Source organism: Hakea prostrata, chromosome 4 (assembly GCF_041222555.1).
Source record: "Hakea prostrata isolate BN-2017 chromosome 4, UWA_Hpros_2, whole genome shotgun sequence".
NCBI lineage: Eukaryota > Viridiplantae > Streptophyta > Magnoliopsida > Proteales > Proteaceae > Hakea > Hakea prostrata.
The window spans coordinates 52,165,350-52,218,158 of NC_142603.1; the positions used below are offsets into that span (position 1 = coordinate 52,165,350).

General features: G+C 36.0%; 3 protein-coding genes and 3 pseudogenes across 4 annotated transcripts; 5 read left to right on the forward strand and 1 right to left on the reverse strand.

Annotated features, from left to right (window-relative positions):
• The first annotated feature begins 242 nt into the window (after positions 1-242).
• On the forward strand, positions 243-9,949 carry LOC149019513 (homeobox protein knotted-1-like 1; annotated as a pseudogene). Its single transcript, XR_016173086.1, has 7 exons — positions 243-351; positions 434-539; positions 800-1,166; positions 1,253-1,363; positions 1,474-1,642; positions 8,041-8,291; positions 9,159-9,949. The product of XR_016173086.1 is annotated as a homeobox protein knotted-1-like 1 (transcript).
• A 6,811-nt stretch (positions 9,950-16,760) lies between these two features.
• On the forward strand, positions 16,761-18,503 carry LOC149019514 (pentatricopeptide repeat-containing protein At4g18840 pseudogene; annotated as a pseudogene).
• Positions 18,504-20,700: 2,197 nt separating this feature from the next.
• LOC149019515 (nicotianamine synthase-like) lies at positions 20,701-22,244 on the reverse strand. The gene has a single exon (XM_089151045.1). It carries the CDS (start codon positions 22,194-22,196, stop codon positions 21,240-21,242), a length of 957 nt encoding a protein of 318 aa, XP_089007171.1. The 5' UTR covers positions 22,197-22,244; the 3' UTR covers positions 20,701-21,239.
• A 17,334-nt stretch (positions 22,245-39,578) lies between these two features.
• Positions 39,579-42,475, forward strand: LOC149019516 (disease resistance protein RPS5-like; annotated as a pseudogene).
• Positions 42,476-46,162: 3,687 nt separating this feature from the next.
• On the forward strand, positions 46,163-49,625 carry LOC149019517 (disease resistance protein RPS2-like). Its single transcript, XM_089153515.1, has 2 exons — positions 46,163-47,644; positions 47,747-49,625. Exons 1-2 carry the CDS (start codon positions 46,501-46,503, stop codon positions 49,414-49,416), a joined length of 2,814 nt encoding a protein of 937 aa, XP_089009641.1. The 5' UTR covers positions 46,163-46,500; the 3' UTR covers positions 49,417-49,625.
• A 1,117-nt stretch (positions 49,626-50,742) lies between these two features.
• On the forward strand, positions 50,743-51,174 carry LOC149019518 (uncharacterized). The gene has a single exon (XM_089154101.1). It carries the CDS (start codon positions 50,743-50,745, stop codon positions 51,172-51,174), a length of 432 nt encoding a protein of 143 aa, XP_089010227.1.
• The last annotated feature ends 1,635 nt before the right edge of the window (positions 51,175-52,809 follow it).

Here is a 52,809-nt window from a genome sequence, read left to right on the forward strand (position 1 = left end):
ATTATAGGGTATAATAAGTTTATACCCGTATAACCGCATAAGATAGAAATTAGATGTCGGAGGCATTAATAATTATTTGGAAAAAAAAAAGAGAGATAAATTCAACCAGAAAAAAAGAGAGATTAAAGTATCCACGTGGCAGAGTGCCAGTGAAGAAGGGACGGGAAATGGCGGTGCATTGTGAAAGATCGCCCTATAAATAGGTATGGGCAGATAGGCATCTCACTGACCCGTTCCAACTCTCAGTGCCATAACTCTTTCAACTCACGCTTCGTCCTCGTTGAGTCCTCTCTTACCACTACGGCACTACCACCCACTCATCTACCCTACTGTTTCAGAGCGTGCGAAAACGTGCCGTCCTTCTCTGCAACTCAACCACACACACTCTCTCTCTCTCTTTTTCTGATTCTAACTGCAGTGCTTCGCTGTGCAGGTCTTGTCCTTTTTTGCTTTAAACGCTCAGTGGAGCTGTGGAGGAAGTGAAGCGAAACCTGTAGCAGTATAGCTAGCTAGCTTCGACAGTCCAACCTAAAAAAAAGGTTCAGTTTCTGACAATTTGTTTTTTTTTCTTCTTTCTCTTCTATGAAGTCTTCGTAAACTTACTTTTCCTGGAAAACTATAAACCTCCTAATTAAGGATAGTTTTAATAAGTTTTATCCTTTTTATGTTTTGGAACTTCATGCGAAGCACTAGCAAAAATGAAATATCTGTCTCATTCAGAAACTGATACCTTGTCAGATTACTGTTGCGCTAAGTTAACAGATAAGTGATTTTTGTTTTTTTGAGATGAGGCTGTCAGTGATTTGAAATTAAACAATCAAGATCGATTTGAGTCTTCTTGGAGAAGTTGCTTTTGGAGCTCGTAACATTACCAGAAATGGCGGAGTGATTTGGCAAACCTCTTTGCTTGTTAAAGCCAGAGCGCTATTACGTTTATGGAAGATTTTTACCGGCTTGATCCTGCGATTTCTTGTTACGGTGAAATCGCGGTCGTTCCAGCTTCATCTGCAGTGATGGAAATTGATCGTCGGGTCGACAACATGTTTCAATTCGAAGCCGACGAACAGGAGATGTCTAGATCGGAGATATCTAGTTTGATCAAAGATCAGATCGCAAATCATCCTCGCTATCCCAACTTAGTGACTGCTTATATAGAATGTCGGAAGGTCGGTCCTCATATTCGAACGGTCATTTATTAGCCTTTCTTATTTTCGCCAAATTTATATATATATTTTTTTCTACTCTTTTGCAGGTAGGAGCGTCGCCGAAGATGGCGTCTCTTCTTGAAAAAATCGCTCGAGAAAACAATCCTAGTTGTTGTTCTAGTGCGATAGGCGCGGATCCAGAACTCGACAAGTTCATGGTAGTGCCGAGGGATTACATACATTTTCTATTTCTTATGGTTTTAGGTTAATTGATCGTCGAGTTCAGAATATTTAAGTATATTTCGTTTTGTTTTCCTGACTGTCGCAGGATTCATATTGCGAAGTTCTTCACAGATACAAGGAAGAACTATCGAAGCAATTCGATGAGGCGTCAAGTTTCTTGAGCAACATTAAGGTACAGCTCAGCGATCTCTGTAAGGTAGCGTCATCCTCAACGACAACGACTAGCTCGTCGCTCTTTGGGAATAGTCAGTCAGGTAAGGATTCTCGACATCTCTCTCTCTGGGTATTGTTTTGCGAAGCAACGTTAGTTTTGACGGGTTCGTCCACTGTAAGGGTTGTGCAGTTATTTAAATGCATTACTTTTATTGTTACACGTAGTATATATTTTATCAATCACACTGTTATACCAATATGGATATTTCCACTGTGCGCTTCATTTCGGGGTCCAGCTAGTATGATTAAGAAATCTCTAGTAACAATGACTATTTTTAGGTTTTTTTTGGTAGTAGACTATTTTAGGGTTTGCTTGACTGAATTTGTCGGGAGAAGGGATCAAAAAATATATTTTTGGGGATAAACAGTATCAATACATGATCCACGCAAGGATGTTGACAGAAGTTGATTTAAGTGTAAAAAGGTCATTCCAGGCGAGGTGGTTTGCCAAGTGGATCTAGATGGGCTAGAGTCACCATATTTGACGACTGTGGAAAAAGTGAAAAGCTAAACCATACTATGTGTTGGTGAAAGTGACGCAACATTACAATCGTCTTACTTGATTCCTTGGAGAACGAAAAAATCGACAGGCATCTTGGTGAAGTTACTTCCAAGTGCAGATTATGACAGGCAGTGTTGAGAACACCGGGTTTTAGGCAAAATGAAAAGTAATAAATATCCTTGGAGCTTAAGTTTAAATCAGGAAATCAGATAACAGTGAACAAACAAAAGGGCCAAGTTGGAACAAGAATTATCAACGAAAATTTTAATTTCCAACATCCTGACTAATAAGTGTTTATGCTTTTGATCGTCAATTTCTATAAATATTTCAAGTATGATCTGGAGTCTAACTGTTTCAATGCTTTCTGATATGTGGATAGTTTTGAATTGAAGTGAAGTGTAGCAAGTGCATTTTTTTGGGTGCATTAGGGGTGGGGGGGGGGTTTGATTGTGGAATCGATATTTTCTTGATATTTTCTTGAGCCACGTTTGCTTCTAGGTCCAAAATCATAGCACTTCAAATTGTGTTGCAATGTTGGAACACGTTAATTGATTGAAGATTGGAAAAGAAACTATATTCTCAATATAGTTAGTGCAGACTACTAGAAATAGATAGATTTTGGGTAACTAATGGGGGCAGTGCAAACGTTGATGGAGATGGGGAGGAAGACAACTCTTCAACGTCATTTGCAGCTGAGCTTTCAGGCTGTTGTGTGGTAGGTTCTTCTAGACCTGCAAGGGTAGAACTGTTCTAGGTTTTCTATATGCCAAAACTAATAATTTCAGTTGTATAATCTTCTTTATTGATATGCCTTGTATGTACTATAGATTCTGGTATGAATCCTCGAAAAGAAATTTTATAACAACTAGGAAACTGAAGCACAAACTAAATCAAAGACCAACTAAACTTGAAACCTAATCAAACTAGGAAATTAAAAAACAAATCAAACTAGAAAATTAGAAAACAAACTAAAATTCATACCACCGCTACTAAATTGGAAACCAAATAAAAAATAAAAAATTCCGTACATCCATTACATATTTTTCCTGCCTCCCTCTTCAATGAAATTGATTTGATTTATTGAACACTACAATTATAAACACTTGGTGGCAATTAGGGTAAATTTCTTGAGCAACATTCTGCTGGTTAGAGTATTTATCAGATCTTATTAATTGAAAAGCTTAAGGTGGCCTATGAAGGTTGTTTAGGTTTGATGTTCCATAGTCTTATTTGTAGGAATTTCAATGCTTAGGTTGGAAAGATTTGAGATTTCAATTCTAACCTTGGTTTGAAGATTCCACCGTAATGATAGAAGTCAAGTTAGCTTCTGCTGGCCATTTCGGTAGTCAAATGGTCATACTTTGGCCCATGATTTGATGGAAACTTTAGTTAAGCATTGCAGCTTTTTGACATACTAGAACCTTTTGATTGTGATAAATACTCATCCAGAACAGTAGGTTTGGTTCATACCTGGGTTGGTAATGTATGCTTTATGCTGCCATATACTTTCTCAAAGCTTATCTTTTAGATAACTTAGTATTAGAATAGAGAAGTTGATGAAAATGACTGAAACATAAATCAGATGAAGGAAAAACCATTCATTGACATTGCTAGAGTGTTCAGGTGTACTATCATGTCAAAAGACCCTTATAGAACTGTTCCTTCAACTGTAAGTGAGGAACACGTATAGTTCTGAGTAGCACAATACTTTTCTCGGTATAGGTTAATATTTTTAGGTTTGGATTTTGGAGATTTTGCTTAAGAGTTAGCAAATTATCATTGTGAATACGTTGGAGCGTTATTCCAGTAGGAAATTTTGGTGATTTGGTCAAAATTTGAAATTCTGGGTTTTTCTTGCTTATAGTTTTCTCCATCTAGTGCCTGCAACTGCTTGAAATTTTGACCCAAGTCATCATGCTTGTAAATGCAGGGTTTTGTATTGAAGTGCTGCCGAAACTGATAAACTGAAATTTGGCATGACCTGTGAAGTTTCTGTTGAAACTCTGAATGTCTGGTGAATTGGCCTGCATTTTGTTTCCCTTTGTTGAAACAGAAGTATCTCTCAAAATTTTGTTTTAGTTTCAACCAAAATTTTGAACTATGGGTTTTGTACGGACATCGATGGCTTTGGAGGGATGAATGTGGGGCTGTTACGAAACATCATATAGATGAACTCAATGTAGGAGAAATGAGTATGCTAAGATGGATGAGTGGTAAAACTAGAAAGGATAAAACAAAGAATATTCATATTAGAGCTGGTTTTTGGGTAGTTCCGATAAGATAACCTGCAGGAAAGTATGCTAAGATGGATGAGTGGTAAAACTAGAAAGGATAAAACAAAGAATATTCATATTAGAGCTGGTTTTTGGGTAGCTCCGATAAGATAACCTGCAGGAAACTTGATTGAGGTGGCATGGCCACATCCAACGAAAGCTTTAAATAAACGCTTGTGCACGTCAAATCTTGGATTTGTTCAAAATTTGTGGTGAAGGGGGAGGGGGGTTGACATTTTATCCTTTTGAAGTTGAATTTTTACTATTTTTTTTTGGATTCTGAAAGAGGGGGGGGGTGTTATTAGCTTATTTATGAATACTATCTCAAGCATAGTTGGAAAACTATGTTTTTATCTCAACTTGTCTTCTAAAGAACCTGGTGACTCATCCTGGTCAACTTGGTGAGGTGGAGTGGTTTTTTCTCTTTCTATAATAAATACAATAAATATGTGTCTGATGAGTTGGATGGTGAAGAATTTAATGCGAGAGGGTTAGAAAGTGAAAGGCTTGCAAATTCATTAAACCTGGGAATCCTAGAGTTGTTATATGACTTTGGTTGTGAGTTGGAGAGTGAAATGTTGCAAAGCCATTTTCCTTTGGAGTCCTGTGTCATTAAAATTTTTATTAATTATTTGTTGTTATTTATTGTTAGAGAAAAAAAAAGGTATTCCTTATCATTATACTATGTTCAGTCAACAGTCTATCTAATCCAGATTTGACAAAACTTGCCCGGTTATCAGTGACTTGGGTTTAAAACCGGTCTCACATGACTCTTGACCAGGCTTTCTAGAATTTGGCTAGACTCTAGTGAAACTGGTTTTCCTACTAGCCTTTTAAGTAAATAAAATATTTACTTAAATAATATTGGGCATGAGTAAGTGTTTTTTTTAAACTTATGATTCTAAATAACGTGGTGAACTTTATCATAACCATAAGTACCAAATAGTTCATGCATTGTGTTCAGGATGTCAATAATATAGGCTGCATATACAAAACAGGAGCTAAAAAGCATTTGTGGACCTCAAAACCAGTACCTTGGGGATGGCTGGTCAAACCATGGTTGAAACCAAGTTCTTGAAACATGGGAGGAGAAGATTTGGGTTAATGTGGTTTCTGTTGAGCGGTGCAGTGCTGTAACTTCCTTATTTGGTGAAATTTTTTCTTGCCTATCTTTTCCTATGCATTTGGGCAGAACTGGAAATGATATTAGGATATTGTGTTTCTGTTCTTATTCTTTGTTGTGTGCTATTGTCATTGTGTTTTGCAAATCCTGAAGTTTTCAGAGTTCTCTTGTCCTGGACTTGTATTTCTGTTTATGTTGTGTTCTGTATGATCTTTCATGGTGACAGTATCTCTCCAAGGCAATGATATTTTCTTGTACTCATTGTGTATTTTTGCTTTGGCATTGGATTCAATCTCTGACTGATATTCGTCTCCAATTCTGCTAAGGTCAAAGATTAAACTGAATTTGTTGGATAAACATACTATTATGCATATGCTTGGTTAGGATGGATGACGTGACACCTAGGTGTTCGCTAGGGATTTGTATCTTTAAGTTTTGTTTGGATAAACATACTATTATGCATATGCTTGGTTAGGATGGATGACGTGACACCTAGGTGTTCGCTAGGGATTTGTATCTTTAAGTTTTGTGTTTGGGGGAGTCACTTTTGGAAGTTTGGCTTATGGGTACTTGTGTAAAATGGGTAATAGAATTATGTTTGGATGAAAGAGAATGAAATTATTATTGTGAATATTTTCATGAGAACCAGTACCGGATTGAAATGCATTTATCTTAGTTGTTAAGTATGAAGTTGGTTTCCATCAGATAGATAGATATCCACTGATGGCTAATAAAAGCTTTATAACCACCACTACGCATTGTAAACGGTCTCGAGTATCTGAACATTAGAAAGTTAAGAGAGGGATTGCAGTCACCCCCCTCAGGTTCCTGGAGGTGTCTGTCTGAAACTTTCTTTTGGCTTCTGCAAACTCTCTTGTGGTTATGATTCCTTAAGCTCTTCATGGCTTACCCCTACTACTCAGGCACTGGATTTTGCAGGATGGGTTTATCGGTTAACTGTTGGAGAAACTGGTTTTTTGTTCAAGGGTTCACCGTTTCCACCTCTGTTATGTGGCTTTGAAGTTTGCTGGGGATAATCAGGAAGAATAGCTGGTGATGAATTAATGAGTCGTAACAAAATTTAAAAAAATAAAAGAATATTTCGGATACCAAATGTAGAGGGGATGGTTTGTCAGTTTGATGAAGTCGTGTTAAAATAATATGCCAAACCTGAAAATGGAATTTTGCGTGCACACCATTGCAGGGGCTAGAATCTTTTTCTCGGTTCTGATTGTTTGGTGGCTCATGGTTTTCAATGTTCCCGTCTGTCAATATGCAAATGCTTTGGTAATATTTGTGAAATGAATCACAGTGAGGAACCTTGAAGAATGGTGGGGAAGGGTATCCAGAATGATGTGGTTCCCTCTTTTTTTCAGTAGTTACATTTTGTGTGAAGGAATCATAATCAAGTCTGGAACTTTATGAGTACCTTTAAGCAGCATTTGGCTTCACTATGTATAGCTGTTTATCATCCTCAGGTTTTCGCATAGTTAAATCAACAAGATAAGGAGAATCATTTGAAGTTGGCTTGGTGTTAGTGATCTTACTGTAGTAGAAAGAAATTTGAATTCAGGGTTGCTGATAGACATTCAGTAAACGTGTTCTGTGGTCACCATGAAAGGGAGAAAATTAAGTGAACAAAAAGAAAAAAGGCATATGGATGGATTGGTTTTGGGATAGGGCATATGGTTCATTTCCTAGCATGACCATTACCTAATATAGCCCTTCCTAGATAGTTTTTGTAGTTTTACTTCCTGTTGTAGACTCACAGATGATGGGTTAGGTTAGTAGAGAAATTCAGCCTGTATCTAGAAAAGAACTTGTATATCTTGTTTGACCCATATAGGGAATATGCACTTCTTTTCCTTGGAAGAAGTAAGGACTCCCTACTTATAATTTTTGTATTTTTTTTTTGGGCCGGCATATGTTGGGGGGGGGGGGGGGGGAATACATATTTGCATTGTAGGGTTTCCAGTTTGTCTCATATCTCTGACATTTTGTATTGATTGATGTTCAGTTGAATGTACCTCAATCGGCTTTATGGTACTTGGTATTCTGTTGTCAATTGTACAGAAACAGTATCCAGACAATGGTAGCAGATTGAAATTTTATGTCAAAATAATACACATCTCAAACTAGGAATTAATTGGCAATTTGCTTGTGTGTTTATGTCCAAAGGAACACTGGAATTAATATGAATTGGCTTCTACTCAAGTATGTAACATTGCGAACTGAGAATGAAAGTATCAGACTTAAAAATCATAGGGTAGCGTACAAAATATAATCACTAGTATTTTGTTGCCATCATTTTCTTGAGTTTGTCAGAACAATTTCCCTCCCATTATCGGCTGAATGAACAACTCCTTCAGTCTTTTTGTTTTAATAGGATATGGGGAGATGGGGTAAGGGGAGACATCTCATTGAGGGGCTATGCAAAAAATCTAGAGTTTTTTGTACCTAAGATGTTATTTTTCTTAAGCTCTGTTTTCTGGAATCAATTTTGTCTCCTCCGTGGGATGAATGTATGCCATTTTTCTCCAGATGAAGCACCTGGGACATCAGAAGAGGAGCTAAGTTGTGGAGAGGTGGAGGTAGTAGATGCCCTGGAATCTTGTGGACCCCATCCTGGAGACGAAGATCTGAAAGAAATGCTTTTGAGAAAGTACAGCGGCTATCTTAGCAGTCTGAGGAAAGAATTTATGAGAAATAGGAAGAAAGGGAAGCTACCTACAGATGCAAGGATGGTGTTGTTAGACTGGTGGAATTGCCACTATAAATGGCCATACCCCTCGGTAAGAGCATTCAACTCTTCCATATAGGCTTTACTAGCTCTACATTGTAGTGAGTTGAGTAAATAAGGTTCATATGCTCATCTGAATGGATATTATAGGGTTCCTTTGTTTGTTGCTTGTGGGGGTGTCAACAAGTCCAACAAGTCCCTGTTGGCCAGGACTGGTCTAGACTCTCTCTGAGCTCGACCTTACTTTTCAATCCAAAGGGCTTTGGGTTTGGCCCTAGACCAATCCAGGTTTGTGTTAATTTAGTTAAATTAGAGTTGAATTTGAATGAATGACAATTTAACCAAGTGTCCCACTAACCACTTCAAGGGGTTAGCTAAGTTGGTAAAAATCGACACTTCATAATTAAGAGGTCAAGTGCTCCTTGGGGACTAACTCATTTTTGTTCTCTTTTTCCTAGAACACATGGGGCTGGGCCAGGGTAAATCAGGGCTAACCTGACCTTGCCCAACCTTATCAGGGTAAATCAGGGCCTGGTTGGGTCTAGTGAAACCTTGGCAGGGTGGGGTTTGGTTTGGGGGTTCTTAAGCCCGGTAGGGTTGGGTTCAGGTCTCTAGGGTAGGGTTGACCCAACCCGGACCATTGACACCCCTAGTTGTGTGGGATGCTATTAACACGGTCTCTGAAGATGCAATATGTGACTGTTTGTGCTGTGTATTACCACCAAACTTGGTTGACTAACAATGTTTAAGCCCCTAATCAGTGGTATGAAGCAATACTAATGGTCATTAGTTGTTATGTATATAGCTCTTACTGCGTCTAGGCGGCACTGGTTCTGATTTTTAGATTATTGCTTGCGTATATATATTTTCTTAAAAAGGTGGTTCTTGATTAACTGAACATTGGCTGCATGGTGTACAGGAAGAGGAAAAGATTCAACTATCTGAAGCGAGTGGATTAGACTACAAGCAGATTAACAATTGGTTCATCAACCAAAGGAAGCGGCATTGGAAGCCATCAGAGGACATACGTTTTGCACTGGTGGACCACATTGCAGGCGACAGTTCAGAACCCCAAATACACCAGAGGAACTGGCAGTGATGATCTCTGAATGGTATCAAGTCTTGATTTCCACCTTCCTTTCCCCATGCCTTCGTGGGCTTCTGAAGAAACTTATGTCTAGGTTGCTGGTAGCCTGGTACTGTTGCTTCTCTTGTATGTTTATTTGTACATAGCTTTTAAAAGTTCTGCAAATATCGTTTTGGAATACAGCTGATTTGGCCATAGAACATTTCCAGTTCTATATTTCAAAACCATGTCACTTGGTCCAACGCCTACCTCCACTCAGCCCCTCATGGCTTCATCCCATCCATGCAACAATCTCATGTGATGTTTTTGAATGTCGCGAGCTGAAGTGAGGGGACCCACATCCTTTTTATTTACTTTCCATGGTTGTGATTTCAGTAAATATACCTGTTGATTTTATGGTAGATAGTCGAATTCCATCCAGAATTAAGAGGAAGTTGATGGGGACAGTATTGATTGTAATAATGTGAATTTAGTTATGTATTTTTTTTTTGGGGTTTGTATTCTGATGGAATCAAATTGTGTTCCGGATCTTGGATGGGTTACTGGTAAGGAAATACTCTTATCAGTATATGGTGTTTGATAGACGCTTTCAAGCCATGGGTTGTGACTGTATGAAGTATGACATTAATAAAATTTTTAGTTTATACTTGCGAACAGAAATACGACTTTTTGGAAATTTATTTAATTTAATAATTGATTGTAGTGCTGGTTAATAAATTATTACAATAATTATTTTGACGTTTTTTTAAAGCATTTATCTCCTATCCGTTAAGGTACAATGGATAAAAGAGCCCCGACTAATTGGAAATAAAAATAAATAGGAATATAGTTTCAATAAAGAATTTGAATTGGGGTGAAAAAAGGTAAACTTTTCTAATAGCCTGTGTTACATGAGTTTGGAAATGAAATTTAGAGATTTCAAATCTATTGAGTCACACAATTCATAAAATTAACTTAATTCATAAAATTAACTGTTTGGTTCATTTGAATTTGTGGAATGAAATTTGTGGATTTATCCTGAGGAACTGTTTGGACTACGTAATTTTTGTGAATGCACAAATATTTGGTGTTTTTATAATATTTCACCTCATATCCATAAATTTATAAATTCACATTTTAGTGTAAAAAGATGAATTTTTAAATTTTATGATTTCAGGAATTTTCACATCTAAACAGGTATAAATTTTTCATTCATGAATTCCGAGATTTCAAATCTCTGGATTCATGTAACCAAACAAGCCCTAATATAATTTCAAGTATAAATTTTCCATTCATGAATTTTTTCAAATATCTGGATTCATGTAACCAAACAAGCCCTAATATAATTTCAAAATCTGAATAGTTTAGTTTAATAAGGTGGGAAAATGGGTAAAGTGTTATAAATAATATTTATTATGGATGTCCATTACCCCAAAGAGATTGTACTTCCAATTGAAGATCTCAATTACCTCAGGATGCAATATTGGTGAAGATCACAACCATCTCATTACACAATATTGGCAGTAATATTTCCATTCTATGCACCTTCTATCTTGGGGGAATCTATCTTTCCATATCAGAATATCTTATTGTGTGTCGGTATATTTGTATTTCCATATGGTAGATGTCCTTCTACTATAAATATGTAATGACTAATGATGAATTAGTTCGATTGAACTCATCTTGTCTTTCTTCTTTGTATCTAATATATTTTCTCTTTATTTTATAACAGTTATCGACGATTTGCTAAGAACGAATCCGCTCAAGTATTGCGTTTTGAAAGAAAGCGACTATGTATCATTATGTTTTCTATTCCAAAGTGAAAAGAATGATCGACCTCCTCGACGTTTTTGTAAACAATGGAGTTTATTTTGTCATCTTGAAATGTAAGTGCATCATGATAAAAGGTATGTGTTTTATTGAATTAGAATAATCAAATAATAAGATATTATGTTGTTTAAGATTGTGGTTTTATTTATTGTATATAGTGGTTGTAGTTTGGACCACAAATATTGTTAAATGACTGGTTGAAGATTTGAAGCTGTAATGATAGTTCTACGATGCACATGAGTTGAGATTTGAACTGTAATAAGTCGTTTGAGATGCACTTGAAGTTGAAGATTTAAGCTGTAATAAATCGTTCTGATGCACATGAAGTTGAAGATTTGAAACTGTAAATAAATACGTTGTAGTTTTTGAAATTAATTCTCTTTTGAAATTTTAAGGAGAAAATATTATTCATGAAAATATCCCAGAAATTTTCAAGTTTCAGATTTGTTGTTACAATAGTAATATTGTAAAAGGAGTTTTAAGAATACTCTGAATGATATCATGCCTATTTGTGGCTGAGTAATAATGGACTATTAATGAAAAGTCATGAAGCTCGTCTTATTGGTTTGTTCCATTCCCTGAAGTGAATGCAACTATTCATGATATGCCTGAAGAAGGCAAAATTAAAATTATGATCATGATGTAGAAGAGGATGAGGAAAGCGGAATATTACCGTCATTATTATGGAAGTAAATAAGAGAATAATAAGGATTCTCAATATAACAATTCAAGAAGTGAAGATAATATTTTTTACCGATGTGGTATGGAAGCTATTAGACATGTATCTGTCATACTCCATAATATTTAATTAAGCTTTGTCAAGCCTTAATTAAAGAAATAAAAATAATGTGGAGATAAATTAGATTTTCCAAAATCATGATACTTGAGCAATTTTTGCCTATAAAATGAATGATTTTGATAGCCTCACATATACTACATATCTAGATGCTGCAAACTTCTTTGAAGATAATAGTTGAAGATTTGATTATGTAATTCTTTTCTCTACAAATCTCATCTCATATGTTAGTTTATCTTAAATTTAATATTTTTCTTCTATAAATTTTTTTTATTGACTTTCTATATATCTTTTAATATATTTTGTTTCATTTTGATGAAGAATGTGAATATTCTCTTATATGCTGTGACGCATATTATACTGAGAGAAAAATATACATATTTCTCTTATTTGATGATACGGAAGCCAATGTTCATATAAAATCAGTAGTACAACATTGATTGGAAGCTCCGGAAGAGTTAATCTATTATTATCTGGGAGATAAAATTGGTTATAAATAATTCATTATTTTGTAATAAGTCTCAAAGAAACTTATTAAGTTTCAAAGCTATTTGCCAAAATTATTATCAGATTGAGACTACAAATAATGGTATAAGTAAATATCTATACAAAGTTATTAGATATTTCTCCCAATTTGTACTACACGAATATCGCATGGTTGAAACACATGCTTGGGTAAATCAAATGAACATTGATTCTAATAATTTTATTATTTGGCATGATCGGTTGGACCAAACCGGATCAAGTATGATGCGAAAAAATTATTGAAAATTCAATTGTCATCCATTGAAGAACCAGAAGATTCTTCAATTAAGTGAATTTTCTTGTATTGTTTGTTCTCAAGAAATATTTATTATTAAATATTCACCAGCTAAAGTTGAGATTGAACATTCTACGTTTTTGAAACGTATAGAGGGTGAAATGTATGGGCCCATTCACCCATCATGTGGATCATTCGATAATATATGATTTTAATAGATGCATCTATAAAGTGGTCACATGTATGTTCATTATGAACTCGCAATTTGGTGTTTGCAGATTGTTTGCTCAAATAATGAGATTAAGAGCATAATTTATGGATTATAAGATAAAGCAGTTGTCTTGATAATGCTGGTGAATTTACATCTCGGGCTTTATGATTATTGTATAACAACTGAGATCACGTAAATAGCCTGTTACTCATGTTTATATCCAAAATGGTTTGGTAAAATTATTTATTAATTGTCTCCAATTAATTGCTAAACCATTGTTTATGAGAACAAAGCATCATTTGTATGCATGAGGCCAAAAGGTTGTCATAAATTCTCCCTATTACAATTGGCTTATGGTTAGAAGCCAAATATTTCTCATCTTAAATTTTTGGATGTACGGCTTACGTTCCAATTGCTCCACCACCAGACAAAGATGAGTCCCAAAATAAAGTTGGGAATATATGTTGGATATAAATCTCCTTATATAATTCAATATATTGCTAAGGATAGGAGATTTATATAATGCAATACTTGCTAAGTATTATTTTGATGAATTAGTTTTTCCAACATGAGGGGGAGAGAATAAACGTTGGAAAAAGAGATTGATTGTATGCATTATCATTATCTCATTAGATCCTCCGATCGAGCACCGTGAACTTGAAGTTCAAAGGATAATGCAATAAATATTATAAATCAACCTCGCCAGTTGTTGACCTGCTAAGAGTTACTAAATCTCATGTTCCAATGTAGAATGCTCCAATTAGAATTGATGTCCCAACAGGACAATCTATCAGTGCAAATGAAATTAAACCACGTTTAAAACGTGGAAGATCAATCGGTTCCAAGGATAAAATCCTAGAAAATGAAAGGAGCAAATGATCAAGATGGTCATAATATGGAGACAATTGATTATGAAGATCCCAAGACATAACTTTCTATAAAACCCCGAAGAGGTTCGGTACTTGAAAATAATGAAGAGATCTCGATTAGTTATGTCATTGCGGAAAAAGATGGAACCGAAAGATAGTTGTCGACAACATTTTTGCATATTATATTATTGTTGAAATAATACATCAAGACGAGGATCTTGAATATAAATTTGTTGATGAATATAAATCAAGAAATGATTGGCCAAAATGTAGAGACGCAATTCCGATTGAATTCGCTTGAAAATTAAAGTTTTTGGACCCGTAGTCCAACATCCGGGTATAAAGCCGTGGGGTACAATTGGTTTTCCGAAAAATGAAATGAGAAAAATAATGAAATCGTGATATATAAAGTATGAATTATGGCACAAGAATTTTCGCAGATGCCTGGCATTGATTACATGGAAACATGTTCTCTTGTGGTGGATGCAATCACCTTCGATATCTTATTAATCTGGCGATATGGAAATTTTGACATGCGTCTAATGGATATTATTACGCCTATTTATATGGCTCACTCGAGTGTGAAATATATATGAAAATCCTCAGGATTCAAAATGACTCAAGCATATAAAAATTCCTAGGAAGTTTGTTCAATAAGGCTTCAAAGATTATCAAGGCATATATGGTAATTTCCTTAGTGGATATTTACTAAATGAAAAGGATAAAAACGATCCAATTTATTATTGTGCCTTTATTAAAGGATATGGATCTAATTTTAGTAAGTATATATGATGATGATTTAAATATCATCAAACTCTGAAGAGTTTCCAAAAACAAGTAGATTATTTTAAGAAAGTTGAAATGAAAATCTTGAAAAGACAATGTTTTGTCTTGATTTGTAAATTGAGCATTTGACGAATGAAATATTCGTTCATCAATCAACTTATATAGAGAATATTTTGAAGAGATTTTATCTAAATAAAATACATCCATTGAGTACCCCAATGGTTGTGAGATCGCTCAATATAAAGAAATATTCATTTCGACCCCAAGAAAACAAGGAGAATTTCTTGGTCCCGAGTACCATATCTTAGTGCTATTGGGGCATTAATGTATCTTGATAATACACAATCGGATGTAGCATTTTCTATAAGTGTATTAGCAAGATTTATTTATTCTCTAATACGAAGACACCGAATGTTATAAAACATACATTTCGGATATTCGAGAAATTATTGACATGATATTATTTTATGAATGTGGATATCAACTTACTAGTTTTGCGATGCGGGATATTTATCTGATCTACATAAAACTATATTTCAAACATGCTATTTATTTTCAAGTGAATGTTAGTTATTTTATATTTGGTTAAGATCAATGATACAACACATTCATGAAGCATGCGTCTTCTACTAGAAGAAGGAATTTCAACAATATTATATGAAGATTATGCTGCATGCAAAGCTCAATTGAAGGGATGATACATCAAAGAAGATAGAACGAGCATATTTCACCATTCTTCTTCACTCTTGATCTTCAATGAAATGGTGAAATATATGTTCATTGAATTCGCTCAAGTGATAACTTGCGTTTATTTATTGAGCGTTGCCTACTTCGGTGTTGAGAGTTGGTATATGATAATGGAATGTATGTATTCAAAGATACTCAATGATGTTATCATCGGGGGAGTAAAATCGTCTTGCACTCTTTTCCCTTAACCAAGGTTTTGTCCCACTGGTTTTCCCGTAGGTTTTTAATGAGGCGCTACCAATACGTATTATTTAGATATGTATACTATTTTTCCTTCACTAAGATTTTTTCCCATAGGGTTTTTCTAGAAGGTTTTAACGAGGTACATTATCTATTGATGGACATCCAAGGGGAGTGTTATAAATAATATTTATTATGGATGTCCATTACCCCAAAGGATTGTACTTCCAATTGAAGATCTCAATTACCTCAGGATGCAATATTGGTGAAGATCACAACCATCTCATTACACAATATTGGCAGTCAATATTTCCATTCTATGCACCTTCTATCTTGGGCGGCAATCTATCTTTCCATATCAAGAATATCTTATTGTGTGTCAGAATCATATATTGTATTTCCATATCAGAGTAGATGCTCCTTCTACTATAAATATGTAATGCACTCAACTGAATGAATTAGTTCTGATTGAACTCATCTTGTCTTTCTTCTTTGTATCTAATATATTTTCTCTTTATTTTATAACATAAAGAATATTTTGAATAGTTTAGTTTAATAAGGTGGGAAAATGGGTAAAGAATTAAGGAAGTTTATTTGCTTGTATGACATTTGACTTTTTTCATCAAATCTATTCTAAAAATATTATATTTTTAATGGGATTTTGTACGAAAGGGAAGAAAATGATAAAAAGTAAATTTGCATTTCAACTTTTCTATTAAACCTTTTTCTTTCGTTTCCTATTGTTTTTATCTTATCATAGAGTCTAGATTTTCTGTTGGATTGAAGTATATGCTTCTCTCATACGTTTTTGCCATATATTAGGAGTGGGTTACTTATAGTTTTGACATTATAAAGAGTTATAGGTCCCTTCTCCTAATGTATGGTGAAAAAGTATAATGTAATACAAACCTTTAATGGGATAGATGGAAGATAAATATCCAAGCTTCCAACCCCTGAGCGGTGGCTCAATTGACAAAAAATCAATGCTTTAACATAGGAGATTAGAATTCAAATCTCTTCCGTGCTCGCTTATATTAATTAAAAGCTCTCTAGGAGATACTGTCAAGGTATCTTTTTATGCGTTGGTCTGAAAATTGGTGGGGCTGACAAAAGGTTCATTTGGACCAGTTTGCGTGCACCTCGACTACCTGGGGTATATGCGGGCCCTAACTTAACGACAAATTGACAATACATTTTTATTATCCGATCGGATCATGCCAACTAAAGCCGGCCCCTTCACCTCCATCTCCTTTCTTCGACTTCGTGTCGACGAAAAATGAATGCGTCTCTTACTAATCACTCGCTGGCAAAACCAGGACTAACGGTTGCGGTTACCCACCAGCGACAACAGTCGTCACTGAAGAAAACTGATACCGCCATTTCGCTCCTGCAACTGTGTAAAAATGGCGAAGAGCTTGTCCAGGTACACTCCCTCCTCATCAAAACGTCTCTCATTCGAGAAAAACATGCATTTGGTCGCCTCCTTTCCTCTTTCGCAGCCTCTTTTGAGCCGGGTTCTCTCGAATATGCCGAAAAGCTTTTTGACAACGTTGATTTTCCGAGGAATTCCTTTATGTACAACACCATGATTAAAGCTCATCTGATTCGTGGTAATCCGACGACTAGTTTTCTGCTATACTATCAAATGTTATGTGAAGGCTTCATTTTTCCTGATGAGTTCACTTTTACTTTCGTTTTTGCTGGCTGTTCTAAGCTGTGCTCTGTTTCCGAGGGCAAACAGGCCCATGCCCAGATGGTAAAATGTCCACTGCAGTTCAAAACCCAGTCGTGGAATTCGTTGTTGGATTTCTATGCCAAGATTGGAGAGATAAGATCGGTGGGTCGACGATTATTTGATCAAATAGAGGAACCGGATATCGTCTCTTGGAATTGTTTGCTTGATGGGTTCGTGAAATCAGGCGAGCTGGATGCTGCACGGGACATATTCGATGTAATGCCTCATAGGGATACTGTGTCTTGGACCATTATGCTTGTGGGGTATGCAAATGCAGGGTCGTTGAACGAAGCTTCCAAATTATTTGATGATATGCCTCAAAGAAACATGGTTTCTTGGAGTGCGATGATTAGTGCATTTGTGCAAATGGGTCGATACATTGAGGCATTGAATCTATTCAAAAAGATGCAAATTGCAGGCGTCAAGATGGATAAGATTACGATGACGACATTGCTATCTGCTTGTGCTAGGTTGGGAGCGCTTGATCAGGGTCAATGGTTTCATGCCTATATAGACAAGAATATAGCAGAAACCGATGCCCATTTAGCCACTGCTTTAGTTGATATGTATGCTAAATGTGGGAAGATTGATATTGCCTTCAAAATCTTTCGACGTTCACGACATAAGAAGGTGTCTTTGTGGAATGCCATTCTAGGAGGGCTAGCTATGCATTCGCGTGGGAGGGAAGCTGTTGAACTGTTATCGGAGATGTTAGAGGAAGGTATAAAGCCCAACGAGATCACCTTACTCTGTGTTTTAACAGCATGTAGCCACTCAGGTCTAGTTGATGATGGGTTTCGAATATTTCACATTATGATGAATAACCACAATATTAAGCCTACCATGGAGCACTATGGATGCATGGTGGACCTTCTTGCCCGTGCAGGTTTGTTAAATGAGGCAAAAAGCGTTATAGATACTATGCCAATGGAAGCTGATGGAAGTGTCTGGAGAGCACTCTTAGGTGCCTGTAGATTTCATGGTAATGTCATTCTGGGTGAGCAGATAGGGAGAATCTTAATCGAACTGGAGCCATCAAATGATGGAAATTATGTTCTTCTATCGGATATTTATGCAATTGGTGAGAGGTGGGAGGATGTTGGTAAGTTGCGGAGGGACATGAAGGTGAGTGGGGTCAGGAAGATACCTGGTTGCAGCTCCATTGAGTTAAATGGTGTCATCCACGAATTTGTTGCAGGTGACAGTTCTCATCCACTCAGTCATAAGATTTATAGAATGTTAAATGAGATGGCCCCGTTGCTAGGTATTGGGCAAGCGTGGTAAGCTAGAAGTGTAATGCCTTCACCGGTTTGAATGACAAAAATTTCGCAGTGACCTCTACTCAGAACGACTGATTTTCAAGTTTACAGCTTGCCAAGCCATAGAGTATTATTCAATTTTGTTGCTGGATGGGGCTTCCTGAGTAGTGTTGGGACGGTGAAGGAAAAGAAGAGATAGGGAGCACTCATACCCGTAGATCTCATGTACCTTTGCAGTGATGAGAAGAAGTTGACTGTATATTGTACAGGCGTTTGATCTATATATGTGTATCAGTTTTTTAGAGCTTCTCCAAGAGTGCCTCTGTAAAGGAATGGAGAGGTTTGTCTCAACTCAGAAGTAGAAAATTTCTTCAAGACTAGTCCTTCCAGGATACATGTGTGAGTTGGAGATGTCATGCAATTTCTTTGGGTGGATAACAAAATGTAATTGTATCAGTGGTAAATATGTACATTTGTGGAATCAACATGCTTATTATACAAAGAAGCATCATAGCAGTGGTTTGTAAATATGTACATTTGTGGAATCAACATGGTTATTATACGAAGAAGCATCATTAGCAGTGGTTTGAGATATAGTGATACATTTTCCAGCTTTCTGATTTGGTGACTTTTCCATTTGTAAGGTTCCTGTAAATTATGAACAGCTTAAAGCAGGCTTTCCATCCAAATTCATGCATAAAGGTGAACGATGAAAATACATTTTCAAACCTAGTGCAATTTGTTTTAGGTTCTATTGAAGCAACTCAATATCTAACTACTAGCATGATGTAGTGTGTTAAATCATTGCACCAGTTATGCTATTTTCTCACCATTCAAATCCACTTCATTTCTCTCTAGTTGGATTATATCATGCTTTCTCATCTGTACAGTTATTAGTATTTCTCATACATTATAACCCTCTCTAGACACTGGAGTGGAAGAAGGGAGGGAGAGTATAAGCCTTCCACACTAGGTCTGCCTTTTAAGTCCCTTCTTGAAGAATCCATTTTTATGTCTTTCCTTCCGGATTGTTGTCACTGGTCCATCATAACATTAGCTTCTGAATCACATACATTTCGCATGTGTGGTGAGATCACTACTCTCAATCAAATACACCTGAAGACTAGTAACACAATGATAGAAAAGGCTTGTGAAATATATATAGCATCTCTATTTCCAAAGGGAAAGAAAAAGAACGGGTTTTCTATGGGTCAAACGCCAATCTTTTGAACTAAGTATCTGTAGACTAGAAATTTAGGGAATTATTTCACTTCTACATGAAGAAAAAGTTTGTTGAAGAAATTAGAAAATAGGGTCTGGGACCAACATTTTCAAGGCGGCTGCTTGTATATCTAGGAATGTAGAATAGAAAAAATATAGAATGCAGAATGAGCCCCTCTTCATAAACCTGCTACTGGTATGTAACAGTCACAAATTTTCTTAAACCATTCAGCTTTTAAGGAGAAGTATAAATGAAAGCCAGGAGCTATACTAACCATAAGAACAAGTTTTAGTATGTAATGGACAGCCTTCCCAGGGAGAAATTGCTTAGCATACTGCAAGTGGTCATGTTGGGTGGTACTATGCTGCTGTCCTTGTGGTACTTTAAACAGTGAGGGAGGCCTGCATAAAAATTTTTGTATCACACAAAATAAATTATCATAGTGAGTGAAAAATGAGTTTGTCGATCACATTAAAAGGCAATAAGGGGGGGGGGGGGGGGGGGGGGGGGGTTGGGGGTAAGGCTGTCTAGATTTGCTTTTCCTAGAACTTGCAATAGCGAGAGTCTTGTGCACTGGGTTGTTCTGTTTAGTAGAAAAGCTTTGGGCTCGAAGGTTTTGTTTGCACCGATCAGACTCTGAGGTTCAGAATATGGAAATAGCCTCTTTACCAAATAGGAGTAAAGCAGTGTACAATCGCCCTCCTATAAGTCCATAACTTGAAATAATGAAAGTCTCGTGCATCATGGCACTTTTCTATACAAAAATAACAATGAAAAAGTCATCATGTAGCTAGCCACAAGAATTTGAATCTTTGGAGTGGTAATGTATATATACTTGAAATAGTTTTGGGACCAAAATGCATTCCCAAAAAAAAAAAAAATGAAAATCACTTACAAAGACAATAAAGGGGAATTAATAATCATGCAGCTATAAGAAATTGAATATGTCAGAGATATTAGACTGTGTTTGGTATGCATTCTCTAGGTCAAATATGCATTAGAAGCAATAGAGAAGTATCAGGTTTCAAAATGCATTCTAGACAGTCTCTAGTCCTTGAGAGACAAGGGCTAATTGTCTGGTCGCAATTTCAAGTTTCTTCAAGTGGAAATTTTGAAAGAGAACTTGGAAGCAAGAGAAGCTATGAAAAATGGAAGAAAAGCATTGATACTGATTTATTACATTGTCAACTATAGATTACAATTTGTCAACTGTATACAGTAGGAGATATCTATAATCTAATGTGCTTTACATCATTTTGGTTTCCTTTTCAGAGTTTTTCATCTCATCTTCAACTCCTTAAAGGAGAAAACTAGGAAACAGATGAATGATAAAGTCATAAAGATTATTCTTATTTATCGAAACACATGAGATCACAGAACACTTGTGAAGGTAACATGATGCAAATACATAATAATTAGTCAGGAATGTCTAAAACTCATTCCTTTTTTTTTTTTTTTTTGGGATGAACAGTTAAAGAAGGATTCATAAGAATGATAATCATGGTGTTGATGATCAAGTGCATGGCATCAAAGGATCAATCAAGAAGATTGCTCTTCAATGGTCAACTCTTCAATCATGTTGCCATGGCTGAGGGGATTAAAAGCTTGAATCTCAGAACACTTGCCAGGTAGAATCATGGATCCAAGGCCTTGATCCAGTAAGACAGGTACCGGGTACTTACGCGCGATAAGCACAGAGTTTATCACTTCATCGGTCGGATGATAAACCGATAAGACCTCGAAGCCCCGAAGATCGGAGGGTTCCACAATTGGGTAGAGGAAAGCCCGAGCACCATGAGCACTCCTAACCATGAGTAGAGCACCAGGAGCCATATTCTTGGCCAGATGATCAATGATTTGGGTCTTCTGCTCCTTGTCCATGCCCACAAGGGCTGCCAAGAAAACAACTTCATAGTCCCTGAGTGCAGTGGACACCTCCATGATATCGCTGGTATGGAAGAACATGCGTTGAGAGAGGTCAGGATCAGATGAGATCAAATTCTGGGCAAGAGAATTGGCCGAAGCATCGATATCATAGTTATGGAAGGTGGTGTTTTGAAGGTGATTTGAGGCCAAAACAATGGAGGTGAGGGGTAGAGGACCAGAACCCACAAAGGCAACACTAGTAGGGACATGGCTGCAGTGGTCAATGAAAAGAGTGAATTCAAGGTGGCTGAGCTTGAGGTAATTGGAGTAGTAAGGGAAGATGTTGATATGGTCAAGTGAGTTATCAAAGGAACCAAGGAGAGAAGAGAAGTGAGACTCCAAGAGCCCCTCAGCTTCTCCACAGAGTCTAATGAGTTTGGTTCGAATGTCTTGAACATGATTGGAAAGCTTGGAGACATCGATGGGGATTGGTGGGATACATATGTGAACAAGCTGTGTAAAGAGCATGTCGACATGCTTTGATGGTTTCAAGGACTCAAGGCTTGAGATGCTGTGGTAGATCTCACAGATCTTCTCCACCACCACCATGTCTTCATCTTGGCAACCCATGTCGACACTATGAGCAAACTTATCTCTGTTACTTTCCAAGGTATTAACTCAAACAGAAAGCACACATTTCAAGATCTCCAATTTGGGTCTGTATTTATGAACACATAAAAATGGTGTGGGACACACACAAATACATACAACCAGATATGATTGGTTGCCTCAATAATATAATAGTGCCTTTCATTATGTTATGTTCTGTGTACTTTTTGGACATTCATTAAGAAATGAGGACATTCTTACTTGAAAGAAAGAAAGAGAATGACAACATATTTCTCATTTTCTAGGTTAGCAACTTTGAATAGGTAACCTAATCCATCTGGTCAGTTTTGACCCGAAACATATTAGAAGTGGTTCTAAAAATCCTAGAATCGGTATTTTACGTGTAAAAGTAATCTTCCAACGCATTTTTCACGAGAGAATACATAAGTCGGTATTTTAGGTGTAAAAGTAATCTTCCAACTTGTTCTCACAAGAGAATACCCAATACGCGACAGATTTGAAACATTTAAAATTTAAAACATCCGTGAACCAAATCAAATGATTACACAAATCCATCACGGTACGCGTCTAAAAGAAATAAAAAAAATGGAGAAACTCACATCCTCGTGCACAATTTCTTTCTCGTGGATGAATAAATCTTCTTCCCATAGAGGGTTTTGTGTTAAAATAAATTCTTTTTTCTTGCCATGTAAAGTAAAATATCATTGTAGAACCTTTTTTATTTTTTTATTACAACTTCACAAGAAAACTTGTTTAAATTGAACAGTTAAATCTACCCAACAGACGTAAACAGTTAACAAAAAAGAAAAGTAGAATTACTAAGATTCGATTTTGTTTCTTAGATTTTGAAATTGGGCAAATGGGAAAGTCACTTCTATTCATCTTTCCTCTACGGATGCCCAGGTTCATTCTTTTTGAGTTCTTAATGATACGACATTCTAGGATTACTATCAGAAAAGGTAATTCGTTCTATGATTCTTAAAGAGAAGAAAGAGCAAAAGGAGAAAGAAAGAGGAATATTGACCAGTTGTGATCAAATCCATTGGACAAATTAAAGTATGCTGAGATCCCATTAATGTGTGAAAGGGGAGCCCGTGGCTGGCACAAGCTCTTTGAGACTTTTGGTAACAACCACTAAGATTTGAAAAAAGGTGAGAGTTTGATGGCTTAACTTGTCTTGCCTACTTGTGAGATAAGGAACTAAATCTTTATGGAAAGTTCTGAAAATCTTTCATAGTTTCTTAAGGAAAAAAATCATCTTTGCTGTGCACATCTCTCTGTTATACACAACAGTGCATTTTTGTACCAAATGATTGGTGGAGATTAAAAGCTTAATTTTAAAATTTAAAAATCCTCAATAGTCTTGTATTTACTTTATTTTCTCAACTAATCATTTGGTATATATGTGCATTGTTGTGCACAACAGCAGATGTTTTTTCATTGCTTACTGGCTTAAATCTGTTAAACGTGTTGAAAGCTCTTAATTTATTTGATAATTAATTGGCGTAAATCTTAAGCCCTTTGAAAAGTAAGCCCTTTGATAATTCTTGTTCTTTGTAATAAAGTTGTTGAGTCTACTTCTTGCCTTGAATCACAATAAATCACAATAAATTATCTTTCCATTTAAAAAGGAAAAAAAAGTAAATTAAACTAAGTAACCTAATCAATCTTGCCAATTTTGATCCGAATCATGGTGGAATGGATCCTACAAAATCCTAGAATTGGGCTTTTGGTGTAAAAGTAATCCAACGACTCATTCTTCATGAAAGAATACCTTAGATGGAATTGCTTTGAGACATTTAAAATTTAAGTCCATCACAAATGATTAGATGAATCTATTTGGGTATGTGTTTGAGAGTAATAAAATGAGAAGAGAAACTCAAATCCTCATGGGCTAATTTTTGTTATTATTATTATTTTTTATATATCAATTCATCTCTTCTTGGAGGGTTTTTGCCCCCCAAAAAAAAACTCTCATTTCTTATCAAGTAAAATAAAAAACATTGTACTGACTCTTTTTGTTTTTGTGTGGACAATGAAAATAAGTGTTACTGTTGGGGATCTTGTCGGGGTTGCCTCATATTTGCCTAAGGTTTCGGCTCAAACCATAATGTGTGCTAGTTGAGGTTTACAGAAATATAGTGACACATTTTTACCATCATTTTGGCTACCACTTCTTTGACACCAAAACCAAATGAGTCCCTCCGAACAAATGATGGTTCATGAATGGTAATGTTACTCTAATTTCGTAAATAAGAATGTCACTTTAATTAGGGTTAGGGGATGTATTTCGTGGATGTAAATATTCCTCCTAAATGCTTTACATGATAGTTTTAATAAAATTATAATGATACTTTCTAGAATAATTTACTATCAGAAAAGATAATTCATTCTCACACTCTCTGACAGAGAAAAAAGAGCAAAAAGTAGAAAGAAAGGGAATTTTGACTAACTGTGAAAAACCCATTGGAAAGCAAAGAGTCCGTGGCTGGCACAAGCTCTTTGGGACCTTTGGTAACGACCACGAAAAGTGAGGCTTTGAGGTCATAGCTTGTCTACCCACTTGAAAGAAAAGAAACTAGATCTCTTTGACAAGTGCAGAACTACCTGTTTGCTTACTGGCTTAAATTTTAAAAGTTGTGAAACGTCTTAGTTTCAAAGCAGTTTGAAAATAAGTGTTGAATTCGTTGTCATGGCGTTAATCTTAAGCCGTCTAAAAAGCTATAAGGAATATCTGAAGTTAGCCATTTTTTTCCTTTCTTATCATCGAACCAATCACTAAGGACTCAAGACTCATTTATCCAAGAGTTGTTAAGAAAGGAGAGAGATGGTTGAAGTTCAAATCCTCAATATAACAGGTTATCCCCACTAGACTAGAAGTAAATTTACAAGTTAGCTTCATTTAGTATTCTAAAATCGGTCAGTTGCCTGTTTTCGTCTGTTAAATCTAAGTTTTGCATGTATAATACTTATTTGATCAAGGAGATAGAAATCTGTCCATTTCGATTTAGCTAGGTAGATAAGACATAATCTAGATTAGTCGTGTATCAAATTTCAAAACCTAATTGTTAGTGATTAGTGAGGATAGTCAATTCATGTTAAAAAAATCTCTGAAAAAAGAAGGCGATTTATATTTGTTATATGATTTTCAGAAACTCGTAAAAATAATCTAATTTTGTTTTATGTTATGAATTAAGATACAAAAACCATTTACTAACTTAGAAGACCAGGGAAAGATGTGGAGATTGCAATCAGGATCTTCACATTCTTCTTATCAAACTTAAAATAACTTACGATGGAATCTTTGGGGAGCATTTTTTTCTTTTTCTTTTCTGTATACAGGAAACGCGTTTCGTACTATTGTGGTTCGTGTGGGAATTTGAGCACAAAGCATTTACCTAACTAAAAACATTTGGATACAGGTTGTGAATTACTTTTTAAGAGATGGATCATACGAAGGATGAATTTTTAGCCCTTATATATTCATTTTTGTTTGTCAATGAGGATTTACGTGCTGACATTCAAAATGATGTTCCCTTTTTTTATGTATACTTTTTTCAAATGATATTGTTTTGATGCATATAAAACCCTGATCTAAAGCCAACTTTGAAGACAAGAATATCACCAGAAAAATAAGAGAAAGAAAATTTTAAGTAAAGCATAGATTTCTGTGTGTATGCGTATGATAAAAATTAATGGAAGAGATTATTTTACATCTTTTTACATGGAGACGAATAATTACTAGATAAATTTAGAATGGTTAAGATTAGGATATTGAGTTGGATTTGTGATGAATTTTTTTTTTGGTAAAAAGATGGACATGGGATGAAAGACATGAAATAAAGGACTAAATATAGAGTTTTTATATTGTTCTTATTGGGTTTGGGTGTCTTGTATTCTTTGATTCTATAATTATAATTAGATTATATTTGTAATTAGATCAAGGTTTTGGATCAATTGTTTGAAATAAGTTAAAATTGTAACTATATGTGAATTAGAGTTTTAGGTTTTCCTATAAATAGTCTTAGTGAGACATAATAAGTGAATCAATCCTTATAAGAGGTTGGGGAATCCATCTGAAGTTTAATCTATGGAGAGGATGCGGGGCAAGCAAAGGAACAATACTTTTTGAGGTGTAAAAGTGGTATGAGGTTTATTGAGAATAGTAAAACTTCTTTTTCTTTCTGGTGGATGTACATAAGGTTTTGCTAACCCACTGTGTTAAACCTTTTTGTGCGTTTTTGCTTGTTTTCTTCTTCTTCGTGCTTATGCATCCATTTTGCAATAGTTTTGATTCAAGAGTGGATTGTTTATATACTAAACTATGATAAATTGTATTGTTTGAAATGACACTATCATGTTCAACCAATGCTTTTAGATGCTCGGATAAAAAAAAATGATTTAATTCAAGGTTGAAGAAACGAAAAGAGCCAATAGATGACCTAAGATGACCTTAGGAATATAATAAGGAAAGAAAAGTAAAATTACTGTCATAATTATGTTTAAGTATGACTTAATAGCGCTAATAAAAAAAGGAAAGATCTTCGTTTAATTGAGATAAGATTGATTGACTTGTAATCTGATTATATTATCCTTACATTTTATCACAACACATTTAGAAAGAAAATTCTATTTTTAAATATTAACAAAATGAATCAAAAATAGAATTTCTCTTACAAAGAAGAAAGATGAAAATCGTTAATCATGTGTTTTGTGGCTAAAGAAAATTGTTGAGCTTTGATGGGGTCTCTCTTTTGTTGCACGGCAATACATGCAAATGACAAATTGTGGCACAATAATGGTGGTCCTGAAAATGAAATTTAACTTATATAATTTATGAGATTTGATTTTCAGGCCCACCTTGATGGTTGCACCTGTGGTGATGAAAACGATATTTAAATATTTATTATTAAAGTCCATGGCATTGGACTACTTTCAGGTCCATTTTTAGGTAACGGGTCGATCTCTTAAAGAAGAAGAAGCAGCTACAAGGACCATTAAATAATGACTTCTCTTTTGAGGTCCAACTTAGATGGCGTTACGTTCCAAAATAAGTTCTCTGTGGCTTCAACAATTTTGTATCATGGAAGAACGAGACAATCTTAACTTGGTGGGTAATGCTTCAAATTTCTTCTCATGAGACTTTTCTTTTTCTTCCTTGTCAAGCAAACGCTTTAATTTCTTGTATAGCCTCAGCAGTGACGTTAAACCATTAGAGTCAAATGTCACTATTACCATAATCTTAGGGTTTAAGAAGTACTGCTGGAGATGGGTATTATGCATTCACACTTGGATGATATGAGATCAAGAATTTGAATTTTCTTGGGTTTTGCTTGATCTAATTACAATTTAGATTGATTCACACAATATATCAGATTTGTCAAACACATATCAGGTCTCATTCTTTGATTTTCTTTTGCAAATCTTAATTTCTCTAACCCTACATTCGATTCCTCTTGATTATCACCCATGGTGCAATAATTGTTTTGGTGTTTCATTGATTTGAGGATATAATTTTATGTATTTGTATTTGTTGGATCAATATTTGCTAGTGATTGCGAATTGAAATATGAACTGCAGAACTACAACTTGTTTTGGTGATTATTTTTTTTGTTGGTTTTTTTCCCCTCATGCGGGAAGGACAAGCGTAAATCACCCTAGAGAACTGGTTAAATTATACTTCGCAAGTATTGAAAAACTTTCTCCTAAAAGAAATGGGAGAGAAACCCAAGGTGTCTAATTTTTATTATTTAAGTTTTCACTGTCTAATGAGGAGAATCATATTACAAATGTGATGGAATGCAATCTAATCAGTCTTTTTTTTAGGTAGAACCATCTAAGTTTTGAAGATAATGTTTAAACACATAATTGTCTTAAGATGTATGTCATGAAACGGCGTAAGATATCAATTGGCTTAAGTTTTCTCTAGATATCAATTGGTCTAAGTTCTCTTGCATAGGTGTTCTTTGAAAATCTCCAAAGGCCATTTATGAAAAGATGATTATGATACATATATGTTATGTCAATGTCTGATATTGACATGATACCCTACGTATCATTTATTAATATAAACTCTTTCCATCTTTCACATTTCAATGATGCTTTATGGTGCCTCTCTATTCCAATTTTCTTCACATAAATTTTTTTTTTTTTTTATAATGACACTCAACTAATATAAAACCCTTCTCACATATGTAGACACGAGGGCTTAAATTTGACAAGTGTGTTTTGTCATTACACGGCATTCATTCATGAATCATGGATATGTACACACGTATGGGAAAAATAATGCCACAATAGTGTATTAGTTTCTACGTGTATCTTCTCATAATCCGTATGTTGGTGACAAAAAGGTATATATATATATATTTATATATAATTTAGATTAATATTGTTATTGGAGAATAGTGCCTTGGTGTTATAGAGTCCATGATCTTTACATAAATATTTATTTTCTTGTAATGTCAAAGAGCCTTTTTTATACTAAAAAAAAGAGCTTCTTTTTCATGTGAATGTTCAAATGTGGGAATGGATATGAAGAGTGCATTTTAGAACATAGGTGGGGAATTTTTTTTTATCGATTTTCTATCATTAAATTTTCACTCTTTCTCTCTTATCGTTCCATATATGTGAATGACTCTATTTTTGCAAGACGATTGATTTGACTTGCATATTCGTCTACCTCTTAAGAATGGTGAGAACTCTTTCCAGTAATGAGCTTTGAATTCTTGGGAATATTTCTGCCTCCTTACTTGAATGTTAAAGCATATAAACAAAAATAGTTTTCTACCTCCATTGCTCTACTGTCTGTTACTCAAAATGAAAATCCATCCATCAGTGAATCTTTTAGGGTAGAAAGTGGAGTTTTGAAGTTCAAAGCAAGTGGTCATAAGATGTTATTTTTAAACACATACAGACCTTGCCCAATCCCCTACCTTCTTTTTTTTTATTTTATAATTTTTTTAAATTTCAGATTTTATCTTCCTAATTTTTTTTTTGTTTGAAAATTTTCCTCTAACCTTTTTCCATATGTAAAGTATCAATATTCGCTCTTGTTGATACTAAATCATGACTCCATTCATGAACATACGGTGCCATTTGAGTGAGTAACAAAGAAATGATAAATAAAACAATAAAGGATCAAAATCTTTATTAGTAACACTAGGAAGATGGACTTAGATTAGAGGGGCAAGTTTGACCATGGTAGCCTTGACCCATCCTGAGCCGAATATGGCCAAAATATTCAGGTCTTAACTAGGGCCAAGCGTGGACTTGAGATTACTTTTGGCCCGAGGCATCCATCCTAACCCATCCTTGATTTTTTGCCATAATCCTAACCCTGATTTTGGCTTTGATTTTGACCCTAACTCTAGCTTTGATCCTGATCTTAATTTTGGCCCTAATCTTGACCCTATTTCGGCCCTAATCTTGATGCTGATTTTTTCCTTAATCTTGACCGTGTCCTTGAGTTTGACCCGGATCTTTGTATTAACCTTGATATAAGCCTTGATTTTGACCTTGAGTCATTTTGAACATATTAGACTATGAGTTCACTTTTTATTTTATTTTTTAGTAAGTAATTTTTATTTGGACCCGTTAAAGGTTCGACCAAAGTCATTTTTAGTTCCCAAAAATATTGATATATTTCATTTATCTCGAATGTTGTATCTAAAAAACCCTAATCAACGATAAATAGTTATGTTTGTAACTAAAATACCACTAATTTTTTTTATTATAAAAAAATAACTTTTTTTTGGTTAGAAGACTAAATTACCGTTGATTTTCTTGTTAACAAGGTTTTGAATATGGATTTTTCTTTGTTCAATAGGGATATTAATTTATCAAATAATTGTGAACAAAAACATAATTACCTACGGCTTAACTTTGAAGATGAACATTTCATTTTATTAGATCTCTTCCGATGTTTTTAAATGTACAAAAAGAGCTCGATGACCTTCTCTATTAGTCGACTTGTATCTTTATATCTGTCCAAATTTTATTCCAATTTTTCTCTCTACCTGTTTCTTTTCATAAATAATCTCAACTTTTTGCCACTAGAGAAAAACAATAGAAGGGAGGTTAAATAGAAAAAAGAGCAGGAGAGAGAAACTTGGGGTAAAGACAGATTGGTCATTGGAGTGATGTTCGACCATTATCTTAGAAATTGAGAATCGAGATAAGGTTTTTTTCTTTCTTTCTTTCTTTCTTTTTTTTTTTTTTTCAAAGCTTACATATAGTAATTCTAATTTTCATTGAATAGCAAATTAGAAAACCCTAGAAAAGAGGAATTTCAGTATTTCAAAGAAGATAATGAACTAGGGACAACTAAATGAAATGAGACCTCACACTAACTTCAAACAGATTGAACAAGGCGACCTATTTTTTAATTTATATATTTCTTTAACACCTTGATACCATATGGACAACTCAGATTGAACCTAAGCTTCTAATAAACACAAACTTAAGTATTGTTGTAAAGTGATCTAATGTACGCATCTACATGAGATCATCAAGTGAATGAGGAAAAAATAAAATAAAAATGAAAGCCTACTTAAACACTAGTTTTTTGTTATTATTAGAGCTCTCAAATCATTAGTTTTCATCATGTTGGGAGTTACTCCTTAACTTTTAAAATTATTTATTATGCCTATTTTAACACCTTAGAAAGGGAGTTTTTTAGATGTTAACACCTTAACGTCTGATACTTGATCTCAATGAATTAAGAAACAAGGATAAGGATATGGCCAATCAAATATAGGGCCAATCAGGGCTAGACCAGAGATATGACCAATTAGGGCCAAAGACAGGGTCAAGACTAAGGTTGTCAATCGATATTGTACTAACTTTGAATACCGAAAATCAAAACCGTACCGTACCGAATTTACACGGTACTATATGATTTTAGTATTTGCAAAAGCGGTGCGGGAAAACGGTTTAAACACGGTATCTAGGGTGATACACTTTTGGTATGAACAAACACACACTTTTGGTATTATTTCATTAAGATCCTAATGAAATTGCAATCAAACAATCGATAGATCTGATATCAATAAAGAAAAAGCAAGTAAATCTAAGAAGAAGAGTGAAGGACGAAACGAAAAACTAGAACAAAGAATTAGGGATAGAGTAAAGGTAAAATGTTTTAATTGTAAAATTACATTTATACCCTTAATTTGGTATGGTTTCGGTACATATCGACGGTATGAGTACTTGAAAGCAAAACCATATCGAAGAAATTCAATTTCAATATGTACCGTACCAAATTTTAAACGGTATGGTACAGTGTGGTTTTAGACCGCGTGGTTCAGTAAGGTTAAATAGTTTTGGTACGCTATTGACACCCTTAGTCAAGACCAATCTAAGCCAAGTACAATTAGGGCCAAGGCCGATTTAAGGTCAATGACAGGGCCAATTAGGATTAGGGACAGTGCCAATCAGGGCCATAACTATAGCCAACCTATCTAAACTCGACCCAATTAATGATAATCAGTGCGAAAATGGGCTTGACTTAACCTTGTAGGGCTTAGGGTCAAGGGCAATAATCATTGATTCTAAAATTAGGGTCAAACAAGAAATGTACTTAAATTAAAATATATATAGGATTAGATTATGGATTGCAAAAGCCCGATCCAAACCGACCATGTTGCAACCTAGATAGACTTAATCAAGTTCACATACGAGTTTGAATCGTACAAACAACGCACCGGCCAGCCTAACCATAAGAATCCAACTTTGAGAGTAGCTTTCCAAGAAAGTTGAATAGAAAAGGAAGTTGAAATCTGTCTTAGAGATATTTTTTTGTAATATTGGATCTCCATCTATCAAGTCAATATGCCATCATCGTTTTCACCCTTTTGGAGACAAGACAAGATTAATGCGACTACTGGACGCGGTGAATAACCATTTTTGCGTGTCCCTTCCCTTCCCCCACTTTCTAGACAGAATGGGATTTTCGAGAAGGGATCTTTCTTTATTTGGGTGTGTTTTCGTGAGTTCGGATCAGCTACTCATCGGGATAGCACTTTGTGCTCCCAGATGGCTTTACCACTATAAATACAAGGGGACTCAGGAGTTGGGTGATGAAAGGATTTGTTTATTTTATAATTTTTTCAGTGGGTCCCACCGAATTTGTGGTGATCCAGATTCTGTTTTCACCTCCGTTCGTTTTTTCATGTTCTTTGTTATCTTGTGCCTAAAAAAGCAATGGTTGTGGAAGAGTTTGCATGCCTTGCAGATATATAGAGCGCTTGCTTGGTTGGCAAGGTTGGTAAACCATCTTAAGAAATAGTAATTTTTAATGTTACTTTGACCTAACATGAGGGTCAATCACAACATGCAAAAAGCAATTTTTTTTTTTTTTTTTTTAAATTTTTTTAAAGGATAGTTAATCACGCTGCCTTGTGCTATAGTTTAATTATAACCTTATCCCCTATAAAGGATTCTTAAGTTCCTTCAGTTAATTAATGATTTGTTATTTTTATATTTTGCAAAATTTCAAAATAGTGCTTGTACAAGTGGCATCAATAATTCTAATGAAGGACAAAATGAATATTATATATCCGACTTTAGAAGGGACTTGGTGAAGAGGTAGCGGTGAATTTAAAAAGAACAAGGCTTGATCAGTAATTGAGCTATAGTACAGGGGATAATAGTGATAATCTCTTTTTCAAAATACCTCTGTGAGATCATTTAAGCTGTTAGGGTTGGGCTTCAGGAATTGCAGAGGAATCCACAAGTTTTTTGTGGGCAAGGAGGTGGCGTGGCCAGTAATGGGCCCTCGCTGTTGGGCCTCATAAATCACTACGGCCAACCCACGAAACACTGTAGCTTGGCCCATGAGAATTGGGGCAAATATTTTCATTGGGCAATTGCAGTCTTTTTCTCCTTTAAGAATTGGACATGGGCTTTGGATGGATCCTACTCCTTAAAAATACAGCAGAGGTTTAGCTATCTTTTATTCTTAAATACTTACGAGCTTTTTTCATGGCGCCTACTTAAGTTGGTCTAAATTCTTGACTACTAACTTGAGCGAAAAAAATTCTAAACTGCCCATGATTGACTTTTCAAGTTGCCTATGGTTGGATTTTGACTCTTTGATTGTTAAGTTTTTAAATTTTAGTTGTTTATGGACAATAATACATTTCACCCATATAAATGACCAAAATGCCCTTCTCACTTACTGTGTACCTATCTTCTTCCTACGTCTCCTTGGAAACCCCACCACCGCTGGCCATCACCACCCCTTCCTATACCGACGACCACTGCCTCCACCTTTCCCACCTCCCCTGCCGGAATTGAGGATTTTCGAGGACTCCCAAAGAACACTTGGGAATACCATCAACGTCACTAGCTTTTTCTTTGACGTTTTACCCTGAAATTTACAAACATTTCACTGGTTTGCTCCACTTTGGAAAGGGAATCCTTCTCCCATCAATTCAAAGAATACAAATGTTAAATGTGAACTACAACCAAAATAACTTTCTAGGATCGAAATAAACTAAAAAAATCAATGACATGGATATTTGAATGTGAGAAATCTGGGTTGGAATTTTTAGGCATGATAAGGATGATTTTTCATCTTTTCCCTAGTTGTCTCTAATTTGAATTCTTTCTTATTATTTTCTCATTTTATTTGTATTCTTTTCATTCATCATTCCTCCTTTTTGAACTCTTTCCATACCATCTCATCCTTCCATTTCATTAGTATCCTAATTTGACTTGATTGGTTTTCCCTATTGAAACCTTTCCATATGTTATATTTCCATACAAACATTTTCATATGTTGCATTTCCATGTTTTATATCTTTCTTTTACTGTTCATTGTTACCTAACAGCATGAGATATCAACCATTTTTCTTATTGTGATTGTGTCTCATATAGTATCATCTTAAAACACAATTCTGCATCTTAATTAGTTATATTTTCTTCTTCCTCATTTTTTTAATTACCTTATTTTCAATGGTTACTAATAGTAAGTCTGTTGATTTGGATTCATTTTCTCCATATTTCCTTCATCACCCGGACAATCCGGGTGCTATTTTGGTCACCCAACCATTGAAGGGTGATATTTATCCGATTTGGCGACGCACATGCATACGGCTCTCAAAGCGAAAAACAAACTTCAATTCATTGACGACACTCTTTCAAAACCTGTTTTTAGTTTTGCTTCCTCAATATCACTACGATATTTGTTTCTAATCCATCTTTAATTTTCTTTCATGAGAAGAAACGTAGGCTGAGTTCTGTAAAGAAATTAAGATTATGGGTAGCGTTCGTTTTGCATTTACTTCCAAAAATTAAGGCTTTGCAACTTGCAAGTCTTCTTCCATTTGAAATTTTGAATTACGAATTTAATAGATTTAAATCTTAATCTAAGATTATCCTCTGCTAATCTTGAAACACGAGGAGGATTAAGAAATAGAAAAGAGACCTGGATTGATCAACTGGTGATTATTTAATTTAGATGCACGCCATGATCACAAGCCATATATAGCAGACAACAGCATTCTTTCATTCACAAATCTACCTGTTCTCACACAGTCACACTGCAGTTAGTGCGGCTCTCAGATTTCCCTATGCATCTCTCATATGTAGAAGTCTTATTTTTTTATTAAAGTTATTGACTTCAAGGATAAACCCTAGGAAGATTGAAATTAAAAACTATAACCACCCGACATACGTTACCAATTGACTACTATAAAAGAATGACTAATAATTAAAATGAATGATGTATGTGATCAATTGACTATATAAAAAAAAGGACTCGAGAAACAAAAAGTAGCTAAGCTAGCTCACACATCCGTCCAAACAAACAGTGCTGCCATATTTTATTTTTATTGTATTAGCAAATTAATGGGTATGTGTTGCCATAAATTGCTCAATTATGGCCTAATTTCACTACTTGACTTCAGGATGATTCAGTAATGTCTCCCCCTTTTAAAGGAGATTCAGTTGTCCTGGAATAAGAATACTACCTTGTTCAATCATCAGGCATGCTTTTTATGTAATATTAGTGATAATGCAATCATGGTTGGATAATCAAAAATCCAAGATTGAAATAGTACTTTCAATGAATGTTTCTTGTCTAAAGCTTCATTATTGAGGCAACTAGTTTTATGATATACTCACTTACATGAAAGTCTAAGACAAGAATACCTTTTCATGTTGATCCTAGGGTGGAAGGAATTTCTTGTTCACCCATCTTCTTCATTTACCCTTCTGAAAATCACCCACCTTTCCCGTTAAATTCATGACACTTAATTGTATATTATTTTTCTACAATGAATCAAAACTCCACTTGTCCGAATCATTTTTTCTTTCTTTCCCCATCAATGTTACTGTGGAATAGTGCATGTGAAATTCTTGGCTTTAGCACAAATTAAAATCGTCATTATTGTAAGAGTTTTTGGTAATTAGTTAGCAGTTTGCATGCTTATTCCACTGTTGTTTTTGCTGCCTTCACATCTATATCTATCTTCTTGTCCTTAGCTTTTCTTTGGCATAATTAAATTAGGAGTACAGTTGGGCTATCACTTTCTCGAGAACTATGAGCTTAAATACCAGATCAATATGGAATGGGTAGGGTTTGTCCTCCTTTTGCTTTTAAAAATTAATACTTCGCAAGTCTTGTTCTGTTTGAAAATTTGAATACTGAATTTAATAGATTAAAAAGACAAAGTAGAAGAAAACGAAAGGGCTCTTTCTTTGTGGATGCCAGTCATTGTAACTGGGACCTAATAGGCCCTTTGGGGATGGGATAAAAGGGAAGTGGAGGGAGAAATCTGAAAAGAACGAAGGATCAAACCATAGACTTCCTAGGACTTTAGGCCTCTAACAAGATGCTACCCACAGAAAAACCTCTTTCAGACATAGTTGACAAAGCCAAGGAGTGTTACATGACCATTTTATCATATATAAATTCTAGTACATGTTATCCAAAAACTAAAATTCTGGATATAACTTGCAATAAATCTGCACCATTAGAGATGCCATTTTCATAATTCAAGATTATCATTAGCTAATCTCGAAACACGATAAGGATTAAGAAATAGAAAACCCTATTAGCAAAAATTTTAAGGGCTGGCTCAGTTGGCAAAAATCAACGGTTCCACGTAGGAGGTTAGAGTTTGAATTTTCTCGAGACTATGGACGAACCTCTGCCTATATTAATATTAATTATTCCTTGAAGATATAATCGAGGTGCACATAAGCAAGCTTAGATGAACCTTAGATGAAAAAAATAATAATAAATAAGTAAATAAATAAAACACCTAAGAAACAAACTTCACCTGCAGCAAAGAGATGTGGATTGATCAACAGGTGATTATTTAATTTGAATGCACACTGCAGCTACTGCGGCTCTCAGATTTCACTGTGCGTCTCTCATATGTTGATGTATTTTATTTAAAAGAATGACTTGAAGAAAAGTCTTATTTTTTATTGGAATAATTGATTTGAAGGATTTTTTTTTGGGGTAGAATTATTGATTTGAAGGATAAACACTAAGAAGATTGAAATTAAAAACTATAAGCACCGACATATGTGACTCTAATTGACTGTAAAAAATGACTTGGGCATTTTTTTTATTAGAATTGTTGATCTTAATGGAACACATTGGAGTATTTTAAAAAAATGGGAGGAACCCACTACACCCACTTCGGGAGGGGATATGGTGGTTCCAGCGTTGGTGGGTGGTTTTCGGTGAGGGATAGGAAGAAGGTGGGTCACCCACTTTGGAATTAGATATGGCAAGAAATTGAGTGGGGGTAATTAAGTCATTTTACTATCCAAAGTGCATTTAGCTAATTTTACACTCTACTTAACAAAAATTCTAACTGTAAAAGAGAGTGCCATGTAATTTAGGCCGTAATAGTGAGTAGATGCTAGTTCACTTCAATAATAGTGTGTTTCGTGTAAAAAACTCTAAAATCAAATTTGTCTGAGACTAAGTCATTGTATATTATAAATGCAATGCCATTATATTATTGTTAGCTTGAACTTTTGTTCTTTTTCTCTTTATTTTTTATTTTCCAACTGATGATGAGAAGAAATTATGGTAAATTATGCAATGTCATTGTCATACTACTAAATAAAAACAAAATCTCAATTCAGTTATGGTATGTTTTTTCACTAAACCAAAGTACCATTTTCTAACCATAAACATCCTTTCCCAAAGTATAAATACTTTTTCAAATATCTTGGATTCATATTCATAATCCCTCCCTTGAAAGTATCCATTTTCAGCAGTTGCATCTTTTGAGGTAAAATAAAAAAGAGAATAAAAAAGAGAAACAAAAAAGAAATACTTAACTGTACAAATTTAAAAGTCCCTACTTGTTCTCAAACTTTACATCTTTTAATAATAAATTCAGTTATAGTATGTTTTTTCATTAGACCAAAATATCATTTTCTAACACTATACACCCTTTCTCAAGGTATATTTACCCTTTTAAACATCTCATACTATACAAATCTAAAAACCCCAACTTGTTCTAAAACGTCACATCTTTTAATAATAAATTCAGTTATATGTTTTTTCACTAGACCAATATAACATTTCTACACACTTTGAAATCTCTCTTACATGGAGAATTTGGTATATGAAAAAGCATATTTTCTTAAAGAACCCTAAGTACTATTCAATTTTGCCCTCTTAATATTGAATGAAAACTAAAGAATATACCTCAGGAACCTCACTCTAAGGGCGTCATTTGGTTTGGTACTAGATATTTGGCTTGGCATCGGTTCAATCATAAGCAATAATTATATAACCCAAATTCAATCCAAAATTTAAGTCCACCTTAGAATTGGATCCAAATCCTAATCAACTTGGTTCAAGTTTGGTGGCAGATCAAATTCGGTTCTATAGTGTGACACCAAATTCGTCCTAAACATGGTTATAATTCGGTTCATACACCCTAGATACTATATGGTATGGTTAATAGGTTGGAGCTTAATTTTAAATGTCAACTATTGATTTAACCAACTAAAATAAACCACCAAAAAAATATATATATAATAATAATTCCATTGAAGGGTCCAATTAAAAAAAAAAAAAATCATTCTTGGATAGGATCGATGTGGGTTAAAAATTATACAACAAGTTAACTCATTTTCTTATTAACAAACAAGCAAATGATAAACAAATTAACAGAATCATGGAACCATAGAAATAAGCTATTAAAAGATAAAATGACAAGTCCTTTACTAATTGTAAAATAAAAGACATATATAAATTCGAATTGCCTTTGCTTTAGAGTAGTCTCGTTTAAAATCTATAAAAGTTAAAAATTTTACAGAATTCATAATATACTAAATCAGTAATGTCTCAATATTTATCTAAAAAAAAAAAAAAAAAATTCTCCCCTAGTGTGAAACAAACATCTAACCTCTCATTTGATTTGAGTTTTTTTTCAGACTATAAAACCACCATAAATATTTTATAATGAACTCTCAAAACGGATCTTAAATTATTTCTAGAAAAGGAAAAAAAAGAAATCCAACCACGTGCATATGCACGTTAAGTTTTGCTAATTATTATTAAAGAATAAATTAAAAATCTAAATCCACAGCACGAAGCCAAGGAAGGCGGCGTAATCATTTTATCATATTCATGCCACTGCATACATGCAAGATGCAACTTTCATCAAATTTGCTCCATTGGAGATGTCATTTAGTTAATTCATGAGAAAACCTCATCAACAAAGAGATAGAGAATGATCAACGGTCATTATTTAATTTATTTTAACGACATGATGCACAAGTAGCAGCATTCTCATAGACGTACCACCAAGTGGTGGTCTAGCTGTTACAAGGTCACTCTTAAGTGGTTTGGTAGCCCTCATGTCTCTAGTTTGAAATTCTCTCTGCTCCTCGTTAACTACTCACATTGGACAGTTGTGTGTTCTTCCTCTGTTTATTACATTGGACAATTGTATGTGACATGGGATATACTAGGCCTCCATCGGGTGTTGACAGAGCCAATACTTGTGCAGATGGTTCAAGGACTAATGCTTGATAGGTTGAACTCAGAAATTCAAAAAGTGCCCACGCTATTGGGGCGCCAATATTGCATTAAACAAAAATGCATGCTCATGTACGCTGTAGAGGATTTGTTCAAAATCCATGAAAGCTATTGTTTTTTTTTGCCACAATCACGAAAGCTTACCTCTACCCAAAAAAAAAAAAAAAAAAAAATCTTACCCATGAAAGAGACATTTACCAACCCTTGCCGCTATATTTATATATAATTTTTTTTACGTACTTTTCCTAGTAATTAAAATCATCGCCACATGGGCATATGGCCCATTTGAGAGTCACTCCAGCCGGCCATTCATTCGTTATAAATAATATTACAAAGCCGCGCTCCCTCTGCACCCAAAGAAGTCTCTCAGGTCTTCCCTCATCATCTGTCTTTTCTTCTTTCTCTCTTCTCTCGCAGGCTTTCCATTTTCCAACTTCCTCCTCCGCTGGAACTCTACACTGCAACTCCATTTCTACCATCTCCATAACTTGTGATCTGTCCATAAGTTTCCCTAAGCTTCTTTATATATTTTGTTTTGGGCATTTCGAATCTGCATTTTTAATCTTCATTCACAGATACATTACCACTTGCTCCCCAATTTCTAGCCTAGTTACCCTATCTATTCCTATAATAAAAGCTCACCGAGTTAAGTTCACTCCCATCTTCTTGCTTTCGCTTCTATTACGTTACCATGAGTATCGTGAGTATCGTTCAGCCATTTTTGGGTCTTATCGACACTTATCTGATTGCACCCTTGGTTCGCCAGCTAAAGTACTTGAGGAACTTCAAGGACAACGTAGATGAGTTGCAAAGTGCAGTTAAAGATCTGCAGACAAGGAGGAATGCTGAGCAAAGCGATCTCAAAGCAGAAGAAAATGCTGGAGGCGTGAAGACTGATGCGGCGAGCAACTGGTTCGAAGCCGTCGCTAAAATCGAAGAAGAAGCCGCTAACATAGAGGAAGAAGGTGGGCGAGGGTGCATCAGCATGAACTGCTGGTCACGCTACAAATTGAGCAAGACGTCCGTAGACCTGGCGCTAAAGGCGAAGGAGAAGCAGGGCGAAGAAATTGTTCTGACAAGGCAGCCATCTCTGAAGGCTGTTGTAGAGATGCCAATCGAGGTGATAACAACCGAGAACCAACAATTGACTCAATTCATGTTGAAGCAGATACTTGATTGCATAGATGACCCTGAAACTGGGATCATCGGAGTATGCGGCATGGGTGGAGTGGGCAAAAGCTATCTGGCCAAACAAGTGAACAATCACTTCCAAAACAATCCTTGTTTTGATACCGTGATAATGTTCACGGTGTCTGCAACTCCCAACATGACAGATATGCGGACTAGCATCGGTAAGCGCCTTGGATTAGATCTAACAAAAGATACTGTGGATGATGCGAGAGAGAAGTTGTTCGACGCGCTAGGGAAGGAGGAAATTTCTTCTAATCATGGATGATGTGTGGTCCAAGTTAAAGATCGAGGATGTTGGAATCCCTCACCCTCGAAAGTACAAAGGAAGCAAGATCTTGGTGATCAGTCGGAGTAAAGATGCCTGCACTGATACGGGTGCTACAAAAACTATATTGATGCAGCCACTATCAGAGGACGAATCATGGAATCTCTTTGTTGAAGTTGCTGGTAAACATGTTGCTGATGTTGCTGATATAGAGAGCACTGCTCGAAAAATTGTTGAAAGGTGCGGTGGTCTTCCTCTCGCAATTGTCACTGTTGCTCACGCGATGGCAAATCGTCATGCAGTTGGGTCATGGGATTCTGCCTTAACAGAAATGAAACAATCATCTTCAGAGATCCGAGGTATGAAGGAAGATGTTTTCGCTGTTTAGAAATTCAGTTTCGATGGGCTGGAAAATGATATGCTCAAGAGTCTTTTCCTTTATTGTGCATGTTTTCCTGAAGACTATGACATTGGGGTTGATGAGGTAGATGACATGTTAAATTATTGTGTTGGGGAGGGTTTTGTAGATAAACTAGGGAGTTTGGAAGCTGCTAGAGCTAAAGTAGATGATTTGCTTGAGAGCCTGAAAATCGTTTGCATGTTGGAAGAAGGAGAGAAAGAATGTACAGTGAAAATGCATGACATGATGCGGGATCTTGCTCTTTGGCGGATCACTTCTTCAACGTACTTGGGTAGTAATTGCCCTAAGTTTTTGGTCAAGCCATTTGTTGAAGAGGTACCATCCGCAAATGAGTGGGTAGATGTAACAAGAGTTTCACTAGTATCTTCTTGAGCAGTGGAGCTGAGGGAGTTGGAAGAGACATGCCGAAATCTTACTACTTTGCTACTAAGGAATAGTCACATCCGCATTATTCCCCCAACAAATTTCTTCCAACACATGAATCATCTCAAGCATACTTGATCTTTCTCGCACAAAATTGGAATGTCTCCCAAATTCCATGTCATGTTTGGAGAATCTTCGGGTGCTTAGGCTACAGTGGTGTGTGGAATTGAGAGCGTTGCCTCCGTTGGGAATGTTCCGACGGTTGCAAGTTTTGGATTTGCAATTTTGTAGCAAGTTACATTTGCAAATCCTTGGACCTGGAGACGAGGGATGCGAAAGAAATTTAAGATATTTAAATGTTGAATGCAGTAAAATTTCTATTGCGGAGGGGGTATTTTCTAGCATGCATAAGTTGGAAGAAGTGAGATTGTATGGATGGGGGTGTATAAATTGGAGGGTGAGGACTGAAGATGACAAAAGGGATGGGAGTGCATCTAGTGGCAAAGGACAAAGGGAAGATGAGGTGGAGATAAGTAGGTCTATTGATGTTCAGGAGTTGTTAGGCTTGAAATATTTGAGATATCTTACCATTGAATTCAAAGATATCATTATCTCTGATTGGTTTGAACCATTGGCTAATAAGATCATTAGGATCTTGTGGCTGACACGTTGCCAGGTGGTAGAGCATGCTCTACAGTCTATCAACCAATCTCAAAATCTAGACCAAATAGTACTTCAAGATATCTCGGGTGTGACATGTGTGATGTGTGCGCATGCGTAGATTTACCAACTTGTCTAATAGTGGAGGTGGAAGAAATTCAATCTTCATAGAGCAACACCATCCTGTCTAATATCTTTTCTACATAATTCTAGGTTTCTCCAGTGTTTTCAATGGATTGTGCTTTTTCCTATTTTATTTCCTTTCTTTGTTATGATCGTATTTCGTTTTTATAAGATATCAATGAGTTATTCTTGTCATCCACCTTAAAGAATTATTATACAGTAATTCTTTTTTCTTCGTAATTGAGGTGCTCCAGCCACTTGATGTGTGCCTCGACTAACTTTAAGGGGAGAGTTTACATATATATATAAGGGAGAAGTTATAGCCCTAGAATAATTGACGGATTTTTTATTTCTTACTTATGAGGTGTTGGTCTTTAACAACTGAACATACCCCTTGGGATTCTATTGTTAGTTTAACAAATGCATCTAGCAAGCATTATCATAAAATATGACAGACAAAGAAATTGTTGTCCAAGAAGCATGCTCCCCATGTACTTAATTTGGTGCTAATTAGGTATCCATTTGAATAGATAATCGAAACCCATTGCTGTTATCAAAGGATGATCATTGCATCAATTGGATGTCAACAACGCCATTTTCCATGACAATCTTGAAGAAGATGTATATATGACTCCTCCGCTGGTTATTGTCAAAAGGGGGAGAAATTGGTTTGTTGCTTGCACAAATCATTGTATGGGCAATATCCAATAAACTTTGTCAAATTTTATAAAATAAAATACATTTATATCTTGTTTAGAGACCGGTTTTCCTAATTCCTTGTATTTACAATTTATCTAAATTTCTCGCGCTTAAATAGGAAAGTGGATGATTTTACAACTTTCTTAGTTGTGATTTATAATTTCTATAAAATCCGTTGGTTTCCTTCTCAGATTGAATTTTACAAATTTTATAAAATCAAAATATCATTTATGATGTTTTACGAAGAGGAAAGCTTAGACGGATTTTTTTTTTTTTTTTTTTTGCTTTCCTAATTCCTAACCGATGATTTGTAGTTAAATCGAAATTCATTGGAAAACAATTTCTTTTTTATTTGTTGGGAATCGTATCTGGCCATTTAATGGTTAGCATCTATCGTCTCTTGGTTGTTCCTTTTTCCATAAAAATGGTCATTTGGACCTTCATCTAGTAAGGACAAGTAAAACCAAGTGAACCTTGCATTAACTTCTGAACCTACCCAAAAGAACTTCATCTTTTTGGGCATTTATTCTTCTCTGTAAAGAATTGTGTTATTTAGAAATTTAACTTTGCTATTGTAGGCGGTTTCACATCCGCAGAGGCATCCCGCTTTCACGTGTTTTTCTTGTGAACATATCCTTGGTTCGACACGCTTCTTGGCCGAACTGGAGCAGGCAGATCTTGGAGCAACAACACCCAAGAGCACTGAATAGTGAGACATAACGGATCAATCATTGGCAAGATATTATCATCATAAAGACTAATGTACAACTTCCAGTGTTGCCATAGAGTCATAGAGTCATAGAGATTCAAGCATTTTCAACACCATGTCTCGCTTATCAACTAATTGATAATAACCTTTATAAATCTCTGGAGTTGAGACTCTGGTGACATCGAAGTATCTAAAGAAGTGAAATGCAAGTACCTCCACATATTCGAAGAGCAAGAACACTGGATGTAGACATGCTGGGAGAAAGCTACGCAATGGCCATAGAATAAACAAATTGGGGGAGCATTGCAGCCACGAAGCAGTAACAAATCACCTGTACGTTGGAAGTTTCTGATGTAGTGATTTCCATAAGAAGTGTAGAGTTCTTGGAGGCATGGGGAGCTTCCATAGGTAACCTTTGAGGGAGCCAAGAAAGCATATAGATAACAGCTAGCCTTAATCAAATTCATGACTGGGGATCTGTCTTCGGCATTTCAAATGCAATATCTCTACGATATTTGTTTCTAGTCCATCTTTAATTTTCTTTCATGAGAATAATAAAATTAAGGCTTTGCAACTTGCAAGTCTACTTCTATTTGAAATTTTGAATTACGAATTTAATAGATTTAAATCTTAATCTAAGATTATCCTCTGCTAATCTTGAAACACGAGGATGATTAAGAAATAGAAAATGTCACCAGCAAAGAGACCTGGATTGATCAACTGGTGATTATTTAATTTAGATGCACGCCATGATCACAAGCCATATATAGCAGACAACACCATTCTTTCATTCACAAATCTACCTGTTCTCACACTGCAGTTGGTGCAATGCTTTCACAAATCTACCTGTTCTCACACTGCAGTTGTTGCGGCTCTCAGATTTCTTTTGCATCTCTCATATGTAGAAGTCTTATTTTTTTATTAAAGTTATTGACTTCAAGGATAAACACTAGGAAGATTGAAATTAAAAAACTATAACCACCCGACATACGTTACCAATTGAACTATAAAAGAATGACTAATAATTAAAAATGAATGATGAATGTGATCAATTGACTATATAAAAAAAAGGACTCGAGAAACAAATAGTAGCTAGCTAGCTAGCTCACACAACCGTCCAAACAAACAGTGCTGCCATATTTTATTTTTATTGTATTAATTAGCAAATGGGTTATGCATGTGTTGCCATAAATTGCTCAATTAAGGCCTAATTTCACTGCATGCATGGCTTCAGGAGATTCAGTTGTCTCCTCATTTAAAAGAATCCTGTTTATAAAAAGGAAAAAATAGAAAAGAATTGCTCAATCATCAACTCCACTTGTCCGTATCATTTTTCTTTCTTTCCCCATCAATGTTACTGTGAAATTCTTGGCTTTAGCACAATTTAAAATCGTCATTATTGTAAGAGTTTTTGGTAATTAGTTAGCAGTTGAATGCTTACTTCACTGTTGTTTTTGCTGCTTTCACATCTGTATCAATCTTCTTGTTCTTTGTTTTTCTTTGGCATAATTAAAATAGGAGTACAGTTGGGCTATCACTTTCTCCAGAACTATGAGCCTAAATGCCAGATCAATGTGGAATGGTAGTGTTTCTGCGTTTGTTCTCTTTTTGCTTTTGAAAATTAAAACATCGCAAGTCTAAGTCTTGTTCTGTTTGAAAATTTGAATTCTGAATTTAATAGATTAGAAAACAAAATAGAAGAAAACAAAACGTCTCTTTCTTATCTTTTGTTGACCAAGTGGATACCAGTCATTATAATTGGGACCTCAGAGGCTTTTGGGGATGGAATAAAGGGAGGGTGGAGGGAGGGGAAATCTGGAAGGAACAGAGGATGAACAAGTGGATTGGCTTTTGTTGACCAAGTGGATACCAGTCATTAATTACAACAGACTTTCTAAGACTTTAGGCCTCTAACAAGAGACTGCCTTTCAATGCACTAGAAGCGCACTCACAGAAAGGTCTCTTTCAGACACAGCTGACAAAGCCAACGAGTGCGGTATGACCATTTTATCATATATAAATTCTGAATACATGCTACCGAAAAAAGTAATTCTGTATATAACTTGCAATAAATCTGCACCATTGGAGATGCCATTCTCTTCATTCAAGATTACTGTTAGCTAACCTAGAAACACAATAAGGATTAAGAAATAGAAAACCTCATTATATTAATGCCATTCTCTTTTTTTGTAAACTTAATGCCATTCTCATGGACGCTGTAGAGGATAGGTTCAAATATCCATGTAAGCTTTTTTTCTTTTTGCCTCAATCACGAAAGCTTACCCATGAAAGAGACGTTTAACAACCCTTACCACTCCTACCAAAAAAAAAAACAACCCTTACCACTAGACATATATATATAAATCATCGCCACATGGGCAAATGGGCCATGTGCATGGGCACATGGGCCACATGGGCACATGGCCCATTTGAGAGTCACTCCTACAGGCCATTGATTCGTTATAAATAATATTACATAGGTTTGAAATCGATCATCATAGCCTCCCTCAGCACCCAAGAAGTCTCTCAAGTCTTCCTCATCATCTGTCTTTTCTTCTTTCTCTCTTCTTTTGCAGGCTTTCCATTTTCCAACTTCCTCCTCCGCTGGAACTCTTCACTGCAACTCCATTTCTACCATCTCCATAACTTGTGATCTGTCCATAAGTTTCCCTAAGCTTCTTTATATATTTTGTCTTGGGCATTTCGAATCTGCATTTTTAATCTTCATTCTCAGATGCATCACCACTTGCTCCCCAATTTCTAGCCTAGTTACCCTATTTATTCCTATAATAAAAGCTCACCGAGTTAATTGCACTCCCATCTTCTTTCTTTCGCTTCTATTACGTTATCATGAGTATCATGAGTATCGTTCAGCCATTTCTGGGTCTTATCGACACTTATCTGATTGCTCCCTTGGTTCGCCGGCTTAAGTACTTGAGGAGCTTCAAAGATAACGTAGGAGAGTTGCAAGGTGCAGTTAAAGATCTCCAGGCAAGGAGGAATGATGAGCAAAGCAGTCTCAAAGCAGAAGAAAACGTTGGACTCGTGAAGACTGACTCGGCGAGCAACTGGTTCGAAGCCGTCGCTAAAATCGAAGAAGAAGCTGCTAACATAGATAAGAAGTCATTAGAGGAAGAAGGTGGGCGAGGGTGCATCAGCATGAACTGCTGGTCGCGCTACAAAATGAGCAAGAGGTCCGTAGACCTGGCGCTAAAGGCGAAGGAGAGGCAGGGCGAAGAAATTGTTCTGACAAGGCAGCCATCTCTGAAGATTGTTGTAGAGATGCCAATCGAGGTGATAACAACCGAGAACCAACAATTGACTCAATTCGTGCTGAAGCAGATACTTGATTGCATACATGACCCTGAAACTGGGATCATCGGAGTATGCGGCATGGGTGGAGTGGGCAAAAGCTATCTGGTCAAACAAGTGAACAATCACTTAATCAACAAGAATCCTTGTTTTCAAGCCGTGATAATGGTAACAGTGTCTGCCACTCCCACCGTAACAAGTATCCAAACCAGCATCGGTAAGCGCCTTGGATTAGATCTATCTAGTGAGGGTGATGCTACAGAGAAGTTATTCGAGGCGCTAGGAAGGAAGAAATTTCTTCTAATCTTGGATGATGTGTGGCCCAAATCGGAGTTCAAGATCGGGGATGTTGGAATCCCTCACCCTCGAAAGCACAAACGCGGCAGCAAGATCCTAGTGGTCAGTAGGAGTGAAGATGCTTGCACTAATATGGGTGCTAAGAAAACTATAAAAATGCAGCCACTATCAGCGGAGGAATCATGGAACCTCTTTGTTGAAAAAGCTGGTCAACATGTTGCAGATGGTGCTGAAATAGAGGACTATGCTCGAAAAATTGTCCAAGAGTGCAAAGGTCTTCCTCTAGCAATTGTCACTGTTGCTCGTGCGATGGCAAATCGTCGACTACGTGGGTCTTGGGAAACTGCCTTAGAAGAAATGCAACGATCATCTCCAGAGCGTGGAGGTATGAAGGATGACGTTTTTGTTCCTTTGAAATTCAGTTTTGATTGGTTGGAAAATAGTATGCTCAAGAGCCTATTTCTTTATTGTGCATGTTTCCCTGAAGACTATAACATAGGGGATGATGAGATTTTGGATTATTGTGTTGGGGAGGGATTAGTCGGCAACTCAGGGAACTTGAAAGCTGCTTGGGCTAAAGGAGAGGATCTGATTGAGAGCCTGAAAATTGCTTCCATGTTGGAAGAAGGGGAGATAAAAGGTACAGTGAAAATGCATGATATGATGCGAGATCTTGCTATCTGGATAATTTCTTCCATGCACTCCGACAGTAGTAACCACAAATTTTTGGTAAGGATCAATAGATCAGTTGAAGAGGCACCATCGGCAACTGAGTGGGTAGATGCAACAATAATTTCACTAGTAAATTCTGGAATAGTGGGGTTGATGGAGTTGGGAGAGACATGCCGAAAACTTACTACTTTGTTATTAAGGGAAAGTAGGAGATTCCGCATTATTCCCCCAACAAATTTCTTCCAACACATGAATCATCTTAGAATCCTTGATCTTTCTCATACAAAATTAGAATGCCTCCCAAAGTCTGTATCATATTTGGAGAATCTTCGGGTGCTTAGGCTACGGGGGTGTGTAGACTTAAGAGCATTGCCTCCATTGGGAATGCTCTGGCGGTTGCAAGTATTAGATCTACGTAATTGTCATAGTTTATACCAGCAAATCCTCGGACTCGAAGATGAGGGGTGGGAAAGCAATTTAAGATACTTAAATGTTGAATGGAGCAAAGCTTCTATTCCAGAGGGGGTATTTTCTCGTCTACATAAGTTGGAGGAAGCGAGATTGCATGGAGCTAGAAATATAAAATGGAGGTTGGTGAAGGCTAGAGATCATGGCAAAGGGGACGTGAGTGAATCTCGTGCAAAAGGACAAAGGGAAGAGGTGGTGGAGATGAGAAGTCCGTCTATTGATGTCGAGGAGTTGCTTTGCTTGAAATATTTGAGATATGTTACCATTGGATTCGAAGGTATCATTATCTCTGATGATTGGTTCAAACCGTTGGTTGATAAGATTAGGAAATTATCATTGACACGTTGCACGGTGGTAGAGCAAGCTCTACAGGCTATCGATCAATCCCGAAAACTAGAGGAACTAACACTTGATGGTTGCCCCGGTGTCAAATGTGTGCACATAGGTGCTACAATTACCAAGTTAAAAGGTTGTGGAGATTTGGAGATTGTGACGGAACGCGCGGAAGTCTCTAGCACTCATGAGGATGCAGCTTGCGTGTTACTGCTAGAAAGTTTGCCTAAATTGGAAAAGATACTTGTTAGCCGCACACCATCAAGTTACTTTGGTCGATTGTCAGAAATAGAAATACTGCGATGTCATAGCTTGAACATGGTATTCACCAAGGAAATGCCCCGCCAATTCAACAACTTGAAGAAAATCACAGTTGAATCTTGCAATAAGATGGAAGTAATAATTGAAGCAGCAGAGGAGGAGGAAGAAAAAGAAATACAAGTTGGGGCGTTTGCTCATGGAGACATCTCACCCTTCCCAGTACTGGAGGAATTAATACTGAGAGAGCTACCTGCATTACATAACTTATACAGTGGCAACCACATCTTGCATTGTCCCCTTCTAAGATTTATAATAGTGGATTGTCCAGGGTTAAAGACGGATCCACTCAACATACGAGTAACTTACTCGGATGGGTTGGTGGAAGTGAAGAGGAATCATTGGCAAAGGCACAAACATCATTGAAGATGAAAGAAAGAAATTCAATCTTCAAAGAGCGGACCGATGTCTTGAATCTTGTCTACATGATTTTAGGTTTGTCTAGCATTTGTTGTTTTTTCAGGTAAGTTGTATTGATTTGAAGCTGCATTTTCCCCTATTTTTTCTTGAGAGAAAGTTTTTTTTTTTCCTGATTCTTTAATTGTGGTTTCCTAAGCGTGGCGTGTTGCTTTTTAATGGAGCTCTCTTTTTTTTTTTGAAGTATTATCTTCAATTGCTTTTTTTTTTAAGAGCTCTCTTGGGACTTCATGGAGCTCAACCAAATATCAATGAGTTTAAGATTCCATTATCCAGTGGGCGACCATTTGTCTAGCATTAGCAGGTTTCCAGCAACCGACCAGGGGCCTCCAGTTAAGACATTTTTCGGATCAAGGCGTAATCAAATTGGAACGTGTAGCAGTTGTCTCCCACTTCCTCGAAATAGACTCCTCTATTCAGATTCCATATTTTGACTAGGCCTTCTGTGATAGCTTGTGTTCTAAACGGTCATCCATTTAAAACCCCTCCAATCAGCACCAGTTCTTCCTCTTTATCAAGTTGATCCTCAATGTCATTGTCAACAAAATATGTGAGACTGTGAAAAAAGAAAAAAAAATGGGATCCAAGATTCACAAAATCTGTTCCTTTCTTTCTCCCTCACCATGTTTTTTTTTTTTTTTTCAACCCAACTTTTGCAAAGAAACACAGCTCAAGATTCACGTAAACTCAGGTTTGGGGAGAAAATCAATTCATTGCACCAAATCTCTTTGATCATGTGGGAAAGAAGCGGACCGGATTCGGATCAGATAGTAGTAATAGCATATCTGCATCCTATTATATTCGGACGGATTCAAATAATATCCTATCGATTTTTTGATAGATTCTGTCGGATTTGGAGGATAATCGGATAATTATTTTTTTAAGTAAATTCTTATAAATGAGCATGAATACAAATGAATACCCAACTATCTGTTTACGTCTTTACCCTTTTATTTGTAAGGGCTAGGTTAGAAATTTAAGAATTTAGCAACTTCGATAGCTATTTTAATAGAAAATCTGAAAAAATAATCACATATCACGAGTAAAAAATTTATAAAGATAAAAATAATAAATCTAAATGTAATTTAATTGGATAATTTTTATCTGGATAATAACAGTAAGAAAGGGGTATGCCCTATCCACATCCTATTAGTAATCAGATGGATTTAGATACCCCAAACAGATGCAGATGCGAATTCGAAAGTGGATTTCAGTTATCCATTTACACTGAAAGCATGTTCTAACATACAAAATAGGTTTTCAAGGGGTGCTTGCATGGTGATTGATTCCCCTGCTAACCGTGAGTTTTTCCACCGATGGAAGATTAAGGTGAAATTTCGGCTCCCAGTGGCAAGGGCGGTAAAATGGACTTCTGCTCCGAATGGGTGGATCTCGGTGAACTGTGATGAATCTATTCGGTCTGCTCTTGGTGGGTATGGTGTTCTCGCACGAGACGCAGCGGGAGCTGCTATTTTTGCTATAGCAGGTGCTGTGTTTGAAACGAATATATTGGTAATGGAGTTGAGGGCAATCCTTCGCAGCTTACAAAAAGCATCTGATTTAGCCTATACCCATGTCCAGGTGCGGTCGGATTCTCAGGCTGCTGTGGCAATGTTATGGGGCAAGTATAGCATTCCTTGGTTTGCTCAAGAGTTAGTCGCGGACATTCGCGACCTCTCATCACCACATTCAAGAGTTAAATACTAGTGCTGACCTTTTGGCGAGATTTTGTCACTTTGTAAATGAAGTTATTTTCTTCCTTCCTAACATTCCTGATGACCTTGCACAGTTAATCAGAAATGATGTGGATGGGATGTTCTATTATGGTATGTAATTTTGTTTCCGTTATTTATACAAAGCTATTTTTTACCACAAAAAAAAAAAAAAGAAGTGCATAATCTAATCCTTTTGTCTACACGAGCAAATTTGGCAGTAAATTTCAGAAATTGACCACCTATATTCTTAACTTCAAAAGTCCCGCCCAAAAATATTCTACTTGCCCTTTGTTACTAGCAGAACAAAGCAAATGATCAAAAAAGAGACTTTAAAGTTTAACCTCAGAATCTGAAGACGTTTGATTACTGGCAGTCATTGCTCGCAGCCATTGCTTCTTTTTATCTTTCTTTCTTTCTTTCTTTTCTATCTAAATCTGATTGTGTTTTTTAATTTTCATTTCTTTACAGATCGGGATAAAAGAGTGGTTAAAAGCCAGAAGTAAAATATGACGAGCATCGAAATGGCCAAAATTTGCAAAGCAAACTAAGTTTTAGATAATTTTGTTTTCCGTGTGGTTAGTGGTAAAACAGATTACAATATTACTTAACCTTGTAATTTTCCCATAAGGGAGCAGATTTGGTTTTTAAGAATGCCTTGATGGAATTCTTGAAAAGAAAGCATCTTTGGGCTCACCGCCAGACCATGGTCATCCTCTACCAACACTTGTTGCTTACTGTCTAGATGTAAAGTGGTAGTCGCCTTCCTTTTTTTTAATTTCAGTATATCAAAAAAAAAAAAAAAAAGAAAAGGGGGCGGACACAGGATGCAATAGTAGGGGATCGAAGAATGAAAGCCAGATAACATTACCGTTGAAGAAACACTAATGTTTTTTTGCCACACATATTGTGTGGGCTCTTATAAGACTCATTTGGAGTTCGCACTTCTAAATTATTTTATTAAATTAAATAATAGATCCACATATATTTTGTGGGGCCCACACATATTTAAAAAAAATGATAAATTATTGATAATGATATTTTTTTCCGATAAAATGCACTGCCTTAAAGTTGTGACTGCAGTTCATATTGACCAGCAAACCAAACAACCACTGAAATTCCTAGAAAGAACTGTTTCTCTCTTTTACTTCCGTGAACATGTATCCTTCAGTTCCAATAACAAAGGGAGAGAGCTTACTTGTTTTACTGTTGAAATCAAACATCTTTGCGTGTAGCACCTTGCTCCTGAGGCAGTAGGATGAAGTTTGGCAATGGCTCACGAGAGATCCATCTACTGAAGCTTTAATGGGTCCTAAATTCAAAAGTAAAAGCCTTACAAGTGCCTTATAACATACAGTGTTAATGGGTTTAAAGAGAACAACATAATGGAAGAAGAAGGAGAGAGAAGGGACAGATACGGATAGCCCAAGAAAATGGGGAGGGATCTTTCTCCTTGCAAGCCATTCATTAATGGAGGGAAGAACCTGGTTGGGTAGGGTCACACTTGTTGATTCGATTCTTTGTATTTTGATGGTGTTGCGTCTAGAACTTCTTCGAGAGCCGGATATTGAGATGACCACCTTAAGAGCTCTCCAACCAAGTTGGAATAACTGAGATGCCTGCACACACA

Bases quoted from the DNA above. Each gene is read 5' to 3' on its own strand.
- LOC149019518 (XM_089154101.1), top strand. From the start codon at position 50,743: ATGGTGATTGATTCCCCTGCTAACCGTGAGTTTTTCCACCGATGGAAG.
- LOC149019515 (XM_089151045.1), bottom strand. From the start codon at position 22,196: ATGGGTTGCCAAGATGAAGACATGGTGGTGGTGGAGAAGATCTGTGAG.
- LOC149019517 (XM_089153515.1), top strand. From the start codon at position 46,501: ATGAGTATCATGAGTATCGTTCAGCCATTTCTGGGTCTTATCGACACT. The intron at 47,645-47,746 runs GTATGAAGGATG...GTTTCCCTGAAG, and splicing joins ATCATCTCCAGAGCGTGGAG to ACTATAACATAGGGGATGAT.